Genomic DNA, 53,875 nt, shown 5'->3' with positions numbered 1-53,875 from the left:
ACAGGTGTTGTGGTAGGCCCTGTTTCCCAAAGACTTGTTCTGTGTCTAAGGCAGCTCTTATATACTGATTTATTCTTTTTTTTATTTTAATTTACTTGACAGACTGAGATCACAAGTAAGCAGAGAGGCAGGCAGAGACAGAGAAGGGAAGCAGGCTCCCCGCCGAGCGGAGAGCCCAATGCAGGGCTCCATCCCAGGACCCTAGGACCATGACCTGAGCAGAAGGCAGAGGCTTTAACCCACTGAGCCACCCAGGCTCCCCAGCTCTTGTCTACTGATTTCTAAAAACAAGTTAGTTGAAACAAATAATCTTTTCTATGACTCATAATCTGAATGGCTCCCGAATGTGAGAGTTTTATGAATTAGGTGCAAATGTTGGAGTTATTATTTACTTTAAGGTGAAAGAACAGGGTAGCCGTCTATAGGTCATACTGAGGTCCCAGGGAAAGGCCATGTGGAAGGGGAAAGGGAGGGAGAGCTGAACCTGAAAATCCAATTTTGCAGTGTAAATGGCTAAGATACATGTGCACGTGAGAGAGAGAAGGGAGGAAAACTTTTTAGTGGGCAACTTTGATGGATTTTGAAGAGTCTCTTCATATAATTGATGAGGTGGAATTTGGGGGAGAGATTCAAGGTAATCCTTGGTTATCTCATTCTACTTTAGTTGATGTGGCTCCAGAGTTTGTCAGGCTGAACTTCTGAGGCAAGATCCTTCCCAAACCTGATTCACCATTCTTCTTGATCTTCTCCTCAGTTATTTCCCTTAACCTCTGGCACATAGCAGATTGAGAATTCTGTGTCTAAATTTGGACTGTTGTTAAACTTCACCTAACACATACACTGTTCCCCTGAGCATTTCTACTTGCAAATGGAATGTGTGGGATATAGAACAACAAAACCACCCGCTAATGGTATTATAGGCTCTAACCATCATTTCCCTACCCGGCTAATCCTCTGAATTACTTTGGGTGCCTTATAAATATAAACTTTATAAATATAAACTTCCAGTTTTCACCCCTAGAGGTTCTGGCTTTGTCGGTCTGTGGTCGTACCTGGGAATTTAATTTTTTTTCTCAAGATTTTATTTATTTATTTGACAGACAGGGATCACGAGTAGGCAGAGAGGCAGGCGGTGGAGGGGGGTGGAAGCAGGCTCCCTGCTGAGCAGAGAGCCCGATGTGGGGCTTGATCCGAGGACCCTGGGATCATGACCGGAGCCAAAGGCAGAGGCTATAACCCACTGAGCCACCCAGGTGCCCCGGGAATTAGATTTCTAAAGAGCTTAACCAGTGACTCTAATTTAGGGTTAGGGTTGTGAACCACTGATACAATGGAGAGTGGACTATAAATTAGGTCAGATATATATTTTTTTAAATGCTTTTTTTTTAAGATTTTATTTATTTGGCAGAGATCACAAGTAGGCAGAGAGGCAGGCAGAGGGGCGGGGGAAGCAGGCTCCCTGCTCAGCAGGGAGCCCGATGCGGGGGCTCGATCCCAGGACCCTGGGATCATGCCCTGAGCCAAAGGCAGAGGCTTTAGCCCACTGAGCCACCCAGGTGTCCCCAGATCTGGTTTTAAATCCTAGTCCCACCATTTAGTAGCTTAGTAGTTAGATGATTTTCAGAATGTTACTTAACTTCTCTGAGCCTGGCTTTATTCATTTGTGGTGTTGAGATAGTTAAACAAGGTGACACACTAAAGTGCCTAATATAGGGAATGAAAAACAGTATTTTTACATGGGTCTTTGCCATCACAGAATACATATATATACATACAGGCTGATCACATGGGTAACCTGGTTTAGTCCTTCAACGTTCAGATCTTTCCATACCTACTTTTATCCTCTACCTTTGTCACCTTGAATTTGAACTAGTCATGTTCAAGGCCTGGAGACCTCACAGAAGCTGGTGAATAAGCTGGTAATGGCTTTTTCAGGGGCTGCTCAGCTTCATTGGATACAGGTCTTTATTTCCGTTAACACGATCATCTTTGGTGCTCCAGACATATCCACAGGCCATAATGCCTCCTGTTGGTTTATTTTCTGAAGTTGTCTGAGTTATAGTCAGTGGCTATCACTACAATGTGAGTATTACTTCTTCCCTCCATCTTACATATACCACCGCCTTACCAACCAGCCCTCTAGGACGCTGAGGTGCAGAGCAGATCTGAAGGAATAAAAAAGGAGTAAGAGAACTAGACTAAGGAGACATGGCACCTGAAATCCCAACAAAAAAAAAGTTCACCATGGACTTCAGTGGTAAGAATGACTCTAGCTCCTTTTTGAAATATTTTACTTGCTACAGAGAACTGTATGGAGTGGGGGAAGAAGATATTAATTTGAATCTATATACCCTTGGTGTTTTCATTGTCAGTATCCAATACCAGTTTTCTTGATAATTTCACCCCTGTACGGTACAACCCACTTGCTTCCAGGGAAGTTAATTTTTTCCCTATTCCTCAATTTCAAGGCCAGCTATGTGTCTCAAGCCTAACTAATGAGCGTGATAACTTCCTCCCTGGCCATGATGACTGATCTGAGAATAGCCTGTAACCTCAGGTGGTCCTATCAGACAGCATACTTGGACTTCTTATGTGGCTGGGGGAGCAGATATGCTCTTTTCCACTGCACTGGACAAAAGTACATGTGGCCGCTATCTTAGTATCACAAAGATGGAGCTTTCTCAGAATGGAGCCAATGGATCAGAGCTCAGTAGAGAGTGATTATGTCTTGGTCACACTGCTTAAGGATAGGTCTTGCTTGAAAACAAGACTTATAGGGCGCCTGGGTGGCTCATTCAAGCATCTGCCTTTGGCTCAGGTCATGATTCTGGATTCCTGGGGTCAAGTCCCACATCAGGTCCCCTACTCAGCAGGGAGCCTGTTTCTCCCTCTCCCTCTGCCTCTCCCCTCCACTTGTTCTCTCAAATAAAAAAATAAAATCTAAAAAGAAAAAAAATCACCAAGATTTATTTTTGTTACCATTAGAAAGAAAACTTAAGTTGGTTTTCTACTATCTCTAGTGTTATTTGCAATTGGCATTTTATATACAAACTCTTCAAGAGGTACAGGTTATCTGAATTGAAGTGCTGAATGCTACCAAGTGACATAAAATACTTTCAAAAGCCAAATGCTCAGGTATAGGATGTGGAAAAGATGCCTTAAAATGGCATATGTGGAAAAAACAACACATGGGTAGATACCAAGGAGAGATTTTGATTTTGGCTACATTTATAGAACTATAGTTTATAGAAAAAAGAAAGGATCATTCTACCATAGTCCTAAAACCTCACTTTGGATATTAAGTTAATCTCAACACAAACCACTAACAAAGGATAAAGACAATTTGGAGAGAACTAAAACTGACCATGATGTAGATGGGGATGGGATGAAATATAATGGCATGTTTGTCTTAAAAGGATTCTTAGGGTACATAGAAAAATTTTCTTCAAATACTTTTAAGACATATATAGTAGACATTTGGTTTATGGCTACTCAGCATAACTTGATTAATAATAATAATCACTGATTTATATTTGGTGATTCACTTATCTCTTCAAATTCATCCGAAACTAGTACCGCCTCTGGATTACTAAATTACAACAGCCATTACATTCCCATTTTTGCTTAGGTCAGTTTGAGCTGGGTTTTCTGCCATTTGCAACTAAGAGTTCTGATACAAAATGTCACCTCTTCGAAAGGATTAGATCTTTGAGGTCCCTAAAGACAGCCCAAAATGTGTAAACTTCAGGCCAAAAGTCTTCAGTTATATGGAAGAAACAAATGTGTAAGAATAAGGACAATCTAAAAATGAAATTATCATTTAGGAAGATAATTCAAGCTCTAAGTTTTGAAGGTTAATTGATAAAGGCAAATGAATTCTGAGGTCTTTTTTTAAACCCAAGACTCTATGAAATTACCTCTCAATAGTTTTATAATTTAGAAAGGCAAGAACAATTAATGACAAAATTTACAGTTATTATAAACATACTAATTTTAGTTCAGTATTTTACAGAGTTGTATTTTTCATATGCTGATTTTATGCTTTATTGGTATTTATGATTTCTTATATATTGATATAATATCTAGAGAATTTTAAAGTCACTTAATAGACTTTAAAGTCTAAATATCTAAATAGAGGCTTATAGTTGTATTGTTGTTTTGGTATCATAACTGTATTATATTATGTGTGAATTTTCTACTTGGGAACACAATTTTAATACACCATTATTCTCAATGGGGAAAATGACTTGTTGCAAAATAAAATATTTGCTGCAAAATGTGACAAATGCTTCTACTGATAAGTCAGGACTTTAGTCCTGAATTTCTGAAATACTTAGGTAAAAATCGTTCCCTTCCCCATTCTTCCTTCTTGAATAAACAAATGGAATGAGTAAAATAAAAACAGCAGGGACCTAAGTAAAACATTTTCAAATTTTAATTTATGAAATACATTGTAGTATGGATGTATGTTTGAATATGCATAGAAAAAATATCTAGAAGGATACATATTAAATTGTTAACAGGTTACCATGCTGGTGTAGAATTAGGGAAGGGTAAGGCGGGGTGCCCCTACTTTGAAACTCATATGCTTCTGTTATGTTTGAAATTTTACAATGAGAATTCATTACTTTTATAATATTCACAACCATAATAGAAAAATTTGTTTAAAAAAGTAAAAAAAAATAAAAAACACACAAATATGTATACAGTAGTTTTAAGAGCTACATTAGAGGTATGGAGAATTAAATCACATGGCACACTTTTCCACTAATCTGTGGTGGTAAATATAATTTTGTAGTATATAACCAAAGAAACAACATTAGAGAAGCTACTTTTAGCAACATCCCAATTAAAAATGTCCCCTGGGATAAGAGCCCTTAAACACTGACCCTTCAAGATGGATATTAAAACTGAAAGCAGGGCTTAACTATTCCTGTAGAATCTATAGGAAAACATGTCAATCTGAAAACTTTAGACAAAAGAAAAAGCTTCACAGAAGTAAATTTGGAATTATAAAACAATTAACCAAAGGCCAGAAGTTGGGAGTATGAGAACAATCCAGTCTGGACCCAAAACCAAATCACAGAAATCTTGGTAATCTAAGGATGTAGGTTAGGGACATCTATTTTACCCATTTGTTTATCATTTCTCCCAATTTCTCAATTGGCCTGCTTTCTATCTCAATGATTTTAACCTAAGCATACTGGAATTTTAACAGGAAGGAGTAAAATTAATTTGGGAGATAATATTTGTTATTTCTCATGGGTCCCATATTTGAAGAAGTCTTTTTTTTTTTTCTATTTGTTTTTTTCTCTTTTTATTGAAGTCACCACAGATGACAAGCTTTTTATTATTATGAACTTTTTTCTTTCAACAAAGAGGATTCTTCAGGTGACTATCAGGTTGAGGGTTAAACATTCTCATTAAAGTCGAAACATCTGTAACTGGAAGGGTCCATCTTTTGCAAGCTACATAATTAAGAGCTTAACTCATATAATTTTGCACTCCTGAAAGAGTATTCCTGACCTAGGTGTCAGGGTTTATATAGAATTATACTCACTGTGTGAGTAATATGGAAAATTTGATAACATTTAATCGAAAATTACTATAAATGGCAAAAATAAAGGGTATAAATGGCCATACCATTTTTAACAAAAGTTACAATAGCTGAAATATTTGTTTCTCAATGGACTATATTAGTTTAATTTTAAAAAAAAAGGAAAACAGCAAAAGAGTCATCATTATGTATATATAAAGTATTTAGAATGATGTTTGGTACATAACCATCCAAAAAAATGGCTCTATAATGAACAATGGGTTAAAATAATAAACAAAAAAATATAATGACCCAAAATGGACAGAAAAGCTTAGAACTAATTTCCTAGAGTATGTATTTAAATAGAAAGTCGAAGCTCACAGAGAGCAGTAAGGAATTCTTCATTTTCTGGATCTACCTTTTGGGCCCTCTCATAGTACTCAGCAGCCTGCCTTTTTTCTCCTTCCAGCCTGTAAACAAAACCTAGTGCACTTAAACTCTGCACATCTGAAGCATTGTGACCGAGTCTCTTGACAGCCAATTTCTTCAGAGCACTTGTCAATTTGGTGCGTAGGGATGACCGGTCTTTGACCTTTAAGGCTTCTAAATAATGGTGGATAGCAGTACTTTCTGATTTACGGTGAAATTCCTGAAAGCGACCATAATGATAGTGGATCTGATGTTTGTGATCATCAGTTATGTTCTCCAGACGAAGGGCTTTTTGGAAAATGTCTTCAGCATTGCTGTACTGGCCTCCCTCAGCATACATGTTGGCCAGATCCGTGTAGGCAAATGCAAACATAGAGTCCTTTTCCACAGCTGCTTTGAAATGAAAAATAGCAGATGTAATCAGCTCATCAACTTTCAGTTTATCCTTTCCTTTAGGTCTGTTTCGTGTGGCCTTCTTGATTTGGATCATTTGTGCCCTATAGCAAAGTCCCATCTGGTGATGCAGGAAGGAAGAGGTTGGTGTCACCTCCAAAGCCTTTTTCAAAAGTTCCAGAGCTTTGTCCCAGGAATTTTTTCTCCTGTAGAATTTGGCTGCATAACGAAGGACATATGGTTGGGATGATATCTGGTCCAGGATTTCTTCAATATACCTTTCCCCTTCAGCTTCTGCATGTACATCTTGAAGCTTCAGTGCCAGAAAAACCTTAATGTAGGAGTTATCTGGGTTCAAGGTAACAGCTTTCCTCAGAGGGCCCAGGGAAAAGCTCTTTATAGACCCTTCTCTGTCAGAATCATCCAGCCGGTACACTGTGATGGCATAGCCGATGTTAAATTCTGGATTGTCAGGTTCAACTTCCAAAGCCTTCTCAAAAGCTGCTTTAGCCCTTTGGTAATACTTTCCTCCAAATTTCAAGAGTGCCCATCCTTTTTCACAGTCAATCTCAGGACACTCCAACTTGTAATTAGAAGGACTGGACAATTTCTTGCAAACGTTCCCTATCTTCTCTATATACTTCTGAGATTCTTTGAGATGGTCCATGTGATAATATACCCAGGCATAGTTTCCCCAAGTGACCAGACTTCGTATTTCCTCTTTGTCTGAGTGTTCTTGCCGGATTATTTCTTCTGCTTGTTCCAGGCACTCTAGAGCATCTTTATTTTGGCCTTTCAGGTGTTTCACATAGGCCAATAGGTTATAAAGAGTGAGTCTGGATTTTGTGGTAAGAAATTCAAGTTGTTGCCCAATTGTATCTTCCACATCAAACAGATCAATGTCTTCCTTAAGTAAATTCCATGTAAAGTGACATTCTAACTCCAACAGGATGGCCTTCAAGGAGTCCTTAGGAATTTCACTGTCAAAGATAAAATCCCTTTTAATTTTGAAGAAATGAAGGAAATAATCTTTAAACCTTATATACAGTTTTTTGTTTAACAACAATTCTACCTCTTATTTGATCTTACAGTTAAAGCACTAATCCTCTATATCTTCATACTGGTTTCCCTGGTGTAGAGTTAAATTCTAGAAATATCCTCATTATTTATTGCAAAAGCAATTTTGGAGCGATGACAGGATTATCTATGTCACAGGATATTTATTCCCTTCTGGTAGTCACTAACCCATGAGTACCTCCAATTTTTCAGAGGGGAATTTAAAATGTTTTATTTACTTCCCTTGAAAATTAAGAATAATAAATATATATAGCAATAATTAATATAAAAGTTCCATTTCTATATTATGAGTAGGAAGGGAAAGAAGAGGTACAAAATAAGAAAAAGGAGTACACTGAAGAAGACACAGAAACCATACCAATATATCATTTTTACAGAGGAAGCAAGGAAGGGAAAAAGAGAGGGAGGAAGGAAGAGAGAGAGGAAGAAAGAAGGAACCCCTACAGAGAGAAAAAGCACAGAAACAGTAACTGGTATACCAACAGATGGGGAAAAGCATTAAGTTTGAGATAGATAAAAGGAGAGTAACAGATTTCCAGAAAGATGGGGAAAAGGCACAAGGAAATTTAGTAAGCTTAACAGATTTGATGTAAGTGCCACATCCTTCTGAACTCTAGAATTGTGGGCAACAATAGCTAATGCTTATTATTACCTTGTCACTGCTATTAAAATTCACTTCACAAATATTTGTTGAGCTCCCTTTGTGCAAGGCACAATGTAATCTCTGCAGGGCACACTACAGGCACTACAGGCACTATCTCTGAAACTAGGAAGATACAGAGGGAAGGAAGAGCAAGGAAATATTTATTCATTACTGAGACCATTTTATGTGCAAGATCTTCTAAGTAACCCTGGGTATGTAACTGTGAACAAGACATAGCCCTGCTTATACAAAGCTTATAAGTAAACAATTACAATTCAGCATAAAGTTCCATAGAAGTGACCCAGGAAGTGTACATAGTCAAGTGCTGTGGACATCTGTGGTTTTTACTTGGTGAGGACCCATTCTTTTGGTTTCCATTTCTGGAAGAGCCTCTCCTACTCAGTCCATGTGATTTGAAATGGACTGTCTACCTTTGATTCTGGAAAAGGACATGATATTCTAGCCGTTCCCTGGTTTCAGTGATATATTCCGAGGTAGTCCAATTAAAATATACTTTTGTGGGACGCCTGGGTGGCTCAGTTGGTTAAGCAGCTGCCTTCGGCTCAGGTCATGATCCCAGCGTCCTGGGATCGAGTCCCACATCGGGCTCCTTGCTTGGCGGGGAGCCTGCTTCTCCCTCTGCCTCTGCCTGCCATTCTGTCTGCCTGTGCTCGCTCGCTCTCCTCTCTCTCTGACAAATAAATAAAAAATCTTTAAAAAAATATATAGGTATTTCTTCTAAAATTCCATTTATATTTGATTTGCATTTCACTTCTACTGTAATCACGTCTCATTTCTTTGAGGCTCTCTTTCATCTTTGTTGGTTAGTTCCCTTTTGCAAACCATTTAACTGTTTTTGCAAGATGCCATATTGCCAGGAGACAAGGAAGGAACATGTGTTTTCTTTGTGTGTGGACTGAGTAACATGTGCAGTGATCAGTCACTGGTGGACTTTGAAAAAAAAAATGACACGATTGATAATTGTTCGTGATGTTGGTTATTTATGTAGTGATTTGCGGATTGAAGAACAAGCAGCAAAATTTGTACTTTATGTGATTACTCACAGTTACCATTGTAACTGAAATCTGTGGTGTTGGGGGACTCTTGTTATAACTAAGTAAATTGTGGTAACTGAAATTCATGCATGTTAGTACCATGCAAAGTATGGACCTCCTGTAGAGACAGTCAGACATATTTATGTATTGCCACAGATTTGTGCCAACTTGATGCTTGAAAGCTTTCCTCTCTTAAAAGGGTGAGTTATCAAATACTTTGAAGAACTCTCGTCTAAATGAGCAATGCCAAAATTACCACAGGTTACGGCATTTTATATCTTTAAAGCTCCAAATTTAGTTCTCTCTTGATCTTCTGCTATTATTTAATTCAGTTTGCATCCATACTAGATTGTAAGCTTCCTGAAAGTAGAACTGTGTTTTATGTATTTTAATATCTACAGAAATAAAAAAATTACTGGAGTGGATTGAGGGGATAATGTGAGGTAAAGAAGTAGATATGGGGAGTAGAGGCCACTCTCTCAAGGAATTTTACTATGAAGGAACCAGAGAAATAGAGCTGTATCTGGAGGAAGGCTGATGAAAATGTCAAAATAATTTTTAACAGGGGTGCCTGGGTGGCTCAGTGGGTTAAAGCCTCTGCCTTCGGCTCAGGTCATGATTCCAGGGTCCTGGGATCAAGCCCCACGTCGGGCTCTCTGCTCAGCAGGGAGCCTGCTTCCTTCCTCTCTCTCTGCCTCTCTGCCTACTGTGATCTCTGTCTGTCAAATAAATAAATAAAATCTTAAAAAAAAATTTTTTTAACCACAATATTTTTAATAACTTAATGATATGTTATGATATGTCAATAGGAATGATCCAGTAGTAAGGAAGAAAATGATGCTTGTAGAAGAGAGGCAGGGATAACTGCAAGAAAGATGGAACATGAAGCTTAAGTGAAACTATACATTGTTAATATTCAAAACTTTATCTCCAGCTTCAATCTCTTAATCATTATTGCTATGCCCTTTGTCATCCAGCCCATGTCTACTTCTCTAGGCTCATTTTGTACAACCTTCCTTCCACTCCCTGCACTCTAACCATACAGGCCTTTAAAAAAACTGTTACTTCTTCTGCCAAGTATGTATCTACCTCAGGGCATCTGCATGGGCTTTTTCTTCCCTCATTTTGTGAACTCTTCCTCAGAGAGTTCTAGCGTGTGCTTAACTCTCACAATTCTGGTCTTGACTCAAATGTCAGCTCTTCAAAGAGGTGTACCCCTGACCACCTTGGCTAAAGTCTAGTCTAGTCTAGTCTATCACATTTCCCTTTCTGTATAGCACTTTACATCAATATTTGGTGGGAGTTGGGAAGGAGGAGAAGAGTGCTTTAAGTCAAATACTAGCTTGATGTTTTAATCAGACAGAGTTTTAGGAACTGGAAAGGGGTTGTCCTAATAGCAAAAAGTGGCAGAAGTTACAGAACTGAATTAATTGCACAATTAGTGGGGCACCTGGGTGGCTCAGTGGGTTAAGCCGCTGCCTTCGGCTCAGGTCATGATCTCGGGGTCCTGGGATCGAGCCCCGCATCGGGCTCTCTGCTCAGCGGGGAGCCTGCTTCCTCCTCTCTCTCTGACTGCCTCTCTGCCTGCTTGTGATCTCTCTCTGTCAAATAAATAAATAAAAATCTTTAAAAAAAATAATTGCACAATTAGTAGTAGTGAATGACAAAATAAAAGCATTTCTTATTTATAACCTAATCTCTGATCTAATCTTTGATCTCTCATCTCTCCCCTGAATTCCAGACTTAATGAATTTTCAGTTCACACCTTCAGTTAGAAGTTCAGTTGGCATCTCAAATAAACATAAGCAATCCAGAAATCTGGATTCCTTGAGCTTGTTCCTCCCTCAATCTTTTTTGGCACCTCTTAGTTCCACAAGCCAAAGAATCCAGGAGTAATCTGATCTTCTTTTTCTCTCAACCTCTTATCCAATCCAGTTGGAAGTCCTGTTAAATCTAACACCCAGATAAACCTCAAATCCAAGCACTTTCCTCCACTTTTACTGCCGTTTTACTAGTCTAAACCACAATTACCGTTCCTTTGAGCTGGGGCAAAAATCTGGTCTTCCAGCTTTGGCTCTTGATCCCCTCAGAGTCCAACTAAACTTTTGAAAACGTAAACCAGATGATGTCGGTCTCCTGCTTAAAATCTCCCAATGGCTTCCCAACACCCTTAGATATTAATCCAGTCCTTGCCACGTCCTTTAAGTCCCTAAAGGACTTGGCCTTATCTATCTGTCCAACCTTTTCTCCTCCAACTCTCCTCTTCATTCACTGTGTTTTGGACCTTGACTTTCCTATCTTGAACATACCAAGTTCAAGGACTTTAACCCTGGTCATTTTACCCTGGGAATGTTCTGCTTCTAAAACTTTGCATAACTAGCTCTTTCCTATAACTGAGCTCCAACATTCTCTACCCAGGAGGCTACCCATAGCAGAAATATCTAAAATAGTCCCCTCCATTCTAGGTTACTATCTTAGGCTATTACATTATTTTCCTTGTAACTCTTAATACTTTCTCAATTGTGTTATTTACTCAAATATCTATTGTTTATCTATTGCCCCCATTTAAATGTAAGCCCCATAAGAATAGGGACCTTGTTCTGATTTTACATTTTTCACCACTGGGTCCCCAGCACTGTGTCCGTGGAATCTATTATTCTAGGCAGTTAACAGAAGCTCAATAAATAAATATGTGTTGAATGAATGCAGTTATATACTGGCAGTTTCTGGCATGTCCAGCACAGAGGTATAGGCTTAGTGTAAAAAGCACCTGGATTCCAGACGAGAGAATTCTTACTAGTTCTTCACCTTCTGCTAATGGCTCCAGGCTTTCTCCCATTTCAGTTTTCCCTATCTCATTTGTCTTAATATCTTGGCATGCTCTCTGTCTGGCTTCATGTTTGGATTTTGAAAATAAGTTTTAGACTGTTTCCCATCGTCCTGACTGGGAAATCCGGTATAATTGTCCGTTGGTAGTTGTTCCTTTTTCTCGTGTAACTGCACCCAAATCATGGGCAAGACATCCCCTTAACAACCTGCCCAGATCCATGGCAAATGGGCTTACCAGCCCCCTGCCCATCCATACAGTATAATGAACATGTTTCTGTTGCAAAGTTTACACCAGCCCAGCTCAAGGACGATGAAGAGGGCTGCCTCAGGTAATATGAATGTAGTTGTGAGATCTCAAGGGGATAATCAGTCAGTCACTGAAGTGCCTTGCCCAGACTCTGTGGAATTTATGCCCAAATGGACGCTATGCGAAGTTTTACTTTTCAAAACTCTGTCTCTGGAAAGCTGGCAGAGAGAGGCTATTGTGTCTGAAGAGGCAACATTTATCTTTAGGGAATTTGGGGCGTTTGGCCAGGAAGGAGCAGTCTTTCATTGTCCTTGGGGGACAGTTAAACCCCAAGTGGGTTCCATCCCTCTTCCAGTCCATCCTGCATACCATTAGGCCTATCCCTTTTCTTCTCATTTATTCAGACATCTTCCTGATACCTCCTTTCCTTCTTACAGATATTAGAAGTGAAGCACTTATTTCCTTTTTACTTAAAATAATAATAAACATTTGCAAATATTAAGTACCAAGCAATCAACTAACCCCACAGTCCTAAGATTGGGAGGTCATTGATTTGTACGGATAAGAAACAGACTCACAGAGTTTTAAGCAACTTTGCTTTGGGTCACCCAACTAGTAGGTGTTCAGAATGAGGATTTAGAAGAAAGGGGTGTCTGCTTCAGGAGCCCAAGAGCTTATCCTCTCATCCCTCTTACTAACTGCGGTTCACTCATTGCGCACAGGGAAGGGTGCCAGCCCCTGGGGACACAAAGCGGGTGAGAAAAGGACCCCACTACCATAAGGCAGTAAAGGAGACAGAAGAGAACACCCCCCCCCCCCCATAGCGAACAGGGCGGAATAATAAGAATCTGGACGCGGTACAAAAGCAGCTCACAAGAAGGGAAGAACTCAGACCCAGAAACCAGAAAGGCAAAATGGCAGTAGCCGACCTAGGTGACAACTGCAGGGCTGCGGCCAAATCGTGTCTGCCCACATCGGGGGAATGGCAGCTGCCGTCCCGGGAAGGGGAGGAAGGCGACGGGGGCCTCAGGAGACGCCTGCCACGTAGAAGCCGCCTGGAATGGCCCTGGCGGCGGCCGCCAACCAAGCACGGTCGCCGCCGCCACCGAGATGAGCCGCAGGGAGGGGGCAGTCTCCCGGGGAGCGTCGCCTGCCCCCTCCCCCGCCTACCACCCCGGTCAGACAGTCCTGACAGGAGAGGGTCGGTGCTTCGGGGAAGCGCGCGCTGGGCGACCTTCCCCGCCAGGCCCGACTCCAGACGCCCCGAACGGAGTCACGGCTCCCGAGGGGACGCCCCAAACCCGACGCCCCGCTGCTGGGCTTGAGGGGCTCGGCCACTTGAAGGGCCGCGGCGCTGTGCGGGCAACGGGCTGGGAAAAAGGAAAACAACAACAAAACACCACCGGCTTGAAACAAAGGCCTACGCAGTCTGGGGCAGAAGCGAGGAAAAGCCTTTACCTCATGGTGGCTGGGCGCTGCGTGTAGCCCCGGGAGCCGGCAGTACCCTCGGGCTTTCTCCTCAGGATTGGGATCCCGGCCTGCGGAGCGGAGGGGCGCGCGCGTGAGCGGGCCTGTGCGCGTGCGCGGGGAGTGCTGGCGGGCGGTGGGCTCTTGCCACCGGGCCTCTACTGCGCGAGGTCGCTGCCCAGGCGTTGGCTTTGTTAAACGCAGGACCAGAGCGGGAAGAGGGAGCTGGAAAGTGAATCTGATCTCGGACTAGGCGGAGTCCAGTTCCAGGAAACGGAAACTTCTGCTAGAGCTGAGTGGGGCCCCGGCTCGGCTGAGAAACCCCGGGTTGGGGGGAGCGGGGTGCTGGGGGGGGGTCGGGGTGGAGGGGGCGTGCATGTTTGCAGAGCTCCGTGTGGTTCCGTGTGGAATTTGCAGCTGGCCCTCTGGACTTTGGCCTGGGCTCTCACCTGTCTTGCTAAGCCTGCGTGGTGCTCGAGCAACCTTTTTAATTTATTTTTAAATAAAATGAGAGGAGATTGCTCAGCGTTATTCTTGTTGTAAGGGTGGCACCGATGCTGTTTCCAGCTTTCTGCATCCTAAGCTGAAATTGAAGTCCTTGCTTCCCGTCTTCACTGAAAAAACAGGTACAACGCTATACACCAATGCAATTATTTCTGTTGGGTAAATTTAAGGAAATTTTGGGGTCAAGATGTATAAACAGTTTAGCAGTTGATAGGTATTGCTGAATAGCTTTGAATAGAGATTTATACACGTCCACTCACAATTGTGTAAGAGTGCTTGTCTTCTGTGCCCTTGCCAGCCTTACTCACCATAATAAGATTCTAGTGAAGATGGGGGTGGTATTGGGAAGCTAAGCAGAAAATGCCAAATACCAATAAACCTAGACTTTTGTTCCACTTGAATTCAATCATTCATTCATTCAACAAATTATATTGAACAGCTGCTAAAACCAGACCTCGTTCAAGGTACTATCAATATAGTAATGATGAAAACAGAGGACCTACTTTTTTGGAGTTATCTTCTAGTATGGGAGATAAAAATAGTAAAGAACAAATGAAACATGTATCAGATGATACGGAGAAAAAGCACAGAGAGGTTTGGAGTGCGGGGTATTTTTGCTAGTATAAAGCTGTTGGTAATAGCTGAATAGCTTGTTTCACTGAGAAAGTAAGTGGCAACTGAGCAAAGATCTGAAGTGGGTGAGGAGTGAGCACTGGAGATAAGGAGCTAGGGAAGAAAGTTCCAGGCATGGGAAACAGTAGATGCAAACCCCTGGAGGTGAAGCATACTTGGCGTGCATGGATGGTGTGTTTGGAATGGGAAGAGCAGGGAAAAAGTCCCTAAGAATTGAGGTCTGAGAGGTAATGTGGTGGGCCTAAAGGCTATTGTAATGTTTTTCTGAAGCGGGAAGCCACATTTTAGAAAAGGTATTGAATGGTTTAGTATGGGTAGAAAATAAACCTAGAATTTCTTTCTTACTAAGAATTTTAAAAAATTTAAAAGAATTAAGAATAAAAAGAATTTCGGGGCTCCTGGATGGCTCAGTGGGTTAAGCCTCTGCCTTTGGCTCAGGTCATGATGTCAGGCTCTCTGCTCAGCAGGGAGCCTGCTTCTACCACTCTCTCTGCCTGCCTCTCTACCTACTTTTGATTTCTCTCTCTCTGTCAAATAAACAAATAAAATTTTTAAAAAAAGAATAAAAAGAATTTAAAAAATAGTCCTCCACTGTTTGAAAACATTTCCAGTATGTTGATTGTGTTTTTTCTTCCTTGTTCCCACTTCTTTCCCTTCCTTTCTCTTAGCTTATCTGGGTCAAGAGATTGTCTTTGCTTATAAAGGTTTAAATGAATAGCAACTAAGCAATCAGAAGTAAACATCAAAGGAAAAAGAAATCCTGGTTATCTAAATATATTGTTAAGAATTCAAATTCAGAAAGACAAAAACTACCTGTAAAAAATTTAAAGAATATGGGGCGCCTGTGTGGCTCAGTGGGTTAAAACCTCTGCCTTCGGCTCAGGTCGTGGTCCCGGGGTTCTGGGATCGAGCCCCGAGCCCCGCATTGGGCTCTCTGCTCAGCAGGGAGCCGGCTTCCCTTCCTCTCTCTCTGCCTGCCTCTCTGCCTACTTGTGATCTCTGTCAAATAAACAAAATCTTTTTTAAAAAATTTAAAGAATATACATTTTCAGGATGGAGGAAACGAAGACCTGTTGAGTGGGTGTTGAACATGTTGAAATTATTAGGTGGAATTTATAGATCAATCTTTATTTTCACAGAAAGGTGGATTGGGTGCGGTCTTCGGCAAATCAATAGTGCATTGTCCTTTGAATTTATTCTTTTCAAAAAATGTTTATTTATTTGACAGAGAGAGCACGAGAGAGCGTGCAAGCAGAGAGAGTGGCAGGCAGAAGGAGAGGGAGAAGGAGAAGCAGGCTTTCCGCCAAGTGGGGAACCCAATGTGGGGCTCAATCCCAGAACCCTGGGATCATGACCTGAGCCGAAGGACAGACACTTAATTGACTGAGCCACCCAGCTGCCCCTTGATTTATTCTTACCAAGATGTAAAACACAGCAACTAGGGAAAAAGGAAATAGAAAGTGAAACATGGCAACTGACCTAAAATCGGCTTGAGAAACTGAAACTTAAGTAATAAGTCTGCTAAGAAACAGATGTAAGGCAGAGTTTCTCAACCTTGACAGTGATTGACGTTTGGGCTGGACAATTCTTTGTTGCGGGAAACTGTCTAGTGATGTTTAAGAAGCATCCTTGTTTATAACCACTAGATGTCAGCAGGACCCTGCAGTTGTGACCAAAAAAAAAAAAAAAAAAAAATATCTCTATTAGTTGGCAAACGCAACTTTTTTTTTTTTTTCTCTAAGGCCCCAAATCCTCTCCCTTGTTATGTCCCTCCTCCAAGAATCACTGGTATCCATAATACCCTCCTGTCTTCAGAGCACAGCCTGAAATACATATGAGGTGGACTTTGGGTAGAAAAGAAATGGCTGAATACAGATAAAGGGCAGTCGGGGATGATACTGAGTTCAGAAGGAGACCTGTGTGGAAGGGTGGATATCAAGGGGAATGTCCCAGAAGGCCTACTCCCTTCAGCATGGACTCTAGCGTGGAGGTGGCTGTCTCACATTTGGCCTGGCTGGGGATAAGCTCCAGAGCTGTGGACTCAGACTGAGGGTGAGTCATTCAAGCTGGGCAGGCTGCAGGTAAAGGCCCTTAATCCCAGTGCAGTTCCAGCACTCACAGCATTGTGGGAATGGAGACGTTGGTGGCTAGGGTGAATCTCCAAAGAGCTGGAACCTGCAGTAGCGTGCAGACCACAATTAGCAAAGACCTGGTCTGCAGTACTTAACAATAGTGAATGGCAGGCGTTGTGGCTTGGCCTGATTTAGGGGTACATGAGAGACACCCCCTTGGCACTTGGAGAAATTCCAGAGGGGAGGTAACTAAGGACACCAATGAGGTTTTGTCAGTCATTTGCATTGTAGTAACAAGCTCATGAAATTCAACTGTCAGTTTAAAGAGATCACTTGCTAATACCTAGAGATATTCATATGTGAGGCTGGCAATTACATTTTTGTTTAAGATTTTATCTACTTATTTAGAGAGAGCATGTGAGTGGAGAGAGGAGCAGAAGGAGAGAGAGAATCCCAAGAAGATCCCACTCTGAGCATGGAGCACAACTTGAGGCAGGATCCCGCTACCTCAAGATCATGACCCAGGCCAAAATCAAGAGCTGGACATTTAATTGACTAAGCCATCCAGATACTTCTAGCAGTAGCATTTTCAGTACTAAAGAGTATCTTTTTTCCTAAATTTGCTGCTTGTCATTCTCTGCAAACATCCAGGCTGTCCCACACTTTAGCGTTACTGAGCCCTGAGAAGTGCAAGAGTTCTCTCCCAGAGTAGGGAGGGATGGGATAGAGAGACGGTATTGGGTTATACGACACTTCAGTAACAATAATCTCTGGAGATTGTCAAAGCACAAACACATCACATAATCCAGGGATTTATTTTACATCATTGAACTCTGCTTTTTGGGTGTAAGTGGCGTATAACAATACCTGGGAAGAGATGCCTAATAAAGAATGAACTAATTCTCCAACAAGTATTTACCTTTCATATATCTCACTCTGGTAGAATTGGCAGTGGTTAAACTCATTTTAAAACAGCATGCTTCCCCAAACAGAAGCACTTTAAAATATCATTCCTGTTAAATCTAACAGATCTCTTGTTTCAGTGATAAAGAAGTTGGGAAGATGATTTCTACCTGACTCTGATGCCTGCCCTCAATAATACAAAGTTTGCTTCCCTGCAATTTCTGTAAAATTTCAGTAGAAATCCAAAACCCTACTGATTAGTATTCTGTTAATTCCTTGGGGATTTGTAATTTTGTAGATTAGGAATCCCTACCAGGGAATGCAGGGAGCTTCTAGAAGCCAGGAAAGGTACAAAAAGGATTGTCCCCTAGAGCCTGTGGAGGCAGTGTGGCTCTGCCAGCACCTTGATGTTAGCCCAATGAAACCCATTTCAGACTTCTGACCTCCAGAACTATAAGATGATAAACTTGAATGGTTTTAGCCTACCAAGTTTATGGCAATTAGTTATAGCTACATAGGAAATTAATATATCCTCCTCTAAAACAAATATAAAAATGAAAAAACAGTAACATTGTTTCCTTATTTTTTTCCTTTTAAAAATATTACTTGGTGTACAATGTCTTAATAAAATGTCCTTCTCAAAAGTGACTTCTACTGATGGTCTCTCAAATCATACAGCAACCTTTTCATATTTCTTGATCAATACCAACAAATGACTGAATTCATAGTGCTTCAAACCAAATGGCATAAAAGAGAAATGCTTGGACAGTTTGACAAATTAAATTCCAAACTTCTTTTTGGAGAAAACTGATTTTTAATTGACTGCATACTCATTTTACTGTTTTTCTCACTGGATTATAAAAGGCATGAGGTTTGGGGAAAATGTCTGCTTTTTTCACTGAAGTTAATTACCTTGAGGTGGACCGCATCTGTCCATTCCTAGTTCCTAGAAGAGTGTGCTGGCCCTCATGGCATCTTATGACCACGATATAGTTTAGATCCATATTCATTTCCAAACCCAACAAATCAAGATTACTTAAATAACAAGAATCCCACTCCCTAAGTTTACTGTAGTTACAGAAGTGGGTAGTGACTCTAAGCAAAATACCACAGAAATGGAAAATAGAGCTATCTAAGGGAAAAGGAAAGGGACCATGGCCAGGCTGGCCCACTATGGGAGCCTAAGTTCACTTTAAGTGAACTTCCCTTTAAGGGAAGAGGGGCTATTAGACAAACCTTGTGTTATCTGGAGGTAAGCAAACCTAAGGCATTAGAAGGAACTCTTAGGCCTGTTTCCTTGACAGAACTATCTGATGGTAGGGGATTCCTCAGACATACACCATCTCACTTACTATAGGGGTGCGTGCTCTGCATTGTACAAGAGGGTAAATCTCCATTACAGAAAAATCCTTATTGTCAGATATGGGACCAATAGGACATTTTTTTCCTGAGATTCCCTTCACGCCTCTCCAGCTTGGGCACAATAAGAAATACTAAGACATTTCACCTTTATTTGCTTTTGTGTACTCAAGACACAGTGGCAAAGACCACCTGGAATCACATTGTCTGGTTTCAGTATTGGACTTTGCCATTACTGGCTATGTCATCTTGGGCTGGTTAGCTCACCCTTTTTTTTTTTTTTTAAACATTTATTTATTTATTTAGTAAACTCCACCCTCAACATGGGGTTCCAACTCATGACGCTGAGATCAGGAGTTGTGTGCTTTTCTGACTGAGCCAGTCATGTGCCCTGGTTCACCTTTCTAAGTCAAAATTTCTTACCTATGAAATCAGGATAGTCATAGATCTTTCCTCCTGGGGTTGTGGTGAAATGAAATGGAATAACACATGGAAAGCATGTCTCGCTGCAGAGCATTTAGCAACTGGATATTACTATCATTATGTGTGACAAATCCCTCCATCTGTGCAGTGGGCAGTCTGCACTAACCTCCAGCAGGAGCACTTCCCCATTATAATTTGGGAATTATGTCATGTCTCTGACTGTGCAGCTGCTGGAGCAGGTGCTCTGCTGTGATCCTCAGGCCAGAGAAATCTAGATCTTCCCACCTTAGGACCCAAGTCAGAGAGCTCTGGACATGCCCACACATGGAACCTGGTGAAGCCTCTTGGGCAGCAGGCATCCAGCCCTTCCCTTGGACGGACTGATCTATGTGGGGAGAAGAGATTTTGCAAAGGTGATCACTTCTCAGCTCTCTCCTAGTTCTGTATCAGATGCGATGTTTCTAGCAGACCAACTGAGTTTCCAGGTGAAAACATTTTCTGCAAGGCACCAGCTCTAACCTAACTCTGAAATAAAAGGATGGAAATGTCAGCAAATACTGAAAAGTTAGAAGGGCTATATACACTAATAGCAGTATGTCTTTGAAATTTTTTTGCATAAAATTATTGCAAATAAATACTTTTTAATTGAAGTATAGTTGACATATTGTTTCATATTAGTTTCAGGTGTAAAAATAGTGATTCAACATTTATCTACATTATGTAGATTAAAATACTTTAATTGAAGTATAGTTGACATTGTTTCATATTAGTTTCAGGTGTAAAAATAGTGATTCAACATTTATCTACATTATGTAATGATCACCACGGTGAGACTATACCATTTGTCATCCTACAAAGTTATTACGATATTATTGATTATATTCCTATGCTGTACTTTATATCTCCATAACTTATTTACTTTATAACTGAAGGTGTTTACCTCTTAATCTCCTTCCCCTATTGACACCTAGTTTCTCTGACACAGAAGCAAAGCAAATCTTTATCTTGTGATCACTATGAATTTGGCAGCAGTCCTGGTTCTGTGGGGCTCTGATTTAGCTGATTAGGTATGCAGAATCTTGACCACTGTGTCTTTGGCATGAACAGACCCATGAACTCACAGGACAGCAGCACTAAGGAGAGAGGAAACAGTCAATATAGTGTATAAATGTGTCTATGTGTATGTGTGTGTCTGTGTGTGTTTACAAATAGGAAAGAATAGTGAAAAGTAAAGAGAAACTCATTTTGAATGGACAGGGTTTTGACTTGAGGAAATGAAACTTGAGCATAGAACTATGAGTCCAATATCAGAATTCTAGGACCAGTTCTGTGTTTGACTAACAATCTAGATGAGTCAAACTCTATGAGTTGTCTTATCAGTTAAATAAAAGGGTTAGCCTTGGACAGTGGCTTGCAGCCCTGGCTGCAAACTAGAAAATTCCTTGAGAATCTTTCAAAACAGAGCAAAAAAAAAACAAAAAACTAACTAAACAAAACAGAGAAGCTGACCCCTGAGCTAATCTCTAGTCCAGTGAATCAGAATCTCTGGTAGTGAGGCCCAGGCATCAGAATTATCAGTCATTGAAAGAAAGAAATCCCAAGGTAATTTTAGTGTGTAATCATGATTTAAAACCACTGCACTAGGGGTGCCTGGGTGGCATGGTTGGTTAGATATCTAATTCATGGTTTTGGCTCAGGTCATAATCTCAGGGTGGTGAGATCAAGCCCTATATCAGGCTCTGGGCTCAGGAAGGAGTCTGCTTGAGTTTCTTTCTCTCCCTCTCCCCCTGCCCCCCACTCTTACTATCTCTCTAAAATAGATAAATAAATCTTAAAAAAAAAAAAAAGGAAAAAACCAACCAACCAAAGAAAAAAAACCCATTGGGCTTGGTTTTGCTTCTTAGTATGGTCTATGGACCAGCAGCATTAGCATCAACTAAAGCTTGTTAGAAATGCAGAGTCTTAGGTCCCTGACAAAGACCTACTTAATTAGAGTTTTTTTTTTGAACAGGATGTCTAGGTGACTTGTTGATATATTAAAGTTTGAGGGGTGCCTGGGTGGTTCAGTCAGTTAAACATCTGACTCTTTAGAGTGAGAGAGAGAGCGTGAACAGGGTGAGGGGCAGAGGCAGAAGCAGACTCCCTGCTGAGCAGGGAGCCCTATGCGGGGCTCAATCCTGGGACTCTGGGGTCATGACCTGAGCTGAAGGTAGACATTTAACCAACTGAGCCACGCAGGCACCCCCTAAATGTCTGACACTTGATCTCAGCTCAGGTCTTGATCTCAGGGTCGTGAGTTCAAGACCCATGTTGTGAGTTCAGACTCAGCATGGAGCCTACTTTAAAAAAAAGTTTGAGGGGTACTTTTTTAGATGATTCCTGGGTCCCTTACAGGCCAAATGACATAGGAGTATGAGTAGGGACTCATTCCCAGTACATGTCCATCTTTCTTTGAGGCTCTGAGGCAGCAGCTTCTTTTCTCTGTGCCTTGATGTCTCCATGTTTACCTTAATAATTCACACAATATGATAAAGGAACATAGGTCAAAGTGCTTTGACCTCTATATGCAGTGTCTGATGTTTGCCTTAGAGATTACTCATGTTTGCAAATTCATGCCAGTCACATCCATAAAGAAAATACTCAGCTATCTGCTCTGATAGTTACAGTGATTTTCAGACCATCTCAGGTGTCTTAATGGCTGTCTTTGGCCTACCATAATTTATATCCCTGGCTGACTCCCTTATATTCCACATGTAATATAAGGAATATATGGGATTTTTGTGTTTTATTGTTACATGTCCAGCAGTCATTCACTTGGAATTGTCAATATAAATGTCAAGGAACATTTACGCCATTGACCTAGTCTCAAGACATTGCATAGCCTGCTCCTATAATGTCTATGAGAAAAGTTCTCAGGATCCTAGGAGGCAAACATTTTTAGACTTGTCTGAAATATCTTGGACTTAGGGAGTCCAGTCAACTAAAAAAAATTAAGAGGTGAAGATATTTTCTAATTGCGTTGAAGTTTAGAATTCTAAGCTGGGCTGAAAAGCACAAGTTCTACTACTCACATCCTTTCATCATTTTCATAGCTCTGGGAAGTCCTTAAATGTTTAGGGAGCTAGATTCAAACATGTTGTTGGTATGTCTAAGAAAGTCTTTATTGCCATTAGCTCCTTATTTTTTTTTCAAAAGCCAGTGATCTGTGACACTTGAGTGGCTCAGTCAGTTAAGAGTCTGCCTTCAGCTCGGGTCATGATCCCAGGGTCCTGGGATGGAGCCCTGCATTGGGCTCCCTGCTCAACAGGAGACCTGCTTCTCCCTTTGCCTGCTGCTCCCACTGCTTGTGCTTGCTCTCCTCTGACAAATAAATTTTTTTTAAAAGTTAGCAAGCAATGAATGATCATTAGTTACATGCAGGCTGCTTTTTTGGTACCTGGATATGACATATTTCCTCTTCTCAAGTGACTTGCCATCTAAGTGGAGAGACAGATTCATAAGCATTTATTCAAATTCAAAACCACACGGCCACCCTGACCAAGTGCCTTATATCCTGGTCTGGCAAGACATGATTGAGAACCCTCACTCCTGGCTTAAACCTTTTCTCCCTCCCAGAGCAGGACCTATATCCAAGATCCTAGCCCTGCGGAACCCAACTCCTAAGTCTGACAAGAAAACGGAGTCCAAACCAAAGACTCCGCTTTACCCAGTCCTTCAGGACACTTCCACGGAGGACCTGATTCTTCTACCACCCTACCAGGTCTCCCCCCCACCCTGTCTGCCCCTCCAGCAGAAGCATCAGGGGCTGCTGAGGGAGTGCCTCTCCTCCTCCCAGATGGAGGGGCCGGCGGCAGGGACACGTGGGCGGACCCATGGGCAGCCCCAACCCCAAACCTGGGACTGGCCGATTCCACTGTCCTTCCCCTCCATGCCATGGGACCCCCAATGAAATGGGGAGACAGACAATGTTATATTGGCCATTCTCTACTAGTGATTTATACAACTGCAGAACCCAACATGCAAAGTTCTCCGGTAACCCAAAAGATCTGATTAGTCTTTTGGATACTGTTCTTTTCACCCATCAGCCCACCTGGGATGACCGTCAGCAGCTCTTGCAGGTTCTCTTTACCACTGAGGAAAGAGAGCAAATCCAGGTGGAAGCCCAGAAGTCCGTCCTGGGTGACGACAGACAGCCAACTCAGAACTCCGATCTCATAAATGCAGCTTTCCCCTTGTCTCACCCCGCTTGGGACTACAACTCGGCAGAAGGTAAGGAGAGGCTCCAGATCTACCGCCAGACTCTAATGGCAGGTCTCAAGGCTGCAGCACGCAAGCCTACAATCTGGCCAAGGTATATGACGTAAGACAGGGTAAAGATGAGAGTCCGGTGGTATTCCTAGGAAGGATCATAGAGGCGTTCAGACAGTACACCCCTATGAATCCAGAGGCCCCAGAAACCAGAGCTGCCATTGTATGGCTTTTGTTAACCAAGCTGCTCCAGACATTAAAAGGAAATTGCAGAGGGTAGAAAGACTAGGAGTAAAGAGCCTACAGGATCTGATAGTGGTGGCAGAAAGAGTCTACAAATAACAGAGAGAGCCTGGAGGAACAACAGGCTAAGATAAGTGACTATCAGACCCGGAACCTGGCTAAGATTCTATTGGCCACAACCACGGATGACACATGAAAAACAGAGACGTCTCAAGAAGTTGGCTTCAGGAGCAGGTAAGGAGGATGGCCCCTTCAAGAACGCCCCAAACTGAATAAAAACCAGTGTGCTTATTGCAAGGAAGAAGGCCACTGGGTAAAGGATTGCCCCAACAAAAGGCCAAAGGCCTCCGCTACTATCTTGGAGGTCAAAGATTTAGATGACTAGGGGGGTCGGGGTTCGGCACTCCTCCCCGAGCCCAGGGTAACCCTTAAAGTGGAGGGGCAACCGATTAAATTCCTAGTAGACACCAGGACACAGCACTCTGTCTTGCTACAACCTCAAGGGAAGTTGACAAATAAGACCTCATGGGTATAGGGGGCCACAGGCACTAAACAATATTCATGGACTACCTGAAGAACAGTGGATCTCGGTATGGGCCGGGTATCCCGTTCCTTCATGGTCATCCCTGAGGGCCCCTACCCCTTGTTAGGCCGGGATCTACTCACCAAGATGGGAGCCCAAATTAGTTTCCTCCCTAAAGGGGCAAAGGTTCTGGATAAAGAGGGGCACCCGATCCAGGTGCTTGTCATGAACCTCGAGGACGAATATCATCTTCATCAAACACCCCCAGCACCAATGACCGGCATTGACCGCTGGTTGCAGGAATTTCCCCAAGCATGGGCAGAAACTGGGGGAATGGGACTGGCCCAACATCGGCCAGCTATATACATTGAACTAAAGCCAGGAGCAGATCCAGTTAGGGTCTGCCAATACCCCATGCCTCTCACAGCACAGACGGGGATCACCCCACACATCCAGCGACTGCTAGACTCCGGCATACTGTAGCCTTGTCAGTTGGCCTGGAACACTCCCCTGCTGCTGGTGCAAAAGCCACACTCTAATGATTATAGACTGGTCCAGGACTTGAGGGAAGTTAACCGATGGGTGATGGACATGCACCCTACGGTCCCAAACCCCTACACTCTCCTCTCCACCTTGCCCCCAGACAAGACTTGGTACACAGTGCTAGACCTAAAGGATGCCTTTTTCAGCTTGCCCTTGGCCCCAAAGAGCCAAGAGCTCTTCACTTTTGAATGGGCGGACCTGGAGAAGGGCATCAATGGCCAACTCACCTGGACTCAGCTACCACAAGGATTCAAGAATTCGCCCACCATCTTTGACAAGGCACTGCATGAAGACTTAGGTGAGTTCCGTACCAAGCACCCTAATCTGACTCTATTACAATAGACTCTATTATGATAGAGTCCTGTTGGCAGCAGAGGACCAGAAAACATGCTTACAAGGCACCAAGGATTTGCTCCAAGTGATAGCAACTCTGGGATACCAGGCTTCAGCTAAGAAGGCCCAGATATGCAGAACAGAGGTGAGCTACCTGGGGTACAAATTAAAAGATGGACAGAGATGGTTAATGGATGCATGGAAGGAGACCATCATGAGAATCCCACAGCCTTGAAATGTCTGCCAGGTACATGAATTCCTACGGTCGGCTGGGTTCTGCCAATTGTGGATCCCTGGTTTCGCTGACATGGCTGGGCCCCTCTATGAGGCCAACAAAAACAGGACTTTGTATGGACTGGGGCCATGAACAAAGCCTTCAATGACCTTAAGCAAGCCTTGCTTTTGGCCCCTGCACTCGGGCTGCCTGATCTGACTAAGCCCTTCCACCTTTATATGGATGAAAAGGAAGGGGTGTTGAAGGGAGTCCTAACTCAATACATAGGCCCCTGGAAGAGACCGGTGGCCTACCTCTCAAAGAAATGAGATGCCGTGGCCGCTGGATGGCCTCCATGCTTAAAAATTATTGCTGCAGTGGCCACCATGGTCAAGGATGCAGATAAGCTGGCTATGGGGTAGGAACTATACGTCACTACCCTACATGCCATTGAAGGGTGCTCACACAACCCCCTGGACCGATGGATCAGCAATGCCCGCTTGACCCATTACCAGGGCTTGCTTTTGAACCCTACCAGAATTTTGTTCCAGGCACCAACAGCCCTAAACCCAGTGACGCTGCTCCCTAACCCTGACTGGGAACTCTGCCTACATGACTGTCAAGAAATCCTGGCTCAGGTGCATGGAGTCAGAGCCGATCTCCAGGACCGACCACTGCCGAATGCGGATGACAGCTGGTATACAGACGGCAGCAGCTTTGTCTGGGAAGGAATCAGGTTTGCAGGGGCAGCTGTAACCACAGAGACAGAGACTGTCTGGGCGGAACCGTTAGCGACTGGGACATCTGCCCAACGTGCAGAACTGATTGCGTCAACCAAGGCACTAACAATGGGAGCAGGCAAGCGGATAAACATCTATACTGAGACCAGGTACGCCTTTGCCACAGCCCACATCCACGGAGCCATTTATAGAGAAAGGGGGCTCTTAACAGCAGAAGAAAAGACTATTAAAAACAAGGCAGAAATCCTTGAGCTCCTAAGGGTCCTCTGGCTGCCTAAGGCACTGGCCATTATGCATTGTCCGGGACACCAAAAAGCAGACACGCCAGTGGCCAGGGGAAACTGGCCGGCCGACTTAAAGGCAAAAGAGGCAGCTCTTTCGGTGAACCATGTCTTAGTGACCACACTGCCTGATCCAGGAGCACCGAGCTTGCCAGACAACCCCAACTACACTGACGCAGACTTACAATGGATTAGGCATCTGCCCATGACACAATGCTTACATGGCTGGTGGAGAGCTGCAGATTCCAGCATAATCCTACCAGAGGAATGGGGATGGCGAATCCTATCCAAAATGCATAAGAGTACCCACATGGGAACAAAAAAAATTGGAAGACTTGGTGCGACATGCAAGGATCACCATCAAAGACTCCAGATCAAAGATCGGACAGATTGTGGCAAGCTGCCACACATGTCAATTAACTAATGCCACCGCCGATGGATCTAACCTGGGCACCTGGCTCCGGGGGGAAACCACCCAGGACCCTACTGAAAATACGGATAAAAATACGGAAAATACAGATACAGGTGTTTGCTAGGGCTTGTAGATACTTTTTCAGGATGGACAGAGGCATTTCCCACCAAACATGAAACAGCACAGACCGTGACCAAGAAGCTGCTGGAAGACATCTTACTGAGGTATGGTTTTATTATTAAGATTGGATCAGACAACGGATCAGGATTCATCTCTAAGGTAACACAGGGAGTAGCACTAGTACTTGGGGCAGATTGGAAATTACATTGTGCATATAGGCCCCAGAGCTCAGGACAGGTAGAGAGGATGAACAGACCATTAAAAGAGACCTTAACTAAATTAGCCCTGGAGACTGGCAGGGACTGGGTGACTCTCCTCCCCTTCACCCTATATAGGGTACGAAACTCCCCATATAAGATGGGACTTACTCCCTATGAGATCATGTTTGGTATTCCTTCACCTATTATTCCCAATTTAAAACCTGAGGTGCTTGCTGAGTTTGATGATCACCAACTCCTTTTCTCCCTCCAAATGTTACAACGAACCCATGAACAGGTGTGGCCTAAGCTGAGGGCCTCTACAAGACCGGGCCACCCCCGGACCCCCATTGATATCGGCCGGGTGTACGTCCAGAGACACCAACATCAGACACTTCAACCTGGCTGGAAGGGACACTACATCGTGCTCCTGACCACTCCCACAGCTCTCAAGGTCGACGGGATTACTCCCTGGGTCCACTACACCCAAGTCCGGCCAGCTGACCCACACGCTGTTCTCAAGGACTTTGTCCCAGAATGGAAAAGCCAACCAAACAAGGACAATCCCCTGAAGCCAGAGCTGTGGCGCTGGTAATAATACTCTTAACCTTGTTTACCCAATGCCTTTCCAACCCCCATATGCCACAAAATCTGACATGGGTACTTTATAATGCAGCCACTGGAGACACTTTGAGTACCACCACCGGCTCACACCCACCCGGGACATGGTTTCCCTCTTTAACTTTTGACTTGGCTAAACTCCTTCACCTAACCTGGGATGAAACCTTCATTAGTAAACATCATTTCTATGTCTGCCCGGGGCACACCAAAGAAAAGGCACAACAATGTGGAGGCACCAGCAGTTATTACTGCTCTTCATGGAGCTGTGTCTCCAGTGACCACATCTGGTGGAACCCTCCTGTGAAAAAGGACCTTATATCTGTTAGCCGAACTGGTACTACGGGCCAGTGCTCTAAATCTACTAAATCTATAGAGGGCACTTGCAATCCAGTAAGCATTACTTTTACTCCTGAAGGACGGGCAGAGATGAGATGGAGTACTGGACTCTGGTGGGGAGTAAGACTTTATGAAAAAACCAGAGTTTTCCCCAGAGACCCAGGTGCTATATTCGGAATCAAACTCCTCCAGCAACCCTTAACTAACCCAGTTGCCTGAAGCCCAAGCCCTGTGCTAGCACCTCCTCCGCCCAAACCTCAGACAACTCCTACCTCCCCACCGCCCTCCTCTGTACCTACTGTGCCGTCTGCATCCAAGAATACCCCTGATGCAGACACAGTCACTCCTGCCCCGACCTAAACCAGCCTGGACCCATGACTGGGTCCTTCCTTAGGTACATCTGAGAGGGGGGAATGTGGAGGCCGAGAAAATTAAGGACATCCCACCTCAAGTTTAACCTTAGGAAGAGTACAGCCATCTTAGCTTCAGCAGCCATCTCAGGCCCTAGTGACCAGGGGCTGAACTTAAGTTCCAGGAAAAACCGCTATACCCAACCCTGCAACACCCCAGCAACAGCTAATCAGCTTACTCAAGGAAAGTCTGAAATTTCCCTTCTTCCCCCAACCAAAGCCTCTTGTAATGACACATAAATACCTCTGCCTTAACTAGACTCGGGGTCCAAGTCCCTACTCTGCTGTGTTGGGTATACTTGGGCCCAAGCTTAAGCTTGTCGAATAAACCCTCGTGTGATTGCATCGGTGTTGGCTCCTTGGTGGTCTCTCGGACACGAAAACTTGGGCATTACACTTGGTTGCCTTGTTAGTACAGAAGAAGCAATGTTTATCTCTTCCTCGGGTATAGGAAAAATCCTTCTTTAGTTAACTCTTGAGCTTTTAGCTGAAGCATTTGGCAGAATCATAGTCATGCTGGCTCTCCATCCAGAGAATATTCCCAAGAACGTATGCTCCAGGCCTGGCTCTGCTAAGGGAGGTTTTTGAAGCAACTCATGCAATATGCAGTGATGCTGGCTGCACATGCTAAGGTTCCAGAAGGCTCTGGCCTGGGACGACCAGACCAGATCTATGTCAAGTCACAGTAATCCTGCAAAAGCAGATGAGACGGAATATGTCTGTGAAAGTGCCGGCTGACCACCAACCTGATATTCTAGAAGTGGGAAGTTTTATTTGCTATATGTCCTTAGTGTCCACTCAAGTATGAGTTTGCTTCAGGTGTTTTGGTAGTTGTACCTCCTGAAGGTACTCAGTCGTTCAATGGCCTGTAGGTGAGATCTAGTCCCTGACTTCCCCAAAGCCAGGCAAATACCATCTGGAGACAGACTAGATTCAGAGAGCCAGAGGTGCAGAGATAGATCATACCCATTTCCTCTCAGGGGGTTGGCTGATCGGGTACCCTATTTGGTGCCAAAACTGGAAGCAAAACTGGGTGTTCTTCTGATGAAGAATTCTTTACGTTCCACCTGGGCCCATCACATTCATCACTTCAGCAGGTGAAGGGATATATAAATGGTGGTATGTCCATACAATGGAGTATTAGTCAACAGTTGAAACAAATGAGCTACCAAGCCATAAGGACATGAAGGAACATTAAATGCGTATTGCTACATGAAAGACATACTTAAGAAGACTACATGTTATATAATTCCAAGTATATGACATTCTGGAGAAGTCCAAATTATAGAAATAATAAACAGATCATTCCTTGCCAATGGTTTAGGGTGAATGGTACAGGTGGAACTCAGGATACTTTTAGGACAGTGAGACTCTTCTTATGATGCAATAATGGTAGATACCTAATATTATGTATAATACAAAGAATGAACTATACTGTAAACTCTGGGCTTTAATTAGGAATAACAAATCAATATTGGTTCATCAGTTGTGACTAATATACCATACAAATGCAAGATGTTAGTATAACAGCATAGCAGCTGGCCTTAAAGGTTGACTTGCTTCCAGTTAACACTCCTTACTTGCTGACCTAAGTCCCTTGATCTACAACAGACTAATTTACTTTCTTTGAGGTTTACTGACCACTGACCTTGAGGAGTGAAGGACCAGACCTTTCCCAGGCCACAGAAGCCAGCAAGTCTGTTTGAAACAGTCTTGGCTCTATGATTAGCCCAGCAATTTTTTTAGCAAAATGTTTTTCTTTCTCTCTCTCTCTCTCTCTTTTTTTTTGGTCACGCAAGTGATTTTACTGACTTCCCTTTGTATATCTGTAGGTGTTGCCTTCCTTTGCAGAAAGAACAGAATACTCCTGCACATCACGGAACAAGAACCAGACCCCCCTCGCTCCCCAAAACACACACACACAATTCCTCCTCACTAAGATAACTTTTGTAGCTGGTATTGTGGAATCTTCACATAATCAAGAATCCTTGCAGGCCACTGCGCTCCCTTTGTTGATTAACTACCCTACACTGTACCCTACACCCCTTAAGAAACCCCGAAGCCAGGTAGAATCCTTGGAATTGTCTTTAGAACATGAGTCCGCCTTCTCAGGTTGCCAGCCTCCTGACTAAAGCTCCCATTCCTTTCCAGTCAAACACTCGTCTCTTGAGTAATGGCCTTTTGAGGGACTGGTAGCCGAACTTGGGTTCAGTAATCTTAGTAACAGGGAAACTGTAGAAGGGGTGAGGGTGTAGAGGAGGCAAGTAGAGTAGAACTTTGGACTTTATGTGCATTTTTTCTATAAGCCTACAAGTGCTCTGAAAATAAAGTTTATTGAGTGAAAAAGAAAAAAAAAAAAAACTCTTGCAGTAAGGGAGCTAACTACTTCAATGGGGGAGGGCAACTATAGCCACAGGGAAACAGCTCCCATCTTAATATCTGCAAATGTCTGAAAGATTAGTCACAGAAGTGCATGCGTGTGTGTGTGTGTGTGTGTGTGTGTGTGTGTGTGTGTATTTACAAATAGGAAAGAGCTCACAGAGTAGGCAGTTAGACAGGAGCCAGTGATAAATAGGTGACATGTTAGAAGCCTGAGGGTACAACATCCTGACTCCAGTGACTTTAACAAGCTGCCCTTAGGGCTTCCAACACTCCAGGGCTGACAGACCCACAGCCACAGGTGCAGAACATGCCTCTTCTCTTTAATCTCTGCCCCAAGGTAATCTATAGCTTCATTACAGTATATTTGCACTATGGTTTCAAGGATGCCCCCACCCCATAGGGGAAGGTGGCCAGGAAAGTTGCAACAAGAACCTTGTAGGGCCAAAACTCCCCTTCCCAAGTGGTAGGAGGAGTCCCTTGTGTAATTAGAAACAGCCTCTGTTAGAGAGGGTCCTAAACGATGTGGTTTGGGAATATAGTGATGTCCAGTGGGGTGAGGTCCGGAGCTGACAACCAAGAAAGAATTCTGGACACATCTTTTGTGCAAAATGGTGGTTTATTAAAGCACAGGGACAGGACCCATGGGCAGGCAGAAAGAGCTGCTGCACTGGGGTTGTGAGGGGTGGCTGATTATACACTTGGGAGTTGGAGGAGGTAAGGAAAAGGGAGGTTCTGGAAAGAACTTTATATGCTAAAGAGGATCTACAAGATACCGGAGGCCTGCCACTGTCAAGCTAAGGTTGTTTTTCCCTCTAACATTAAGATTAAGATAGTTGGGAGCGTCCTGGAGGACTGTCACACAAATCCCACCCAGGAGTCGAGGGTAGGGGGAGTGGGTTGTAGGGTGTCTGCTTGTTCTTTGTCCTCAGCTAGACCTCTGTTCCCTCATCACTAACTATGACCCATAACCTCTGCAAACATAAAAAGTAAATACACCTTCAACCCCTGTGTGATGAAGTTCTAGAACATAGGTGAGATTCAGTGGGGTGAGGTCTGGAGCCAATGACCAAGAAAGAATTCTTGAGACATCTTTGGTGCAAAATGGTGGTTTATTAAAGCACAGGGACAGGACCCGTGGGCAGGTAGAGCTGCTGCCCCGCTATCCTGAGGAGTGGCTGATTATATACACAGGAGTTGGGTAGGTGAGGACAAAGGGGATGATGTTAGTCTCTAAGGAATTTTGGAAGCAAGGTCTCCAGGACCTTGAGGGGCTAGCTATTGTTGGGAGAGAGGTTATTTATTACCAATAATAAAAATCTTCTCGTGAGACCCTTTAGATGTATATCAGTGGGCCATATACTTGGGAATGATTCTCCACACTATCTTGGAGGTTTAGAGATAAAGTTTCCTAAAGGAATTGTTAAAGTAGACTTACAGAATTCTAGTCGGACCTGTCGGGGTAGGGGGTCGGTCAGGCTAGGATTGTCCTTAGCAAAACCTCAAGGTGAGGGCAGTTAAGTCCCCAGGGGAGAACCACTCTGTCTGTTTCAAGGGCTTCTCAGTAGGTGAGGAATTTTAATGATTTTCTTCTGCCTCTGTTTCCCACATCAGCTAAACTTGAGGTGGGATGGCCTTAATTTTCTCGGCCTCCACACTTCTGCCTCAGCCTCCTTCAGTTTTTATGGAGGGGAGGGCGACATTAGGGCTTGAGGAACTGAGTTATTTGTCTCTGGAAATTGGGCTATTGATAAGATAGTTTCTTTGTTGTAAATCACTAGGACTGAGGGAGACTCCTGTCTTGCAGGATTGTGATCTCTGCAAGTTAACTATTTGTTTTTCTTTTAGGGCAGCCAGGGGTGCCTGAGGAATGTCACACATATTACCAAGGGGAGCGAGTGGAGAGGGGGTGCAAGGTGCCAGCTTTAGCTTTGTCCTCAGCCAGCCTTCTGCTCCCTCATCATGTGCAGTGGCCACTTTCCAGCCTGCCCACTCTCCCTTCTTCAAAGTGTACTGTCCTTAATAAACTGCTTTGGGCTTGCTACTTTCTTTCCGGCTGTATTTAGTGGAGCGTGGATCCTCAGGTAAATCTTTTGTGGGTAACCAAGAATCAATACCTCCATTCACACGATGTAGACTCTCCCACTGGTAACACAGCAATGGAAACTAAAGAGAGAAACTCATTCTTTTAACGGAGCTGTAACAAGGTAAGAAAGAACTGGGTGTCAGCGGCAGGGTGGCAAGATCAAGAAATATCTTTCTTTATTGTCAGCCAAGTTTTGGGAGGGACTGTTTGGCATTCCTGTACTTGATTAACCTTAGGAGTAAATCAAATTTCAGGGTCGTGTGGGCGAGAAAAAAAACTTGATCAAGTTAAGTTTACAGGTATTTTATTCTGATTGCTCATGGGGGCAAATGGTTTGGCTGATTATTTATGAGACATAGAATGGGAATTTGGCGTGTTTGTGTCTGGTTTTGTCATAGGTAAACAAGGGGCCTGTGGCGAGTCTTATCTAAGTAACATGGAAAAAGATGGTTCTTTGCGGTTTAACAAAAGACCACAAAAGAAATTGAAATAGACAAGTTTATTATTCAAGGCCTTGGAGCCACGTGGGTAGGTCAAGGAAGGCTGCAGGCAGAGAGAGGAAGGCATCACCTGGGGCACAAGCCTTATTGTATTCTTCTGAATAAAATGCTATGGGGCTCCCGGAGTAAGGCTGGATCGGTCGATTCAAACCAAAAAGAGCTGGGCCAGGGTGGGGGGGGCGGGGAGAGGGAGGTGGTTTTTAAATACAACAAAGATACGGGAGGAAAGACTTATGGGAAATGTAGTTTTCACTCTGGTGTTGGACTTCCCGGCTGCTTTTGCGTGCGCTCCCTTTCACTCGGCGTCTGTAAGCTGTCTTTCCCCAAGGTACACCTTTGTGTGGGTGGCGCTTTCAGGGTCACGGAGTGTTTGCACTCCCTGGGGACCAGTGCGACAGGATAGGGGAGTAGCGGGTGAGTCCCTGAGTCCCCGAGGGTTGGCGGACCCCCTTGCAGGGGTCCGTACGTCTTAGGGTCGGCGGGGGTGAGGGGGTGGGCAGTAGAAGGGACCGCGCAGCGGGACCTCTAGCGCTTGAGCCCGCGCAGGGCGGGTGAGGGCGGCCTCGGCCTGGAGGAGGAAGGGGCGGGCGTCCAGCGTGGGGACGCGGGGGCGCAGGTCCCGGCAGGTGGCACAGTCCCTGCGCAGTCTCGAGGCTGCCCGACGGGGCCGCACTGGGCGGAGCTCGGTTCAAGTTACTGAGCAACTCTGGAAATGACATTCAGTTTTGGGTTGTGCAGAATGAGAATATTTTAATACCTGACCTGCGGTTGTTGATTTAATACCAACCTCTGGTGGTTCTGCGCTGTTAACGTTTATGTTATATATATTTAGGTTTTTGTCGTCACGAGATCTTATTTCCATACTTGAGGTAAGTTAGCTGTTTCCATGTTAAGAAAATGGGAAAACTGAGGCTCAAAGATGAAGTGATTTATCCAAGATCACACAGCCAGCAGCGGAGGGAATCTAGTTTTCCACCTGTTTTTCGGCCCATCTCATGTTCTTTCTAATAAACCGCCCTGCCTAAAACCCATCATTGTTATTCATAGCATTGAGCACTGATACTGCCTTTACAGGTTCCAGGAAAATAATTGATACAGGAAGTGTATGGGGACTGGATAATTTCTTGGCCCTTGTGTTTATGAGATTTTTATTTTTCTTCTGAGCTCTTGAGTCCGGGAACACAGTTTCTGGGCCAGGTCTGCCCTATCTAGCTTTTGTCTTTGGAGGCCTTCATTTAAGTTTGTAGATGGCCGAGCCCTTGATTTTTGGGGAAAGTATGCCCTGTGAGTCAGACTGGGAGCCCTGTTTGAAAGTTCCAATCATATTTAATTTGTCCCCATGGCTCAGGTGCCAGCTTTTTAGAGCAAAACAGCTCTTGAGGTAAGAAAGAGTAGTCCCCAGGAACCTCATCTGGAAGATCACCCATTGACCTGAGTGAGACCTCTCACCAGAGTGTCACACAGATAGAAGAGCCCGAGGAAAGACTATATCCTAAAACCGCCAGGACAGAAGTAATTCTTGGTCCTCTGATAGAATGAGCAATGCTTGGGTGATGTCACCTTAACCAGAAATCACTGTAGGCTGTCCACTGATCAGCTTTAAGAACTGAGAAAAGGCTGCCAGCATGAGCAAAATGTAGGCAACACAGCTGAGGGTACCTCACAGTAGACTTGGTGAGGACACAGTTCAGGAAAAGGAATCACCACCCACAGAAGGAGAAACTGCCCTCCTTGTTCGCTCCCATCAGCCAGACTCCCTTCACTCTGCGCTCACTCTACAACCTAGAGCTGTGCATCACTGCTCCTTCTAGTCTGGCAGTAAAAAATCAAATAACTAATGTGTAAAGACTTAGAAGATTTTAAAATTTTGCCTTTATTTAAGAGGTGCAAAAGAAAGTGGACCAAAAGGTAAATGATTGTTTAGAGTCACATGATTTATTAGTGGCATGCCCAAAGAATTCCTTGCTGTGCCCTCTTAACAATGACATCACCTGAAATTTTTTATTAAAAGATCTTTTTGAGAAACCATAACCAAGTTAGAATAAACAGAGTACCCCATCCCTTTTCAGGGGATGCTGATGAGGATTTTCTAACTCAAAGACCAAACAGTGTTACTAGGCATGCAGAGAAATAAAAGCAATGTCTTCCCTGTATTCTTTGTTTAATTAGTTCTCAGTGATTTTTACCTTGGTTTTTTGTTTTGTTTTGTTTTTTCCTTTTTTTAGTCATTAGAAGGGAAGATAAATTCTTCTTAATAGGAAATTAGTCAGAAATGTTTACATTCATTCAACTAAAAATCGCGTTCTAAGCTCTCTGTGACCAGAATCAGCACAGACACTGGGTGCTCCTCCACAGGATCTGTCCTGCCCTTAGGGTTGAAGGGCCTGGCCCACAGGGGCTTTATGTGTAGCTTCCATGTGAAGCTTACTAGGCAGATAAGTCTGAGAGCTCACCTGGTTGCACAGGACCTCATTTTCTTTCCTTCTTTCCCAGCTGTACCTTTACAGTTTCTTCAGTTTTCCAAGAGCAACAGGAAATGAACAAATCGCAGGTGAGTTTATTCCTGCCCTGTTTTACAGTGGATTTTGTGAGGTTTGTAAGGGACCCGAAATTAAAAATAGAAAATCAGAAATGGATGAAAATCAACATCAGAGACACTATAGACTGTCAGGTCAAGAGCTGAGCAAAGGCAGAGTATAGATAAATGCTGGTCAAAGTCCCAGAGTTAACAAAGTTGAACTGCAAGTTTGCCTCAGATCTTTCTGACAGCAAAGGAGAACCAGAGAAAAGAGTCTTTTAGGGCACTAAAACACTGGCATTGCTGTAACACATTATCAGAGACTGATGGCTTAAACAACAGTTATTTTTTATAGTTCTGGAGTCTGGGAACTCCAAGATCAAAATGCCAACATATTTGGTTCTTCGTGAGGACCCTCATCCAGTTTGCACCTGGATCTCTTCTCATTGACATGGTGGGGAGAGAGAGTAGGCAGCAAGCTCTCTTGTGTCTTTTCTTCTCAGGGCACTAATCTCAGGGCTCTATACTAATGACCCAATTACCTCCCAACGTTCCCATCGTCAAATACCATCATACTAGGGATTAGGGCTTCAACATACGAATTTTGGTGTGGGGACCCTAGTGTTGGTTCATAACAGAGTTCGAGGACACAGTTTTCTAATGGTCTTGCATGGTTCAGCGGTATAGGATATCTGGAAGAAGGCAGAATGGGCCACGTGTCCTTTAAATCGCTCTGCATAAATATTTCCCTCACCTAGACTGTGGCATTATACGTGTGACTGTTACTTAACCCTGCTTACTTAACCCCAGCACTTGGTATTGTCAGACTTTAGACTTTAGACTAACTTCTGAGAAAAACTCATCATTTTAATTTGCATTGCTGAGATAACTAATGAACTTATACATCATATATTTATTGGGTTTTCATTGCTTTTGTGAATGACTTCATATTTAATCTTTCTATATTAATTTTTAAGAATACTTCATATATTTTGGACAGTAAATCTCTTTTATATTTGTTGTGAACATTTTCTCCAAGTCTGTCCCTTGACCTTTACCTCTACAGTGTCTTTGGCCTTATTAGAGTTTTATATTTTTATGTAGAACAATTTTTGGATCTTTTCTTTCTCTCTCTCTCTTTCTTTTTTTAACATTTATTTATTTGACAGAGAGATCACAAGTAGGCAGAGAGGTAGGCGGGGGCGGGGGTGGAGGGAAGCAGGCTCCCCACCAAGCAGAGAGCCCAATGTGGAGCTTGATCCCAGGACCCTGGGATCAGGACCCGAGCCGAAGGCAGAGGCTTTAACCCACTGAGCCACCCAGGAGCCCCATGGATCTTTTCCATTTTCTTTTTTCTTTTTCAGTCTTAAAATTCTTCCCTAACTTAAGATAATTTGATATTTAAAATTTTGTTTAATTAATATTAATACTATTAAAAATATTTAAGTCTTGAATCAATATGGAAATCGTTATTATAGATAATATGAGGAGGGGATCTAGTTTTACCTTTTAACACATAAAAAACCAATTCTTTACTAATGTTTTTCTCAATGAATTATAATGCTACAACTATCAGTATATTACCATGTCTGCACACATATGTTCCTGGGCATTCTAATTCATTCCATTAGTTCTTAATTCATTCCTCTTTAGATTCATCTTGTCCCTTCTCACCTTTGTTCCAGTCTTACTGCGCGAAACCAGGCATCCTTACCTTGTGCCTGATTTTCAGAGATTACTCAGGAAGTGTTAGCAAACACTGGGATAGTCTCTGTGAGTTTTGGTACACACCAATTACCCCATTAAGTAAGTTTCTTCCTACACCTTAAGTTGTAAAGGTTCATTACACCTAATGGTTTTTCTATATCCCTTAAGGATAGATTAGATTACTAATTTGATTTCTTAGATGGTATATAGTTTTCTTCAGGTTTTCTGAACTTCTTGGTTCAATTAGGGACACATTTATTTTAAAAATTCTACATTTTTTTAAGCTTTCCAATTTCTTTGCATAAGTATGTTTAAAAGACTTGACTTAAAATCTTTATTGAGGGGTGCCTGGATGGCTCAGTTGTTGAGTGTCTGTCTTCGGCTCAGGTCATGATCCCAGGGTCTTGGGATTGAGCCCCACATTGGGCTCCCTGATCAGCAGGAATCCTGCTTCTCCCTCTCCCACTCCCACTGCTTGTGTTCCCTCTCTCACTGTCTCTCTCTCTCTATCAAATAAACAAATAAAGTATTTTTAAAAATCTTTAGTGAATGCAAATTTTTTATTCCAATTTTTATCAGTTATTAAATTGCACTTTAATGTAGAAGCTGCTGATTAGAAATGGGAAAACTATGGTCTGGCTAGTCATATATCTAAAAGCCTAAAATTATAGCATGTGGATATAGGATTGATATTTTCAGATGGTGATCGCATTCTTGAAATGCTTTGCAGGGGATGATACATAGAGTTCCCACACTGATGCCAACCATTAATGTATACCAACTATCATGGTTTTATTATTTTTTTATCTGTGTGCGTGTACTGGGTAATGTATTCACATTGGAAAAATCAGTATAATACGAACATATAAATAGAAGTGAATTCTGACTTCCATGTCTGTCTTTCACTGCAACCTCCTCTTGTAATTATAGGGAACAAATTTTGTGTATGTGTATTTTCTCCTTTTTTTAATGCAGAGACAGGTAAATATGATTTTATAGCTATCTATCTGGGTAGATGTAAGCATGTATATAAACTATATACACATAAATATGCATTTCTACCATTTTCTTACATGTATTTGTATGTATATATGTGTGAATATACACACATGTGTATTCATGATTATATATATATGGGTGTGTATGTATGTATGTACTTATTTTTAATCCTTTTTTCCCCAAAAGATAAAAGCATACTATGTAGTAACCTGTTCTTCACCTTAATTTTTGCATTTAAGAATATATACTGGAGATATTTTGAAACTGGTAAATAGTAAAATTTATGTAGTTTTTTTTTAAGATTTTAATTTATTCATTCGACAGACAGAGATCACAAGTAGGCAGTGAGGCAGGCAGAGAGAGAGGGGGAAGCAGGCTCCCCGCTGAGCAGAGAGCCTGAAGCGGGACTTGATCCCAGGACCCCGAGATCATGACCCAAGCCAAAGGCAAGAGGCTCAACCCACTAAGCCCCTTGGGCGCCTCTATATAGTTTATTTTAAAACTTTTTTTTTATAGAGATAGAATTCACATATCATAAAATTCACCTTTTCAAAGTGTTCTGTTCAGTGATGCCTGGCTGGCTCTGTCTGTAGAATATGGACCATGTAGCTCTTGATCTCAGGATTGTGAGTTTGAGCCCCACAGTGGGTGTAGAGATTACTTGAAAATAAAACTGAAAGAAAGAGAGAGAGAGAGAAAGAGAGAGGAAGAAAGAAGAAAGAGAGGGGAAGGAAGAAAAGAAAGAGAAAAAGGAAAGAAAAGGGGAAAGAAAGGGAAGGAAGAAGAAAAGAAAGGAAAGGAAAGGAAGGAAAGAAGGAAGAGAAAGAAAGAAAGGGAGAAAGAGAGGGAGGAAGGGAGGGAGGAAGGAAAATCAAGAGTTCAATTCAGTGTTTTTCAGTATTTTTGCATGGTGGTGCAACCATCACCAGTATCTATTTTCAAAACATTTTAATTTTTTTTAAGATTTTATTTATTTATTTGACAGACAGAGATCACAAGTAGGCAGAGAGGCAGGCAGAGAGAGAGGGGGAAGAGAGCAGAGAGCCCAATGCGGGGCTCGATCTCAGGACCCTGAGATCATGACCTGAGCCGAAGGCAGAGGCTTTAACCCACTGAGCCACCCAGGCGCCTCAACATTTTAATTTTTTTAAAAAAGATTTTATTTATTCATTTGCCAGACAGAGATCACAAGTAGGCAGAGAGGCAGGCAAGAGAGCAGAAGGGAAGCAGGCTCCCTGCTGAGCAGAGAGCCTGCCGCTTGGCTCTAGGCTCTATCCCAGGACCCTGAGATCATGACCTGAGTCAAAGGCAGAGGCTTTAACCCACTGAGCCACCCAGGTGCCCCCAAAACATTTTCATCAACCCAAAACAAAACACCGCATCCATTAGTAGTTACTCTCCTATTTTGCTTCAACTCCAGGCAACCACTGATTGACTTTTTGTCTGTAAAGATTTGCCCATCTTGGATATTTCATATAAGTGGAATCATAAAATCTGAGGTCTTTGTGTCTGGTGTTTTTGACTTAGCATAATGTTTTCAGTGTTTGCCCTTACTGTAGCTTGTATTAGTACTTCTTCTTTTTTTTTTTTTAATGGCTCTATTATGTTATACAGATATGTCATATTTGGTTTATCCATTATTATGTACAACACCTGGCTCACCTTTCCCCCCACCTCCCTCCCCTCTAAAACCCTCAGTTTATTTCTCGGAGTCCACAGTCTCTCATGGTTTGTCTCCCACTCTGATTTCCCCCATTTCACTTTTCCTTTCTTTCTATTAATGTCCTCCATGTTATCCCAATGAATGTTGGAATACTGCATCAAAAACTAATGACGTATTTTATGGTGACTAACATAACACAATAAAAAAAAAGAAAACAGACAAAAAATTGACAAGGCAATAAACAACAACAACCACAACAACAAAATTCATTATTATGGGCATCTGTCTATTATGAATAAAGCTGCTTTGAACATTTAGACAAGCTATTGCATGAACATACGATTTTACTGCTGTGGGTTTGAACTTCGGAGTGGGAGTGGAGTTGCTGAGTCATATGGTAACTTCATATTTAACTTTTGCAGTCAAATGCTCTACCACTGAGCTATACCCCCCATATTTAACTTTTGGAGGAACTACCAAACTGTTCATTAGATGGGCTGCATAATTCTGCATTCTAACCAGCAATACACAGGCATTCCCATTTCTCTATGTCCTCAACTAACTTGTTATTGTCCATCTTCTTTATTACAGCCATTCTGGTGAGTATGGAGTGGAATATCATTGTGGTTTTGATTTGATTTTCCTGAATTATTAAAATTGTTGCATATCTTTACATGCACCTGTTGGCCATTAGTGTATCTTCTTGTGAGGAATGTCTATTCAAATTCTTTGCCCATGGTTTATTTTTTATCATTGAGTTATGAGAGTTCTTTATATACACTGGATACAGACTGTTGTCAGATAAATAATTTGTAAATATTTTTTCCCATTTTATGCATTGATTGTCTTTTCACCTTCTTGGTAATGTTTTTGTTTTTTAAGATTTTTACTTGCCCATTTGAGAGCTCAAGAGAGAGAACACAAGCAGTGGGGAGGGACAGAGGGAGAAGCAGACTCTCTGCCAAGCAGGCAGTGTGCCATGGGGCTTGATCCCAGGACCCTAAGATCATGACCTAAGCTGAAGACAGACACTTAACTGATGGAGCCACCTAGGTGCCTCTTGGTAATGTTTTTTGAGGCACAAAAATTATAATTTTATTATGATTTTAATTTTCCAATTTAATTTAAAGATAAATTTTCCAATTTATCTTTTCTTTAGTTGCTGATGCTTTAAGTGTTATACCTATGAAACTATTGCCCAGTCCAAAATCTTGAAGATTCAACCCTGTGTTTTCTTCAAAGTAACAATTTCTGTCTTAAAGTCTCTTTTACTTGATACTAATATAGGCCTTTCTAGCTGTCTTTTGGTGACATGTCAAGCAGAACACTAGGCACAAGCTACCAATGCTGGGGAAGACTGACCATGTTGAAAGTAGCAAACACCATCACTAGATCAGCCTGCAGGAATAGAAGTTTAAATACTTTTGCCTACTGCATCTTCATATGAATCACCAAGGAAAACACAACAGAGTCAAGCACTGGATGGAACAGTGCTTTTTATATACTTAGAGAAGAGATAGAGCAAGATTAGTTCTGATAATATGCCATTGGTCCCCCAAAGCTAGTTGGTGCCCCAGCAGCTGATGCAGGGCAGTTGGCCTATGCACACTCCTCTTATGCTATAGCAGGAATCCAACCCCACTATTATGGAGTCCAGAATACTGAAAACTGAGGTCATACTAGAGGAGCATTTATTACATGCTTAATCAGAAAGAAGGAACACTTAAATAAAAGATATTCCCTTAGGGTGAATGGCTTATATAGGCTGTGTGGTCTCTTTATCTCTTTGAAAGGAAATGTTCCAGGCCCAAGGCTCATTCTTATGTAGGTGAGTGGGGGTTGAAAGACTGCACACATGAGAATGTCTTTCTCATCAGTTTGCGTGGGTGTATCTTTGTTTATCCTTTTATTTTTTGTTTATGTCCTTGGATCTCAAGTGAGTATCAGTCAGACACTGTTAACTAGGATCACATTTTTGTTTTGCTTTTTTCCAGTATGATATCCACTATCTATGCCTTTTAATTAGACTGTTTAATCAATTTATATTTAGTGTAATGGCTGATAGAGTAGGATTTAGTCCTGCCATTTCCTTATTTGTGTTCTAGATATTTTTTTTAAAGATTTTAGTTATTTATTTGACAGAGATCACAAGTAGGCAAAGAGGTAGGTGGGGGGGTGGGGGGGTGGGAAGCAGGCTCCCCGCCAAGCAGAGAGCCTGATGCGGGGCTCGATCCTAGAACCCTGGGATCATGACCTGAGCCGAAGACAGAGGCTTAACCCACGGAGCCACCCAGGTGCCCTGTTCTAGATCTTTTTTTTTTTCCTCTATTCCTCCATTACTGCCTTTTCTGTTCATTGGATATTTTTTAATGTACCATTTTATTCCATTGTCATTTCTTTTGTTATATTTAGTTATTTTCTTGATGGTTGCCCTGGGTCTACAATTAACATCTTAATTTTTAACAGTCAAGTTTGGAATCAACTTAATTTCAATAACAATAACAAAAACTTTACTCCTATATAGTTCTATTCGTTCCCTTACCCTTTCTTTGTGTTTTTATTGTCATACAGATTATATCATCATGTATTGTGTGCCATCAATACTTTTATATTTTTTTCTGTACAAAGTGTCTTTCAAATTGGGTAGGAGAAAAAAAGAATTACAGACAAAAAAATACATTTATACTATCTTTTACTTAGATAGGATTACCTTCACCAGTGCTCTTTGTTTCTTTGTGTGGATTTGTGGTACTGTCTAATGTCCTTTCATTTTAGCCTGAACAACTCCCTTTAGTATTTTTTTGTGAGATGAATGTGGTAGCAATGAATTCTCTCCATTTTTGTTCATCTGTAGATGTTCTAATTTCTCCTCCATTTTTTAAGGATAGTTTGGGCTGACAGTTTTTTCAGCACTTTAAATATGTCCTCCCTACTGCCTTCTTGCTTCTCTGGTCTCTAATGCAAAATGACCTGTTAATCTTACTGAAAATCTATTACACACAATGAGTTGCTTTGTTCTTGTTGCTTCCAAGACCCTGTCTTTGACCATTAGCAGTTTATGATATGTGTAGTTAATTGATTTTGGGGGGGTTTATTTGTAGTTTGTTCAGCTTTGTGGATGTGGATCTTACATCAAGTTTGGGAAGATTTTGGCCGTTGTTTCCTCAGCTGCTCCTTCCTCTTTTCTCTTTCTGGGTCTCCCATTATGCATATGTTCATACACTCGATGTCCCACAGATCTCTAAGGCTCTGTTCAACTCTTGATTTTTTCTTTCTGTTCTTCAGACTAGATAAATTCAGTTGACCTGTCTGTCTCCCATGAAGTTTGTTGGTTATTTATTCTGCCACCTCAAATCTGTTGTTGTGCCCCTCTAATGAATTTCTAATTTCCAGTTACTGTATTTTTTAAACTCTTGAGTATCTTTATGGGTTTTTTAAAAATAATTTTTATCTCTTTATTAGTATTGTCTACATAGAAGGACATTGTTCTCATACTTTCCTGTAGTTCTTTAGATGTGGTTACCTGTAGTTGTTTGAACATATTTAAAATAGCTGATTTAAAAGTCTTTGTCTAGCGAGTCCAGTATCTGAATGTCCTTAGGGACAGTTTTTATCAATTGAGTTTTTATCCCCCTTTTGTATCAGACATAATTTCTTGTTTCTTTGTTTGTCTTATAATTTTTTAAAAGATTTTATTCATTTTATTTGTCAGAGAGAGAGAGAGAAAGCACAAACAGGGGGAGCAGCAGGCAGAAGGAGAAGCAGGCTCCCCGCCGAGCAGGGAGCCTGATGTGGGACTCGATCCCAGGACTCTGGGATCATAACCTTATCGGAAGGCAGACGCTTAACCAACTGAGCCACTCTGGCGTCCCTGTCTTGTAATTTTTGTAGAAAACCAGACATTTTAAATAATGTGGTGGCTTTCAGAGTCTCTTCTCCCTAGTGTTCATTGTTATTGCTGTCATTATTATGTTGTTTAGTAAGTTTTCTAAACTGATTATGTAAAGTCTGTATTCTTTATCATGTGTAGCAACTGAAATATCTACTCAGTAGGTTAGTCAGCTAATGATTTACCAGATTTTCTTAAATGCCTGGGGTTAATAAGTCTCCTTGTCTGTGCCCAGGGGCTCTCTGTGTATTTTGGCACCCACCTTCAATACTCAGACATGCTGTGGACAACTCTGCCATAGTCTTTGCTTCCTATATGCACATAGCTTCAAGGTCAGCTGAGGATAAGAACTTAGAATCTTCTTAGATCTTTCCTGAGCATGTGCCCTCTCCTGGATGTGCATATGGCTTTCTAGATTCCCAGGAATATCTTGAAGCTTTCAAAGCTCCTGTGGGCATCTAATTACTTGCTTTTCCTTTTTCAGCTTTTAAATTAGCCTCTTGCTTGCTCCAACTGTTATTTACCACGGCAGGCAGCTGTAAAGTTAATAATTTTTCTTTAATTCGTTTCCAAGCATGTCACCTGAGGGAAAGGCTGTTTGTACTGTAGAAGCTCCAAGTTAGCTTCAAGACAGTAGAGTCTTCCAGGGAACCATCGGACATGTAAATAATGACATTTCTCCGGGATTGAGGCTTTGAAAGAGCTCCATCCCTTGTTTGCTCTTTCTGGTGGCCGCCTGGTTGCTGCTTTTCACTGAAATTACAAGCTGCTCATTTTCAAGCATCCTGTGGAGCTGGATTATAAAGGATAGGAATGAAGCATGTAAAAATGCCACAAATCTCCCTTCAGCAGTGTTTCATGAAACTAACCGTGTTTATTGAATAAATGCTCCCTGGATTTCTGTAAGTATTTGATTAGTTTCAAACTTTTAAAAAAGTTGATTCTTAAAATTTTTGCTGGTTTTCCTAATCATTTTATGGAAGAATTTTTGGAAATCTTTACTTCTTATTACTTTTGTTCCTCAGTCTGTATATCTGCCTGGTTTCTGTGTATGCATTTGTCCTTCATTATTTAACCAGTCCTCCCTTGAAGGACACTTGTTTACAACCTTTTGCTGTTACTAACAATGTTTCATTGAATAACCTTATGTAAACCTAATTTCATTTGTGTCAATCTAAAGGAAAAATTTTCCAGAATTAGAATAACTGAGTCATAGGTCAAAACTAGGCCATTTCTTAATTTTCATAGGTACTACAAAACTGCCCCAAGCAGTGATATATCACTTTGTACTTTGCTGGAAATTAGTTTGTATCCCTTAGTTCTTTAACTGTTAATTGAGCGTTGCTTTTCGCCAGACAGTATTTTATGTGTTCAGGATACTGTCAGTGGTATGCTGGTAAATGTTTAACAATTAGTTCTCTTAGGAGAATACTACCCTCTGATTTGTAGTGTTTTCTGATTTCTGGAGTATTAATGTACCCACCATAGCCAGTTTTAGGCTACCAACCTGACAGTACTGAGCATGGAGTTGGGGAGAGATATACACATGAACCCTTTTAAGCTGGTATGAGCTAATTCCAGCAACCACTGGACCTAGCCTTGAATAATGTTGACTCAAAATAACCCTGTTCGGGGCACCTGGGTGGCTAGTCAGTTAAGCGTCTGCCTTTGGCTCAGGTCATGATCCCAGGATGCTGGGATCGAGCCTGGTATCAGGCTCTTTGCTCAGCAGGGAGTCTACTTCTCCCTCTGCCTCTCCCTACCATGCTAATGCTCTGTCTCTCTCTAATAAATAAATAAGATCTTAAAAAAAAAAGTAAAAATAACCCTGTTTTCCTAGAGGAGAGGGCAAAAGGCGATAAACATCATAAGTAAATTATATAGTATTAGTAGGAAATAAATGGTGGAAATATCAAGTAGGATAAGGTACATGGGAAGTTGCAGGGTTGTTAAATATGATAGTCTGGCTGGAATTAACAAGGAGGTGACATTTAAACAATAACAATAAGTTATGGTGTACAGCAGTGGTTCTCAAACTTTAGCAGGCATCGGAACTACCTGGAGGGCTTGTTAAAACACTGATTGTGGGTCCCACACTTAGATTACCTGACTCAGTATGTATGGAGTGGGGCCCCAGAACTTCCTTGTCTTTGAAGTTCCCATGTGGTGCTGATGCTTCTAGTCCAGGGACCATCCTTGCAGAACCACTAGAGTAATGCATCCTGGAGGGTTTCATTAGTCCCAACCTATTGATAGTGATGCTATTGGCAGGAACACCTGAGGCACTCGCCTGGCCTGTGTTCCTTGAAGTGAGACCGCAAAGACATTTCCCTGACCAAAGCCAGTGTTGTGGCTAGACCAGCCCTCTTGGTTATGATTGCAGGATGTATTTTAAAAAACCATCAGGGAACTTTGAGGAACAGATTTATTACTCACAAATCTTAGAAGGTACACTGCATACCCAGGGGTCACACAGTAGTGAGGTCACTGGTAGAGAAGAGAGTGGACCTGGGGCTCTGCCTTTATTACAGTCCAAGGGTGAAGTGTCTAAGGTCATGTGGGTTTACTCCTTATTAGCTAATTTAAATCATAAGAGCAGAAACTAGGGCACAGGAGGGAGAAGCTGAGTCCCTAAGACCGCCAGTTGTATACGTTACCCAGGGCTTTCTGAAAGAGGGTACTTCACAGGTGGAGGTAGCCTAATTCCTCATTTGATTGTTTTGTTAATAGTTGTGTCATACAGCTAGCAATAGGTTTATTCAAGATGGATATTATTTTGAAATGGGTGCCTCAGCCATCAAAAGCTTCATGTCAGGCACTTATACAACTCAGAGGGAACACATGGAAGTGGGAGTATTTTACAGTAATTTTGGCACAAGTGGTTAATTACACATGTATTTTGAATGTAGCACATATACGTGCATATACATACATACGTATATTCATATACTCACATATACGCATATGCATATGGATATGGATAGAGAGATACAGAAATAAATAGAGATGTCTGTGCATGCATGGGTTAGTATTCATACAGTATTTTGAAGCTCTGTCTAGAGAGGACCTAGAAGTGCTAATATCCCTATAACAGTGAACACATTTCATACTAATATCTTGGTTTGTAAATACTATTCCCTGATAAAAAGAATGAGGATTTCTTGGAGAAATGATTGGTTGCAGAAATGAGACAGAAAGGTACTAGATAATCCTAGTCCACCTTGTGGTATCAGAAGGTAAGGAAGTACTCCAAAAAAGGGTAAGTGCATGTTGAAAAGGTACAGGAGCCAACCTGAAAAAAACTTAAAAGAAATGGCCAAAGCTTGAATGATTTGAGCAAGAAGATAAATAACAATTGTATTTAATTATAGCCCACAGAAAAAATAAATATCCTTAAGTCCATACAGATGTTTATTATTCAATTATTTCCTTTTTTTTTTTAGTTTAAATTCAGTTGGCCAACATATAGTACATCATTAATTTTTATATATAGTATTCAGTGATTCATTAGTTGCATATAACACCCAGGGCTCATCACATCACGTGCCCTCCTTAATACCCATCACCTAGTTACTCCATTTCCCCACTCATCTCCCTTTCCACTATCCTCAGTTTGTTTTCCAGAGTCAAGAGTCTCTCATAGTTTGTCTCCTTCTCATTTCTTCCCATTTGGTTTTCCCTCCCTTCCGCTATGCTCTTCTGTGCTATTCCTTATGTTCCACATATGAGTGAAAACCATATGGTAATTTTCTTTCTCTGTTTGTCTTACTTCACTTAACATAATACTCTCCAGTTCCATCCATGTCAGTGTAAATGGTAGGTAGTCATCCTTTCTTTTTTTTTTTTTTTAAGATTTTATTTATTTATTTGACAGACAGAGATCACAAGTAGGCAGAGAGGCAGGCAGAGAGAGAGGAAGGGAACCAGGCTCCCTGCTGAGCAGAGAGCCCGATGCAGGACTCGATCCCAGTACTCTGAGATCATGACCTGAGCCGAAGGCAGCGGCTTAACCCACTGAGCCACCCAGGCGCCCGGTAGTCATCCTTTCTAATGGCTGAGTAATATTCCATTGTATATATGAACCACATCTTTCTCCATTCATTTGTTGAAGGATATCTTGGCTCCTTCCAGAGTTTGTCCATTGTGGATATTGCTGCTATGAACATTGGGGTGCAGGTACCCCTTCTTTTCACTACATCTGTATCTTTGGGGTAAATACCTAGTAGTGCAATTCCTGGGTCATAGGGTCAGAGGGTAGCTGTATTTTTAACTTCTTGGGGAACCTCCATACTGTTTTCCAGAGTGGCTATACCAGTTTGCATTCCTACCAAAGGTGTAGAATGGTTCCCTTTTCTCTACATCATTGTCAATATTTGTTGTTCCCTGTCTTGTTAATTTTAGCCATTCTAACTGGTGTAAGATGGTATCTCATTATGGTTTTGATTTGTATTTGCCTGATGGAAAGTGATGTAGAGCATATTTTCAGGTGTCTGTTGGACATTTGTATGGCTTCTTTGGAGAAGTGACTATTCCTTTCTTCTGTCCATTTCTTGGCTGGATTATTTTGGGGGGGGTGTTGAGTATGAGAAGTTCTTTATAGATCTTGGATACCAACCCTTTATCTATAATGTCATTTGTAAATATCTTCTCCCATTCCATGGGTTGCCTCTTAGTTTTGTTGACTGTTTTCCTTTGCTGCGCAGAAGATTTTATCTTGATGAAGTCAGAAAAGTTCATTTTTTCTTTTGTTTCTCTTGCTTTTAGAGACTTGTCTTGAAATAAATTGTTGTGACCATGTCAAAGAGGTTACTGCTTATGCTCTTCTCTAGGATTTTAATGGATTCCTGTCTCACATCAAGGTCTTTCATCCCTTTTGAGTTTATCTTTGTGTGTGGTGTAAGAGAATGGTCCAATTTTATTCTTCTGCATGTGGCTGTCCAATTTTCCCAGCACCGTTTATTGAAGAGACTCTTTTTTCCATTGGATATTCTTTCCTGCTTTGTTGAAGATAAGTTAACCATAGAGTTGAGGGTCCGTATCTGAGCTCTCTATTCTGTTCCATTGATCTATGTGTCTGTTTTTGTGCCAGTACTATACTGTCTTGATGATCACAGCTTTGTAATGTAACTTGAAGTCCCCAGTGATACCCCCAGGTTTGGTTTTCTTTTTCAACGTTCCCCTGGCTATTCAGGGTCTTTTCTGGGTCCATACAAATTTTAGGATTGTTTGTTCCAGCTCTGTGAATAATGTTGATGGTATTTTGATAGGGATTGCTTTGAAAGTGTAGATTGTTATGGGCAACACAGCTATTTTAACAGTGTTTATTTTTGCAATCCATGAGAATGGAATGTTTTTCCATTTCTTTGTGTCTTCCTCAATTTCTTTCATAAGTGTTCTGTAGTTTCTAGAGTATAGATCTTTTATCTCTTGGTTAGGTTTATTCCTAGTTATCTTACGGTTTTTGGTGTAGTTATAAATGGGAGCGATTCTTTAATTTCTCTTTCTTCAGTTACATTGTTAGTGTATAGAAATACAGCTGATTTCTGTGCATTGATTTTGTATCCTGCCACGTTGCTGAGTTGCTGTTTGAGTTTTAGTTATTTGAGGGTGGAGTCTTTTGGGTTTTCCACATAAAGTATGTCATCTGTGAAGAGAGAGAGTTTGACTACTTCTTTGCCAGTTTGAATGCCTTTTATTTCTTTTTATTTTTTTAATTTTTTTTAAAGATTTTATTTATTTATTTGACAGAGAGAGATCACAAGTAGGCAGAGAGGCAGGCAGAGAGAGAGGAAGGGAAGCAGGCTTCCCGCTGAGCAGAGAGCCCGATGCGGGGCTCGATCCCAGGACCCTGAGATCATGACCTGAGCCGAAGGCAGCGGCTTAACCCACTGAGCCACCCAGGCGCCCCTTATTTCTTTTTATTATCTGATTGCTGAGGCTAGCACTTCTCGTACTCTGTTGAACACTAGTGGTGAGAGTGGGCATCCCTGTCATGTTCTTGACCTTAAGGGAAAGGCTCTCAGTTTTTCCCCATTGAGAATGATATTTGCTGTGGGCTTTTCGTAGATGGCTTCTATGATATTGAGGTATGTTCCCTCTATCCCTATACTTTGAAGAGTTTTTATCAAGAAAGTATTTTATTAAATGCTTTTTCTGCATCAATTCAGAGGATCACATGGTTCTTGTCTTTTATTAATGTGTTCTATCACGTTGATTGATTTCCAAATGTTGACCCACCCTTGCATCCCAGGAATAAATCCCACCTGGTCATGGTGAATAATCCTTTTAATGTACTATTGGCTAAGATCTTGTTGAGTATTTTGGCATCTGTGTTCATCAGGGATATTGGTCTATAATTCTCCATTTTTGGTGGGGTCTTTGTCTGGTTTGGGGATCAGGGTAATGCTGGCCTCATAGAACAAGTTTGGAAGTTTTCCTTCCATTTCTTTTTTTGAATAGAATTTTTAATTCTAGAACTTTAAATGTTCTATTTTATTTTATTATTATTTTTGATGTTCTTTTTAAAATGTTTGATAGAATTCCCCTGGGTGGCCACCTGGCCCTGGACTCTTGTTTTTTGGGAGGTTTTTGATTCCCACTTTAGTTTCCTTACTGGTTATTAGTCTGTTCACGTTGACTATTTCTTCCTGTTTCAGTCTTGGTAGTTTATGAGTTTGCAGGAATGCATCGATTTCTTCCAGATTGCTTAATTTGTTGGCATATAGTTGCTGGTGATAATTTCTAATAATTGTTTCTATTTTCTTGGTGTTAGTCATGATCTCTCTCCTTTCATTCATGATTTTATTAATTTGGGTCCTTTCCCTTTTCTTTTGGATAAGTCTAGCCAGAGGTTTATCAATCTTATTAAATCTTTCAAAGAACCAGCTTCTAGTTGCATTAATCTGTTCTCTATTATTCTGGTTTCTAGTTCATTGATTTCTGTTCTAATCTTTATTACTTTTCTTCTCCTACTTGGTTTAGGCTTTATTTGATGTTCTTTCTCCAGGTCCTTTAGGGATAAGAATAGCTTGTGCATTTGGGTTTTTTCTAGTTTTTTGAGAGAAGCTTGGATGGCTGTGTCTTTCCTTCTTAGGACCACCTTTGCCATATCCCACAAGTTTTGAACATATGTATTTTTCTTCTCATTAGTTTCCATGAATTTTTAAAGTTCTTTAATTTCCTGGTTGACCCAATCATTCTTTAGCAGGATGCTCTTTAACTTCCAAGTGTTTGAGTTCCTTCCCAATTTCTTCTTGTGGTTGAGTTATAATTTCAAAACACTGTGGTCTGAAAATATGCAGGGAATAATCTCAGTCTTTTGGTATTGATTGAGACCTGATTTGTGACCCAGTATGTGGTCTGTTCTAGAGAAGGTTCCATGTACACTCCAGAAGAATGAGTATTCTATTGTTTTAGGATGGAATGTTCTTTATATATCTACAAAGTCCATCTGGTCTAATGTGTCATTCAAAGCTCTTGTTTCTTTGTTGATCTTCTGCTTAGATGATCTGTCCATTGCTGTGAGTGGAATGCTGTGGTCTCCTACTATTAATGTATTATTATCAATGTTTCTTTATTTTGGTTATTAATTGGTTTATGTAATTGGCTGCTCCCATGTTGGGGCATAGATATTTACAATTGTTAAATCTTCTTATTGGATAGACCCTTTGAAGTATGATATAGTGTCTCTCTACATCTCTTACAGTCTTTGGCTTAAAATCTAATTTGTCTGATACAGATTGCTACCCCAGCTTTCTTTGGAGGTCCACTAGCATGGTAAATGTTTCTCCATTCCCTCACTTTCAATCTGGAGGTATCTTTAGGTTCAAAACAAGTCTTGTAGACAGCATATGGATGCGTCCTGCTTTTTTCTCCAACCCGAAACCCCGTGTCTTTTCATGGGAGCATTCAGCCCGTTTACATTCAGAGTAACTATTGGAAGATATGAATTTAGTGCCATTGTATTGCCTAGTCCCTGTTTCTATAGATTTTCTTTGTTTCTTTCTGATCTATGTGACTCTTAGAGTCTTTCTTCACTTACAAAATCCACCTTAATATTTCTTGCAGGGCTGGCTTGGCGGTCACATATTCTTTCAGTTTCTGCCTGTCCTGGAAGCTCTTTATCTCTCCATCCATTCTGAATGACACCCTTGCTGGATAAAGTATTCTTGGCTGCATGTTCTTCTCATTTAGTACCCTGAATATATCTTGCCAGCCCTTTCTGGTCTGCCAGGTTTCTATGGATAGGTCTGATGTTATTCTGATGTTCCTCCCTCTATATGTAAGGAACCTCCTCTCCCCGGCTCTTCTCAGGATAGTTTCTTTAGCTGTAAAATTTGCAAATTTCGCTATTATATGTAGGGGTGTTGATCTATTTTTATTGATTTTTGGGAGGGGTCCTTTCTGCCTCCTGGACTCTAATGTTTGTTTCCCTTCCCAGATTAGGGACATTCTCAGCTGTGATTTGCTCAAATATACTTTCTGTCTCTCTCTCCGCCACCTTGGGGATCCCAAGAATGTTTACAACATTAGAATGTTTCATGGCATCATTAATCTCTCCAATCCTTTTTTCATGTGGTACTAGAAGCCTATCTCTGTTTTCCTCAACTTCCTTCCTTTCCATCAGCTTATCTTCTAGATCACTAATTTGCTCTTCTGCCTCATTTACTCTGGCTGCTAGAGTATCCAGTTTGGACTACATCTCATCCATAGCATTTTTTAGTTCAGCCTGATTAGATCTCATTTCTGCTCTTAGAGATTGTATATTGTCACTAATGTTTTTTTCAAGCCTAGCTATTGTCTTTATGATCGCTATCCTGAATTCTAACTCTGACGTCTTACTTATATCCATATCCATTAGTTCTGTGGCAGAAGACATTGTCTCTGATGCTTTTCTTTATTGAGAGCTCCTCCTCTTAGTCATTCTGTTGGGGGACAGTTGAGTGAATGAGCAGCATCCAAAATATCCACCACGACCCAAGCAAGATGCACCCTAGTAAAATTCAGAGTGGTCAAAAACCACCACTGAAAAAAGAAAGCCAAATGTAACACAAGAAGAAAATTTAAAAATTTTTTAAAGGTGGGGGAGGGGAAGGGATGCTATAATCTCTCACTGTTGACAAAGCAAGGTGTTTCAGTTGTTCCTGGGTGTATTTTGGTCTCTGTGTTACAGAGTACTATGTCCCAAAATTACAAGGAAAGTAAAACTTTACATATATGTATATTAGATATATAGATATATATATAGTATTGAATAGAGTGAAAAAAGGCCTAAAATAAAGTATATGTCTATAAAAAAATATAGGTGTGAAAAATACAAGTTATACAGTGACTATGAAAAACA

The 53,875-nt window shown here is 41.7% G+C and overlaps 2 protein-coding genes across 2 annotated transcripts; one reads left to right on the top strand and one right to left on the bottom strand.

The window, feature by feature from the left end:
* Positions 1 to 4,413: 4,413 nt before the first annotated feature.
* IFIT5 (interferon induced protein with tetratricopeptide repeats 5) lies at positions 4,414 to 13,940 on the bottom strand. Its single transcript, XM_047702643.1, has 2 exons — positions 13,668 to 13,940; positions 4,414 to 7,338 (listed from the first exon to the last, which is right to left on the bottom strand). Exons 1-2 carry the CDS (start codon positions 13,670 to 13,672, stop codon positions 5,895 to 5,897), a joined length of 1,449 nt encoding a protein of 482 aa, XP_047558599.1. The 5' UTR covers positions 13,673 to 13,940; the 3' UTR covers positions 4,414 to 5,894.
* On the top strand, positions 13,671 to 30,661 carry LOC125084395 (uncharacterized). The gene is made up of 4 exons (XM_047701628.1): positions 13,671 to 13,688; positions 13,930 to 13,969; positions 23,657 to 23,839; positions 27,241 to 30,661. The coding sequence occupies exons 1-4, from the start codon at positions 13,671 to 13,673 to the stop codon at positions 28,017 to 28,019; spliced, it is 1,020 nt and encodes a 339-aa protein (XP_047557584.1). The 3' UTR covers positions 28,020 to 30,661.
* The last annotated feature ends 23,214 nt before the right edge of the window (positions 30,662 to 53,875 follow it).

The sequence above is a fragment of the Lutra lutra genome, chromosome 14, assembly GCF_902655055.1.
Source record: "Lutra lutra chromosome 14, mLutLut1.2, whole genome shotgun sequence".
In the NCBI taxonomy this organism is placed as follows: domain Eukaryota; kingdom Metazoa; phylum Chordata; class Mammalia; order Carnivora; family Mustelidae; genus Lutra; species Lutra lutra.
This window is presented reverse-complemented; position numbering and strand designations above follow the sequence as displayed.

What these genes read in the sequence shown, in the direction of transcription:
- LOC125084395 (XM_047701628.1), top strand. An exon ending in ACGGAAACTTCTGCTAGAGC is followed by an intron (nt 13,970 to 23,656) that starts TGAGTGGGGCCC and finishes TCACCCATCAGC; the next exon opens with CCACCTGGGATGACCGTCAG. An exon ending in GGACTACAACTCGGCAGAAG is followed by an intron (nt 23,840 to 27,240) that starts GTAAGGAGAGGC and finishes TAGGGCTTGTAG; the next exon opens with ATACTTTTTCAGGATGGACA.